General features: G+C 47.6%; 2 protein-coding genes across 2 annotated transcripts; one reads left to right on the forward strand and one right to left on the reverse strand.

Moving 5' to 3' along the window:
* Positions 1–31527: 31527 nt before the first annotated feature.
* Positions 31528–34187, forward strand: sp8a (sp8 transcription factor a). Its single transcript, XM_056298681.1, has 2 exons — positions 31528–31633; positions 32321–34187. Exons 1-2 carry the CDS (start codon positions 31613–31615, stop codon positions 33668–33670), a joined length of 1371 nt encoding a protein of 456 aa, XP_056154656.1. The 5' UTR covers positions 31528–31612; the 3' UTR covers positions 33671–34187.
* Positions 34188–38311: 4124 nt separating this feature from the next.
* Positions 38312–60576, reverse strand: itgb8 (integrin, beta 8). The gene is given in 18 exon segments (XM_056297978.1): positions 38312–38723; positions 40561–40724; positions 41668–41787; positions 42169–42272; positions 42481–42703; positions 43300–43738; positions 43987–44127; positions 48087–48179; positions 48615–48710; positions 49890–50048; positions 51951–52116; positions 53930–54069; positions 54793–54899; positions 55180–55351; positions 59114–59158; positions 59160–59202; positions 60133–60266; positions 60442–60576. Coding segments are annotated over 18 exon segments (2610 nt in total). The 3' UTR covers positions 38312–38594.
* Positions 60577–61605: the final 1029 nt, after the last annotated feature.

Consider the following 61605-nt stretch of genomic DNA (forward strand, 5'->3'; position numbering starts at 1 on the left):
ACACATAGTGTCGGGGGGGTGGGGGGCAGAACTGTGCAGTACCAATCCTATACTTGTGTAAGCCACACCCAATATCAGCTTGGGTTTTGGACTTCCTTGCTGGTCTTGTTAAACATACTGTCAAATTATATTTACTGTTTGTCAACCATACGCAGCGTTGTTGACATTGAATCTTGCTAGCATGACGTTAGCTTTCTGGCTCATAGCTGAGTGAGTTGAGCGGACTATTTCATATCTCCCACTGCCAAGCCGTATCTAAGATTCGTCCTGTTTACTAGAGTAGTGAACATTGTTTCCATTGCTTTAGCGCCTAATGGGATAGCAATGATTGTTCCAGGTATTAGTCAAACCCTCAGGCGGTACCAAGGAAATGAATTGTGGCTTGTGAAAAACTTTAGATTGGCAGGTGACCATGGTATCAGCGGGACAATGCCCTTCGAGGTGTCCATAATCAGTAATTAAATGGACTCTGTGGTTCTGGCCTCCTCCTCATCCATTGGTTCCTGATAATGGACACCTCGTCAGGCATTATCCCTTACTTAATCTCCTTATCAATAATGTTTATTGTGAATTAATCTGACCTTCAACAGTGGATAGTCAGTGATGTTTTCCTGGAAATATCACACTTTTCCGTCTTCATTTTGCTTCACTTTCGCATATTCGACTGGCAAGCTAGCCAATCCTAGCACTTGAGGCCAGGACTCTTGGAAGGCTGACTGACAGGCTTACCTGGCCAATCCTAGCGCTTGAGGGCGGGAACCTCCCAGAGTCATCCTAGGGGGAAAAATATTAATCTAGGGGCCAGGGGCCACTGAGTCAGGTGGGGTCACTGATTAACTTTTTAATCTCTCACCAGAGTTGAATGACTCTTTTGTTGGTGTCAATAACAGCTGGCTATCACTGTTTTTTTAGGCTGTGTCTGTATTAGTATTAAATTGACTTTAACTGATCTCATATTTTTGTGGTTGAGGGAGGTGTATTTTATTAACATGCTGTTTACTTTAGCAGGCTGCACCTATGGTTGGGTGTGGGACATTGAATCATGATCAGTTTATGGTCAGGCCTTATAATGAACCATATAGTCCAAGACTGTAAAGGAGAAGGTGAATGCTTTTCTTATGCTGGAACCGAAACTGAGGTTAGATCACCTGCAAAACTCACGGAAGCATTTCCAATCAAGCCAAATAGAAATTATGTAACTCATTCATTCAGGCCCCTTCAACATCTCAAGAAGGTCTGCTGGGCTGCCCTCATCCTCGTTTGACCTCCCCCACAGGTGTCTGGAGTCACACCCTGGTTCATTAAGAGGGAAAACATACATCATTACCAGTCAGTCAGATAAGGATGTTCCCGGCCCCTGAAGGGGTATTCATGCTTAGAAGTCATCACACAGGTTATTACTCCACAGCCACAGGCTGTCATGCCTGTAGGGAAACCAATTAATGTTTACACGAACATATGGTGAAGTAGTATATGGTTGGGAGGTTTTTGATACTCATACTGGCTCCAGTTGGCTGTTTCAGTTTTTTGTAGACTTCCCTGATAACTACTTTGACAGCTTACCTCACAAAGTCGAGGAGCTTTTTAAGCAAGTGGAGGAAAGTTTTTGCAAGTGCATGTAATGAGATCTGTTGACATCTTCAACAAACAACTAAAAACTTGAAATCCTAAATTAAATTTCAGCCTTTACTACATCACTTTTTAATACACTTCAATGGGCCTACCTCAAAATGGACTTGGGTATCAAACACTGCCACGGTAGTATTGCATTATTTTTTATATCAAGTTCACGTACTCAGTCTTTTTTTTTACAATGCCACATCCTCTGTCAGGTGTGGTTTACTGTGAGGATCTATTTTTCTGTCTAAAGTTAGCCAAATGACACATGAGGTATCACAGATCAAACTCAGAACCACTCTACATCAGTTTGACTGCTTCACCGAGTCGAGCCTCGTCTTCTATTGGTACTTCTCCAGTTTATTTTGTTCACAACGGTGGAGCGCTGGAAGGGTGATTTTACTAAGCCTACACGCGCGCGCGCACACACGCACACCTGTAGTGCCCCAGAAACATGCCGTAATTACTGCGGAAGCCAAACCCCTTGGTTCCGCCCCCTGGGCCTGCTCGGCAGGGCGTTGCTAGGCAACGATGGTCGGGCTGAGGAGGGGTGTTGACTACGCGTGTGCCTGTATGGTTGTAGCTTTGGTTTGGCGGATGGAAAAAAGAGACGACTACAGACAGTGTGTCGGGGTGAATCGTGAACGCATGGCATAGCAGCAGCGTCGATCTCATTTATTCATTCTAAACGTCCCCGTCGAGTCGTTTCCGTATAACCACACAGAGACCCTGAGTAAAGTTGCACAGGATACGTGGTGTCTTCATTGGGCTAAAAAAAAAAAGAAGAGTTTTTAAACGACTCTTCAAACACACAATATTAGTTCGTCTTCAGAGTTATAAAATCTGGATATAAAGTGTGATTGCTTCGCTTCCACCACTAGATGGCGCCATGTAACCTACCACGCCGCTCATTCCGGCCCTTACACTCGCTCTGTTCCTCTGCAACACTGGCGGACACAAAGACAAATCCTGCAGTTAACGATTCAGATTTCTGGAAGTCCTTGTCTCTGAGTAACAAGCCAGTGAATGAAAGTAAACTTGTCTGGCCTTCCTTCACCTGGTCTAGAGTCTAATCTGACTCGAAGTGAGCCAGATTAGGCTAGATTAGATTTACATCTGAGTGGGAAGCAATAGGACGAATACCAAGGGCAAGATGAGTTGCTGGATGAGCAGCACATTAAATGTGAATTGAAACGGAAGCATAAACAAAAGCTATCACGACAGATAATAAACACGCAGAGTAGGAATTACATCCAATCTCGTGCGTTTCTTTAAGAACACGGAAGTGTGTTGTTTGTTTTTCGCGGTTCCAGAAAATAGCTGTCACTTGTACATGTAGAAATGAAATGGGGAGGGGGGGCATCTTTTAAAATCATCTACCCAGAAGTCCGTTCTGGTCTCCAGAGAGTGCTGGTTGTCTAAACAACAGGAGGCTACTGATGGATTGGATATGGGGGTGGAAAAAAAAGACAAAAGATTTTCAATAATAATAAAAAAAAAACATCTTGGCTTCTTCCAAACACTAAATATAAATCCATGTAAAGCAAGGTTTTTGGCTATGAAAGTGTGTTTCGGTGCACCCTCCCAGGTTATAACAGCTCTTTTAGAAATGTGTTTTTGCATAGGATACGAAAAATGCATTTTATTTGCATTAATTTTGTTGTGGTGTTACGACGGTTATGGTCCATAACCATCTTTGCTTCCTCTGAATTACACGTAAAATTCAAAATAAATCAAATTAGGTTTTTTGAAATTATTATTTTATGCTACATTTAATGGCTTCCTACAAGGTTTCTTTCCAACTTTCTATTTAAACTCCAAGAAACAAAACAATGGGCTACTGATATACATAAAAATTTGCTTTTTAGGTCTGTAAAAGTAATGTTTTAACACAGGTGAAGGAACAGGATCTGACATTTTTTTTGGAAAAAAAGAAACTCCATCTTAGGAGTTGATTTGGCGTTGATGGTGATGGCACATATCTGATGGTGGTGATGTGAGAAACAGGAAAATGTAAAATTTTAACCATTCAAAATTATCATTAAGTTTTTTTCCCCCCAAACTTGTCAAACCATAAATGAAACATTAATCCACAATCCAACCTGGACCATTGTATTTCATATTTAGAGAAAGCCATCATATATCACAAATCAAACGTGTTTTTGTCTAAAAAAAGAAGAAGTGCTATTCGCTCTTAAACTCCCTGACAAAATATCAGAACATACAGGGAGTGGCCACTTTATTAGGCACAGGTGTTTTTCAACACACATGGCTAAACAGTCAACCATGTGACTGAAACTCAACATAGCAAAGTTTGGTACCAGGAGTGGGGTCCCCTGTTTGATTTTGAGGTTGTAGTTTGGATAGGGGCAGTGAGTATAGACAACAGTAGTGGCGAAGAAGGGTCCAGTCCCGGTACCAGAGGGTTTGACGACTGCCATTTGGTGCTCCTGGAGGGGCTGCGTGTGGCCCGTGGCTGGTGAGGGGTGTCTGCATCCTCGCCATGGACTTCTGGAGGAGGGGACTGCCTGACGTCGCTCTCGTAGGGACTGTTGGACAGAGAGGCCTCGCCACTGTCGATGGCTGTGTTATCTTGCTGCAGTAAGGACATTGCAAGAGACATTTCAGAATGTCAGAAGAGGACGAGGGTGCGGCTGCCCTTAGGGCAGGAACCAGCCAGGATGGAGACGGCCCAGCTGTTTCCTTGTATGATGGTGGAGGTAACTCCTTGGTGCAGCTGCAGCCCCAGCATGATGCAGTAATGTCAAGTATCGCTAATCTGAGTGAGAGGGAGGTCATGATTTTCTTATAAAAAGTTTATTTTAAGCTCCCGTAAGAATGTTTGAAAAAGTACATTTTGTTCATGAATGCATGTTTCCCAGTGAACCAATGTATTTAGTTGTGTTGCATTTCTGTTTTCTTTCTTTGTGTTGAGGCAGGCCACTACTGTTGTCTATAGACAGCCATGTTTTGTTGTCACTGGGATTATCTCAAATTCCCCAAATTATTGTATTAATGCTCTTCTCTATTGAGTGCCATTGGGGAATAAAAGACCCACAAAAAAGAAAAGATTGTGCTGTGTCTGGTCCCATCATTCATGAGCAGGCAACACAATTTGGTCATAAATATGTAAAAATATTCATATGCAGACATGATCAAGAATTTAAGCTGTTGTTCTGCTAAACATCTGGATGGGGGCGATGTGGTAACTTTGACCGTGGGAGTGATCGTCGGTGCCCGACGTGGCGGTTTCAGCATCTCAGTACCTGCTGACCTCCTGGCATTCTCACACACTACAGTCTCCACAGTTGTGACAAAAGAAATATCCAGTGAGCATCAGGTCTGTGGGGGGAAGCACCTTGTTGATGAGAGAGGTCAGAGGAGAACGGTCAGACTCGTTCAAGCTGACAGCAAGGCCACAAACACTCCAGTAGCACATCGCGGTCTTTACAACAGCGATGTGCAGGTGGACGTCTATGAACATTACAAAGCCTCGAACCTCAAAGCAGATAAAGACCACACCTCTGCCAGCTAAGAACAGGAAGACGAGGCCGCAATGGGCCCGCGCAGGTTCACCAAAACATTAGGGATTGGAAAAACCTCGCCTGCTCTGATGAATCTCGATTTCTGCCCTGACACGCAGACGGCAGGGTCAGAATTTGGTGTAAACAGAATGAATTCATGAATCCATCCTGCCTCGTGTCAACGGTACACACTGGTGGTGGTGTAATGGTGTGGGACATTTTCTCTCGGTGCACATTAGGCTTCATGTACCAGCTAAGTGAGCATCATTTGAATGTCACGGTGTCCCTGAGCATTGTTGCACACCGTGTGCATCTCTTTATGGCCACAGTCTGTTTCCCAGTAGATACTTCCAGCAGGATAATGTACCGGTGTCACAAAGCATCTCAAGCCGACTCCTCCAACTTGACGGTGACTTTAACGTACTTTGATGGCCTGCACAACGCCCAGATCTCAATCCAACAGAGCACCTCTATGATGAGGTGGAATGGGAACATTTGCAGCATGAATATCAGGCCGACAAATCTGCAGGCACGCTACGTGATGCTGGCCACTCAGCATGGTCCAAAGTCCCTAAGGAATGTCTCCAGAGCCCTGTTGAATCTATGACGTGAAGATATCAGGCTGGTCTGGAGACAAAAAGGGGTCCTATCCGGTACTTAGATGCACCTAATAAAGTGGCCACTTAATGTATTTCACTTAATGGCTTTCAGCAAATGTTAATTGACATTTATGGGTTAAGCTGTGAATGATTTTAGGGTATATGAAACATCTCCCACACAGGAATAAATAGCATAAACTGAACTTCAAATTTCACACTAGCCAAAAAACCAGTCTGGGAATGACTGGTATTGTTTATATGCTATAGTATATGCTATAGTATAGTGTATATGGTATAGTATATAGTGTAGTATAGTGTATATGCCGTAGTATAGTATAGTATATTATATATGGTACAGTACAGTATAACGGTATAGTGTATAGTGTAATGTATATGCTATAGTATATATGGTATAGCATATGGTATATGTTATACTATACATAGTATATGGTATAATGTATTATATTTGGTATAGTATATATGGTATAATATATTGTATAGTATATTATATGTGTTATAGTATGAATGGCATAGTACATGGTATGGTATGGTACATCATATGGTATGTATAGTGGTTTATAGAAGGATAAACAAAAGATAAAATTTGAATAAAAATGTTGAATAAAAATGTTAAAAAAAACATTCCACTTGTAATACTTATGGTTTTGAATATACCCCGTTCATCTAATAGTCAATATATGATTTCAAATAATATTTAATACATTTTTTATTAACATTTCAGGACAAGGGGTTTTTCAGGTCCAGTTCAGACTTCTAATCATATAGAACAAAAACTATTCAAAATATAATTAAAAATCCTACTTTGTGGTGATATAAGAGGACCCGTGTTAAAATACTGATTACTTTTATGATTTATATCATTTCACTGTGTTGCCCAAAACCCCAGTTTGGTCTGCGTGACACGTTTTGTCCCAGTTCTCAGGAAGGACGTCTGTGTGTTTGATAACCCTGTGTGTGTGTGTGTGTGTGTGTGTGTGTGTGTGTGTGTGTGTGTGTGTGTGTGTGTGTGTGTGTGTGTGTGCACGCGTGCGTGCGTGTGTGTGTGAGAACCGGTTACACCGTTTGTGTGTGGTTTGGTTTGTTGGACAGAAACAAGGTCAAACCCACTTGTCACACAACTATTTATTGTGACATATGAGACGCCGTGTGTGTGTGTGTGTGTGTGTGTGTGTGTGTGTGTGTGTGTGTGTGTGTGTGTGTGTGTGTGTCTTCCTGGGAGATGTGGGGCAGAAGGGGTAGGTGACGATATCGTGATAGCCGTAAATCAATTAATAGAACATCGTCCCGCTGGATAAACTGCGAGACACACTGTTCAGCTGAAGTATGCTGCTCGACGGCCTCGTAATGTCACAGTGGTGCACCATACGGGCCAAAAACTTTATAAATACCTACCGGCAACCGAGACAAAATAACAAAAAAAAAGACAAAATGTGAGAGAGTAAAATGTAAAAACAGCGTTCTCACACAGCCTGCCCATACATAAAGCAAAACACCACCTCCAAAAAGTAGAAATGGGATGGAAATAAGCCTTGGCGTGAATTGTACGATATGGGTTACTGTGTGTTGTGTAGTGTTTATTCTACTCTGCCATCAGATGAAGTCTGTCGGCTAATGTGTACACTGATGTGGAGTAAATAGATAAATAAACAAGAAAAATGGAGGGCTATGGAACAAGACTACATTAGATTAGAAAGGAGGAAGGAGACGGTACGGCGGGGGGGGGGGTGAAGAAGAGTCACGACGCACATGGGGCACATACACTGTAGTCCTCTTTAGGCAGACGGCCGAGAGAAAAGGGGGATTGTGTGCAGTTATATAATGAAGTGGATGTTTGTTGCTACTCTGCTACATCGGTGTGTGTTGCGTGCGAGTTTTCGATTGAAATGTGTGCGTCTATGTGAAGGTATTTCTGCAAGTGTAACTCAGCGCGGGCCTGCACACCGGTGTGTGATGGGCTTCAGCACACGTGTGTGTGTGCGTGTGTGTGTGTGTGTGCTTATGTAGGTGTATGTTTTGCTATATGCGGCCTTGGCGTCAGTGTGTCTCCCTTTCTTAAAGTTGAGGGTGGAGAGACAGGAAGATTTACAACTTCTGCCATGAGTTATGACCTGGCACACACCTACATTGTTAGCACCACCTGTGTGTGTGTGTGTGTGTGTGTGTGTGGGTGTGTTTGAGAGAGAGAGAGAGGGAGGGAGAGAGCAAGAGAGTGCTAGAGAGAGGGAGAGAGCTAGAGAGAGAGAGGCGAGAGAGAGGGAGAGAGAGCTACAGAGAGCTAGAGAGAGAGAGAGAGAGAGAGAGAGAGAGAGAGAGAGAGAGAGAGAGAGAGAGAGAGAGAGAGGGAGAGGGAGAGAGAGAGAGAGCGAGAGAACTAGAGAGAGATGGAGAGAGAGAGAGAACGAGGGGGGGTAGAAAACCTGATAGGTGATAAAGGTGATAACACACATGTTTCACAAGGCCTGTCATGTAAGAAGCTGTGTTTTTGTGTTTTGGTTTGTGTGTGCATGACACGAGAAGGCAGTGGGTAAAATGTGCACATGGTAAATGCAGCATGCATGAACAAGATGGATAGATAGATACGGACAGACAGACAGACAGACAGAGAGTGAGATAGCTAGACAGACAGACTGCTGAGAGGGAGTCATTCATCACTCATCCTTTTCTGCCAGTAAATGTGAATGGGAACAGGTATTGTCAGCACTCTGCAATGTCTCATCATCTTCAAACCACTTCCTACTGTCTGGCATTGTACTGGACACACACACACAAACACACACGCATGCATGCATGCACGCATGCGTGCACACACACATTCATAATTGATAGAGGCCTGTTTTTACACCATGATCGTCGCTCCAATTATTAGTCTCCTTCTTCCACCTTTCCAGGCACTGGCAGTGTGTGCCGTTCCTCTGCAGCCTAAGTGCCGTACCGGCGGTATAAACACAGTAACTCGAGCCTGGAGATGTTTGCCGGAGTGTTGAAAGAATCATCTTTGCCTTCTGTGAAAATGACACATGGCGCTGAAGGTAAAGTGAGGCCCTGGGAGCTGGCAGCGCCCTCTCCTTATAATGACACTTGACTGATTGATGCTTCCCAGTGTTTGGACCAAGTGGAAAACAACCGGTATGCTTCAGGTGGCGCCGTGCCAGTTTAAGGCCGGGGTTGTCTGAGGGTATAGGGCCTCACTTCTCCTTACACCTACACCGGTACGTGACCTAAGCGTTTCACTTACTTTGACTAAATGTTACCCGTTCTCACGTCACAACCGGCAGCTGGACGGTGCTCTCGGGGAGACTCGCCGCCTCTCGTCTCGTTTTGTCTCGGACACGCGGTCTATGATCCACACTTGCCATGTTCTAACACATACTATGTATATACAAATATGGTGAAGCAGATCCTGCTGTGTTCACGGTCACACGTTGGCTGTTTGTCGATATTAACCCTAGGGGGGAAAAATCCTTGTGAATGTTTGTTTTTGTTTGCAGGAAAAGTGAAAATATTCTGTTAATGAGAAATTAATTTTATGTAAATTGCAGTTTGGGCAAAAAGGAAAAAGTAAACATCTGCATATGTAATAATAATAATAAACTTTATTTGTATAGCACCTTTCATACATAAAATGCAGCTCAAAGTGCTTTACATTAAAAACAGTGGAAACAAAAAAACTCAACAACAATACAGATAAAATAAGTTAAAAGTAATAAAACACAGACCTAGGCAAAAAAACAAAGCAAGGCAAGAAATAAAACCACAGTACAAGATAAAAAAAAGAATAAAAAGAAATATAAAGTGGAATTAATTAAAAGCAGGAGCATAAAAATGGGTCTTGAGCTGACTCTTAAAACTATCTATGGACGTTGCTTCTCTGATTTGTTGGGGAGTCCAGTGATGTGCATGCAGGGGAGGCAGTGCCTCACCCAGGCTAATAAGAAAAGAAGAAATATCGTTATAGTTAAAAAAAATTATTTATTTTACCTTAATTTGTTAAGATTGTTGTAAAAATAATAATAATAAAAAAATAATGTAAAACTTGTTGTTTTATCAATAAAAGGCGTGCCCTATTCAGGATGGTTTGCTCCCAAAGCATCGTGGATGCAGGCTGCTGAGGCAGAGTAGGCTTGTGCCTCTCTGGCGTGTGGAACGAAAGAAAAGTTTCGGATTTTTGCGCATGCGTAGTCTGATTTTACAGCATCTCAAACGACGAGGCAAATCGCTTACCTGCCTCGCGTTTTGTGAACGGCTGTATTTTGACTCCCTCCCACCCTCTGGCTTGCCGTCCTCTGCCCACCCAGCCGTGGACCTCACTGCACTTTACTGGGGGAGTCTATTCCAAGCATAAAAACAAAATGCTGCTTCGCCATACTTGTAGTTCCTTCTAGAGGATTCCAGAGGGTCTGAGAGCGGCTCGGAACATCATCAGATCAGCAGTCAGATAGGTACGAGGGTGCTGAACCATGTAGAGCTTTAAACACAAGTAGAAGAATTTTAAAATCAATCCTCAATGCTACAGGAAGCCGGTGTAAAGATGCTAAAACTGGGGTCATGTGGTCTCTCGTCCTGGTTTTTGTTAGGACCCCTGCTGCTACGTTCTGCTCTAGTTGCAGCCTATCGCTGGGTAAACCAGTAAGAAGTGCATCGCAATAGTCTAGACGCGAAGAGATAAAAGCATGTATGTCAAGGTGAAGCCATTTACGAGATCGTTCTAGAACAACAGGCTTGAGTTACCACTGGAACCGCGTGACGTGCGGAATAAAGGGACCTGAACAGTCACCTGAGCTGATCTCAATCACAGGAGGTTGAATCGGTTCATCTGGACAGTGTCGGCGCCAGAACAAATCTGACGGCCGGGCCTACGGTTTTCACGGGGGGCATGAGCATTAGGGCTGTCAAATTTACATTCTATATTTGAATATTCTTCGATTGTGAATTTTTTTTATTAATTATTTGCTAAATTAACCTTCGAATGTGCGCTTAGAATCCGTACTCGTGCTCTGCTCTTTCCCCCCGTTGTTTTCCATTCGCGCACAGACGCTACGTAAGCAGATCGCGTGAGCTTACTCGCAGCAAACAGCCCACTGCAACAACACACTGATATGCTGGCTGCACTGCGTCACAGTAGGCTGCTAAATGGCTAAGCCCAAAGAACCTCGAATCAAAGGAAAAAGTGGTGTGTAAGGTATGCCATTGTTGAGCAAGTGTAACACTCCACAACTAAGTTACGAATTTAAAGCAACATCTTCAAACCAAGCACCCATCAGAATTGGCGCAGACCTGTGACGAGGCGCCGGCTTCCAACCAGCCGCGCCTGCCAGCGTGTTTCCCACGACGCGTTGCCTCCCCGGCCCGGCACTTCTGTGCGAGCAGGACGTGTTTTTTCCAATGCTGGGAACATCGTTAACAAACAACGTGCAGCACTCGCCTCTGACCAAGTAAACCGCCTTGTATTTTTAGCAAACAATCTCTAAAATAGCCATGCGAGCTGCGAAGTTGTCAAACTCAAATGGGCGTTTTTCCTTTAACGTTAATGCTGTGGCCATTTGCGCTAACAAACGAGCGTCTTTTACCCCTGTACATAACGGACTGGGTAACGGTCTAAAATCACGTGGTTTGGTTTGTCATTGGCAAGACCATCAGGGGCCTGCGCTGGCAACAGTCCCGGCGCCAGAGCAGCAGAAGCAGCCGATGGGAATGGAGGAGGAGGAGGGGAGTGGGTGGTTGACAGGCTCCGGTGGCAGCGGCTCCACTTGACCAACAGCAGCCGCTGGGGTGTTAACGGCGCTATCTTGGCTTGTTGCACGCGCCTCGGCCCCAACTGTTTTCTCGGGTGTTGTTGCAGCATCTGTCTTTTCTCTTTCTGCTGGTGTAGACTTGTTGTTTGGACCACGAGAAAGCCGTTTTCTTATATCCATCATGATTTTACAGTTAGCTAGCTAGCTCAGTCGATTTTGCCACGTTTTTAAAGTATCCCTTTCCTGTGTGTCACACGCAATTACCACCTGAAGGGACAAAATCACACACTGATGTTCCGCTCCGGTGTCCTGCTAACCCCGCTCCTCCACAATCACGACATTTAAGCATTTTATTTCATTGATTATTATTATTATTGATTATGTATTTAAATGTGCTATGTGCATTAATTAATTTTAATTTTTACGTGATGTTTAAGTACTAATTTTCACATCATCACTGGGTAATTGGCGGGGGGGGCACAACTTTAATTTGGGGGGCGAGGCCCGGCCAATGCCCCCCGTAGCGCCGACACTGCATCTGGACACAGCGTTTATTGACAGAAACGTTTCATCACTCCACTACGTGACCTCTTCAGTCTAAACTGACTGCAGGTACCCCCCCCTTATAAACAGTTCAGCTGCGTAACGACCGAAACCAACCATCGGTTTCATATGCAAATATGGGTGGGAGCACTAACTAGCGTTTCAAAAGCCATCTGCACAATTCACACAGGATTTGGGAATGTTGCTATCACAGCATTGTAAAATAAGATGGTGACATATTTACTCTTACCCCCCCCCCTCTCCCCGGTTCAGGGATGGTCGTTCCTTCCCCGTTTCCCCCCCTCTTTTATTATGAAAACACATGCATAACACACGTCTTTTTCTTTCTTTTTACATATTTACACAGATATGTGCATAATCATTAGAACCAGAGGAAAGCGCAAGATACAAGACATTCAGCTGAAGTTGAAAACACAGGTAGGCGAGACAGAAAGAGAGTGAGGTAACCTGTGGCTTATAGCCTACAGCCCCCACCACCACCACCACCACCACCACAACCAAATCAAAGAAATCCAGTTGGAAAAAGAAACCACAGGTCGACAAGACAGTACAACAGTGCGGTAACCTACAGGCTTTTGCATAGCTTCCATCCCACAGCCCCCCCCCCCACACACACGCACACAAATCAAAGTAATGAAATATTAACACACACAGACTTGACAGAAAGTACAAGAGACTCCCCGTGCAAACAGGCTGTTGACATGTATGAAATGTTTGCGCTCAACTGTAGAAGTAAATCTTTATTTTTGTATTAACGCAGGCAAACGTCATGAGTACATACGGGTACTGTGTGACGGACAATGACAACAGCCAATGAAATGCGCTGAGATTGACACGTGGTCTGTGCGTATATAATAGTGCGTCTGTCAATAAAATCCCTCTTTTTACGTTGATTCCGGTAAGAGAAGAGCTGACGCCCCACTGTGTGTTTATTCCTCCGTAAAGTTAGCAGTTATATCGGTCTAGCACTGGGTATACTCGCCAGAATCGCTCAACAATTCAACTCTGACGACACCGGCGTTCCTCCCTGTCAAGGATGTGCACATCCTTAGCCCTGCTGGGGGGAGGGGGGGGGGCTATGAGTACATCTGTCACCATCTTGCAACGTTGTGATTGCAAACATTCCCCAATTCTGTGTGAATAGTACACATGGTCGGTGTAACTCTAGTTAATGCTCGCGGTAATTTGCATATGAAGCTGATCGTTGTTTTGGGTCGTTGTGCAGCTGTATTGTTTATAAGGATGGGGGGGGGGGTACCTGCAGTCAGTTGAGACTGACGAGGTCACTTAGAAGAGTGATGAAACGTTCCTCTCTAGGCTAGCAACCCCACCGCCCTCTTTTAAACCACTTATCAAAACTTACTTTTACAGGAAGGCTTTTTTTTATAGTAATGCCATTGTTACCCAATTTTTTATATTGTTTATATTTTATAATTTTACATTTTCAATCCTCTATATTTTTATATTTTTCTTTCATCACCTTAGTTTAATTGTTTTCATCATAATCCTTATTTTATCGGCTCTAATTCTCTTCGTTTTAATTGTGCTCTTGTGGCTTTATCCCATTATTATTATTATTATTGTAGTGTATTATTGTATTGTATTATTCTTATAGTGTGTGTGTGTGTGTGTGTGAATTTATTTATAGTAGAGCACTTTGAGTGATTGTTGCAGCTAGAAAAGTGCTATAAAAATGCAACTTGATTGATTGATTGATTGATTGATTGATTGATCGTGTTTTTTTTTTGTTTGTTCTGTGGAGCGGATCTGGCATTATGTCCTATATTTTCATTGTATTTTGTTGTTTTATCTTAACTGTGTGCATCATTTTATCCTGTTGTGTGAGCCACCTTGTTAAGAAAGGTGCGCTATAAATAAAACGTATTATTATCATCATTATCATTATTGTCATTATTATTGAGCATGCATAATGATGTTCTCAACCTTCTTCCCAATGAACGAGAACCAATTTGCGAAATGCTGCTCTTGTAATCTTGGTGATACTTATTTCATCTCTGCTCATTGTAAATCACGCCGGGTGACAGTGCGCGCTAAATGAGTCACATGACGTAATGTAAATCAGTCACAACGCACACAGGGCAGGACTTGCCGAGCCGCTTTAAGGGAGTAATAGTGACCTAATAGCGTTGCTTCACTAACACGGGAGACATCTGGATGCCACGCCGTATCTGCATGGCCTCTCTGCAGCGAGCTTATTGACGAGCTCCTGGGAGCACTCATCTCCCCGCCTCGCCATGAACCTGCCGTCATTCAGAAACAATGAAGCGAAGCGTTTCAGCGATCTGCTAAGATCTGCTGATGGGCTGCAGCTGGTAGACGCTACTGACAGACTCCAGAAAAGAAACCCAAAAAAACAAGGTGTTTTGTTCTGGGTTATCAGATCGGATGGTGACCTTTCCTTTGCAAGGGGAAACATACAGGATTACAAGAGGTCACGTCCTTCCGACTCGTTACCTCATTGCTGGAACCCAATACCAGAAATACCTCGCATGTGCGTGCGCATGTGCGTGCGTGTCGCTGCAAGGGCGTTGTCGGTGTTATAGAATATTTCTCAAGTGTAAGTATACTAATATCAATGTACTAGTGGTATACTTGCAAGTGTACTTAAGTATAATTTTGTTTAGTATATCTCTGATAAGTACTTAAAAAGTAAACTGAAAGCATACTCACTGATCTTTAGTTGAAAATAAGTATACTAATAGCACACTTGAATAAACTACTTCTCTGTAAGGGGACTCTGACTCCCCTTCACGTGAACGGGTTGGGGCTAGAGTTCGGGTTAGGGGGGTAGAAGCGAAGTGTTCCTGGGGGAATTTTCTCGCAATTACCCTCAACACCAAAGCGCCAATGAGACCGTTAACCGCGGTCGTCATGGCAACGGCGAGAGAAACATCCAGTAACTGTGGCCTAGCGAGGGCACATCGTCAAGCGTAGTTGCAGATTTTGAGGTTGAAATTATTGCAGCCCTCCGGGTAAATACCATTGGCGATGAGGGTTTCAGGTGTATCTGATATTGCCGTGTTGGTGTCGCTCCTACGACATCATAACTAATGTTGTTCCAGGACCATCACTGCGATTCGCCCTTCGCTAAGCCACGCCCCCGAAACGCAGACTGGCCAGTCACAGCGCAGCATAGGACAGAGGTCCGACACGTTCATGGCGGCGCTCCGTTGACTCCGATGCAAAAGTTTCAGATTTTCTTCGTTTTCGAGCTGGTTTAGTGGACTTTTAGCTAGTTATGGTTAAACGTTGTGCCTAGGCCACTTGTAACAGTGACACTCGATACCCGGAGAGCTTGGAAGGAGATGTATGTTTTTTTTCCCTTTCCAAAATCAAACCCTGAAAAGTGTAGGCTGTGGCTGTGTTGGGTGTCCTCAAATCCAGAACTCCTCAAAGATCAACAAGCACAGCTTGGTCTGCTCCAAGGTAACTAATTACTTTTATTAACTGTAAAATAATGTTAAAGCTTGGCGGACTTAGCAACAGTAACTAAGGGGAGCGGTCCTTAGCGAAGGGGGAATTGACCAATCGCGTCGTTGTGCTGCCGTGCCTTTGTGGGATTAGGTTGTGGGTTAGTTGGTTAAGGTGAGGATAAGGTAAGTGTTAGGTTAAAGTTGGCTATCGGTTACGTTAAGGTTAGCTATCGGTTAAGGTTAGGGTAAATTAAATGTAGGGTTAAGGAAATCAAACGTGGTTCAGACTAATTGGACTCGCTCATTACATAAAATGTTCAAAAACGGATCTGTTCTTGCAAACAGACTGTTATTCTGACAAGATGGTCGCATGGATCTGTTTTGGAGCGTCCTATTTCTCTGACCCCAGGTTTGATTTATTTTACAGCTATTTTATTTAGACGAGAGTTTTCAGTGAAGTCAGTCAAACAACTTTGAATTGCTGCTTTTGCTTCTTCACTTCCCGTGGAGTCTATGAGCGGAAACACGAACAGCGCCACGCTGCTCTTGCAACCCACACTGCGGTCGGAGGGGGAATTACACCCGTGGGCCTTTGTCGAGTGTGACGTTGTTTGGATGAGCGCTTCTCGAGAAAGTTCCATCCATCCGTCCATGATCCAAGCCGCTTATCCGAATTCGGGTCGTGGGATGCTGGATCCCAGCAGTCAGCAGTCTCGAGAAAGATGCAAGCAGCAGTACCAGAGGCCAAGTAATCGGCCTGTTCTGAACAAGTACGATTTGAACAGGCACAGCACCAGTGTATGCAAATGGAAAAATAAACACCTCTGTCTATAACTTAGTGTGCCAAAAATAAAGGGAATGATTGTGGGGGATAATTACATACCACTGTTCTAGTTTCCAGATGCACAAAACACCTTCCAAGACGAAGTCTGGATGACCAGAATTAGCAAATGCTTGTGGTGACGACAAAAGTTAGTATGAACTATTAACTGCTGACTGTGCATTGGTTCTCGTGTGCATATGAGCGTGTACCTGTGTGTTCACATGCGGGCGTGCACACACAGGCCACCACATCAGGTCAGTGGTACCTTGAGGCTCCCAACACCATGCCCCCTACAGATGACATTACAGATAGGATAGATAGGAAAAAAGTCAAAATGTGATCAGTTTCTAGAACCTCATGACCCCGAGGGCTGCAAAGGTCATGAAGGAAGGCCTCCCGGTGATGGGCGGTGAGATGTTCTCAGACGTGACATCATTATGAGGAGCAATAGGAGAAAAAGCCTTGGATAAAATACAAACTTCAAGTTGACCTCTGGCCCCCATTATTCATCTGTCGTATTCATCATGGGTTGGTTATTCTTTTTGCCAATGGCAGTAAAATGCATTTTAATTTTTGAAATATGATCCAATGGGGAGTTTGCAGAAGGTATTTTTTCACCGGCTGGTTGTCCTCTTCTAGAATCGACGCGTTCATAGGCTTCCCTCTGCAGTTAGGATGGCTGAACCACTTCATCCCTAGGCTTTAAAAACAACCTCTTCACCCTCTCCACTCACTCTGCTTTTTCAGGTGACAATCCCCTCTTTTTGATTTTCTATTTGTTTTCTGAGCACTTTGCTCACATCAGTCTGTAGATGCATATCATAAGTAACATAAAGGTCCCGACCTTTGCATTCTAGATCTGTGGCGGCCAGGAGCAAATTGAAACTCATTTTACTGTGGTGCTCAATGCAAATCTTTCTGGGCCAGAACATCACTTGAACCAAATGCCTAGTGTAAAATGAATAAGAAGTTAACAATAAAATAGGTAAATTTGAAATAGCCAAATCCCTAAGCATGTAGGTGGTTGCTCAGGAAAATAAATCACTCCTCTGTTGTCTTTGCATCGTGTGGGAGGACACAATACCGCTGTTGAGAAATACTTTTGACACATTCATTTCCTCTTCAGAACTTCAGGTATTTTTGCCGTTGCGAATTCAGAAGCCCAAATGCAGCCATAGTGAGAAATGCTGAATAGAGAGATTACGAGAGGGGCTGGAAACCATGCTGTGCTTTCAGACAGTGAGCAAGAGTGTGTTTAAACAGTCTCTTTGAAGCTAAATGTGAAATGATTAAGCCCTCTTCGAAGTACTCAGTTGAGCAAGTCTGTGAGGCTCTTCACAGTGTGTGTGTATGTGTATGTGTGTGTGTGTGTGTGTGTGTGTGTGTGTGTGTGTGTGTGTGTGTGTGTGTGTGCAAGCATGCTCGTACGTGCATGTGGACCCCTTTGAAGAAGGTACTGTTGTGGCTGAGTGCAGGAAGACCTTTACAGCAGCACTAAGTGAAGGGCACAGTACATCATAAAGATCCAAGATAACTGTGTAAAAGTGCATGCATGTGTGTGTGTGTGTGTGTGTGTGTGTGTGTGTGTGTGTGTGTGTGTGTGTGTGTGTGTGTGTGTGTGTGTGTGTGTGTGTGCAGTGCAGGACCTGACATGACTTGCGGGCCTGGTATAGCTGACGCCAGCCCTTGGATTCTCGCTGTCTGTGTATGTGCTGAACGACAGCCCAAGGGCTTTGGGTATCTGCATGTGTGTGTGTGTGTTTATGTATGTGTGTGTGTGTGTGTGTGGGGGTGCTTGTCAGGAACCATCAATAAAACAACACTCATGAAACCACTTCAAAACCACCTGAACCTGGTCTGAGAAACAGAGAGAGTGAGCAAGAGAAAGACAGAGAGAGAGGGAGAAAGAGTGAGAAAGACAGAGAGAGCAAGAGAGAGAGCGAGAGAGACAGAGAGAGAGAAGAGCAAGTGAGAGAGAGAGAGAGAGAGAGAGAGAGAGAGAGAGAGAGAGAGAAGCGGGAGAGAGAGATTTGATGTTAAAAAAAGGTACATTTATTCAGAATACATTACAGTCCAACAGCTGATACTCAAACGCAATCACCTTTATAATCCAGCTCATACAAAAAAAAAGTTGCAGGAAAAAAAATACAACCGAGTAGTCTAAACAAGTATCTGTAAAAACAGAAATCCAAAGTAAAATAGCCCAACATAAACACAAGTTCGCCTCGGGGTTTGCAGCAACACAACATCCTGTCCTTAGACCCTCGCATTGGACGAGGAACAACTATCTAAAAAAACACCCTTTAACAGGGAGAACAAATAGGAAGAAACATCAGGGAGAGCAACAGAGGAGGGATCTCTCTCACAAGACGGACAACGTGCAATGGATGTTGTGTTTACACAATTTACATACCAAAGAAATAAAATGAAACAAAGCCAGTAATACAACCAGGACTTTCCCTCATTACACAAATTAAAAAAAGAAAAACAGATCTTCATCAACTCCCACTGTGCACAATACCACCCCCAGTTCTGGAAAAAAGGTCATGTCTGTGTAGAAGCTCTGCTCTGTAGGGTGAGGCTTGTGCTGGAAACCGGTTTCTGGGAAAGTCCTGGAGAGCACCAGCCGTGGACATCCAGCCTGGCTCCATGAATCAGTGGCTCCTCCAGCAGCAGGAAGAGGAAGCTCGCCCAGTGCAACACACTCGTCGACCAAACTCGTCTTAAGCATCATCAAGGAGTTGCAATTTTACTTTCTGTACAAGTTTTCTCAGTCCAAAGATTTCCTGGTCAGTAAATGTGTTTACCTCCAAATCTCCCGTGTTTTTCATAAAACGTTTGACTGAGTCAACAAACAGCTGCAAGTCTGGAAAGTAATTTTCCACCTTGACCGTCCTCAGACCCTTGGTGATATGTAAAAACTTCCTGATTTTCAGGAAAGCATAGCTCCGTCAGTGTTCACCTGTGTACGAGGAGTGGAAACTAACTCACAGTCACTTTCTTCTGTGCCCCCCTCAGATGAAGAGGATGGCTTTTTACCTTTAGAAACCCGTCTACCCCCTGGGTGGGCTTCCTTTTAATAGCCTTTTTTTTATTTAATTTCATCCTCCTACAGCATCTCTTCCTCAAGTACAGACTCTGCCACGCTAATAGCAGTCTGCTGTATTTGCTTCTTCCGACCAAAGTTTATATCTCGCCCAGCCAATTTGCTTCACTAACCCTTCTCACGGTTTTCATTTCCATCAGCTTCCACCTGCTCAAGTTCTGTCACCTTCCCATCGCGATCACCTTTTTTAACCTGCTCAACTTGCCCACCTTCCTCTCCTGCCTGCTCAGGCCGTCCGTTTTCCTTGTGTTCTCCAGCCTCGGTCTCCTTCTGTTTCACCACCTGGTCTATTTCTCCTGCCCCTCGCTCCCCGGCCTCCTGTCTGCCCTGTGTCTTCAGCCGGAGACGCGCCGCTCGTGGCGGCATCGGGAGACGAAGGCGGCCCTTGAGGATCAGACCCACCCTCACTCCTGTCGGGACAAGACCTTATTAAATGCCCCTCAGACCCACAGCCAAAACCTTTCATCATGCCGGATGTAACAAAGACAATGTAATCGAACTCGTCGATCCTGAACTTAAGCTTCAGATCCAAATCCTCCGCGTTATCTCTCAAAGTCACGAAGCCTTGTCTCCTATGGGACACAACGTGTCTCAAGTGAGGAGACTTGCAACCCGAAGAGGCCCTTTTTATCGGGGACACTAGCCGTCCGTACCTTGCAAGCTCCTTCTCCAGAGCGGCATTTCTCATGAACGGGGGAACATTAGAGATGATGATTCTCGTGGCAGGATTAGCCAGCGGCAGAACGGGAGTCAACGTGTCCTGAATCACCACACCCCTATCCACCACCTGGATGACTTTATCAACACTATCGATACACATGACCACAGCACTGTTCATCCTGGATGCGGATTTGAAGCTTCCATATCCCGCATGTTCGCCTACCGCGAGGCAGCGCGCTCCTCCACCCAGCGTTCGACCACCGGAGCCACTTTAATCACGTGCCGGCGTGTCAACGTTTCAAACGCCGTCCCTCCACCGCCCACAGCGGCCATGTTGCCCCGCTGAGGGCGGTAGCACCGCCGCCGAAGAAAAAACAAATCCACTCAGACCTGTCCCCGAAAAAAACTAACTAAAAGACAACAACGACAAAAAAGCACATGAAAAATGACAAGACGGGTAGAAAGAAAAGCTCGTTTTAGAAACTTGTTTATACCGAAGCAACACGCTGCTACTCCGTCCTCACCCGCACTTCCGCTCCGCTCGGCTCCGCGAGAGAGAGCGAGACTGTGGGAGAGAGGAGGATGTATATTGGCTGTGTTGTAGTTTTTTTCTCATCCGTCTTTCACCTATGTCCACTTCATACCTCGATGATGGACCTCACAGGTCATTTTCCTCCCATGAGTGTGGGACAACACACACACATTTGTTGCTGTCATCACAACAACAAATGTGTTTTGCTGTCTGGTTCTCTTGGTTGTACCTCTCAGTCTCTACGGCTCGTTCAGCGTCTACATGAACGTCACCTCCAGCGCCGAGGGTCTACAATCTGCTGGGGGGGTCAGGGTGACATGAAAGGACGCAAAACCAACCAGTACCCACCGTTCCATGCTCACGCGTCACAACATTTGATGCTCGTCTCTTTAGCCGACATGTATTTAGGAAACTCTCGTCGGGATGAATCTTTTATCTGGTTGTTGAAAAATCACCGGAGATATTTTTACTCAAATTTGAAGCTGTTTTTTTTTCTAAGTTCTCACTGGAATAAATTAACAATTTGTTGCGTGGCAATTAACATGAAAAAGAGGGCAGCTTCTTTTCCACTCAATTTAACATCTCAGCCATCTCTCTGTGCTTTTCTTAACCCCCTATTCCTCGCTGCTCCCTCACCTCCTGGATTTTAGGGTTTGCATTGTTGGGAGGTGAAGCGCAATGAGTGGGCGGAGCAGCAGTTTAACCAAGACCACCGTATGAATAGTGCCCGTTGTGTGTGTGTGTGTGTGTGTGTGTGTGTGTGTGTGTGTGTGTGTGTGTGTGTGTGCACGCGTTAATGCGTGTGTCTGTGTGTGTACATGTGTGTGCGTGTGTGCGCGCGCATGCATGTAAATCTGTATGTGTTCACATTGGAGAGTGCTTTTGCCCACACAGAATATGTCATGGCAACCCTGCAGGGCTGATGAACTGACACACACACACACACACACACACACACACACACACACACACACACACACACACACACACACACACACACACACACACACACACAAATGCACTTGATAATCTCTGTTAGATGAAAGAAATACGGAAATGCATGTACAAATAAATTTACACTTACAACTTTATTTAACTTATATGCACACATACACATGCACAGGTACACACATACACAGATAGACACACGCAATGGGAGATGAGTGCACCGACCCCACACTCTCATGACTGTCTCTCAACACAGATGCACGCACACAAGCACAACTGCTTAAGAATACTGTGTCTCATCTGAAATCACACGCACACACACACACACACACTCACACAGACACACACACACACACACACACACACACACACACACACACACACACACACACACACACACACACACACACACACAAACTTGCACATCTACGGCGAGCTAGACCCCCGTGCAGAAGTAGCGGTGATCGGATGCATCAAGTCCATCCATCAAGCCAGAAAGTGAAAAATGACGTCTGGAAGTGTATGATTATGCTGTTCGGCTTATGGCCATCAATCAGGGGGCACAGCAAACACACACGCACGCACGCACACACGCACGCACACACACACACGCACACACACACACACACCCACACACACCCACACACAAACACACACACACACACACACACACACACATGCTCAAACAGACATTAGACACAGAGAGGACCCAGACAGTGAAGTGACTTGAAAAATGAGCTGGAGCAAATTAATCTTCGTGTCCGGGGAAGGAGGGGGGGAGGGGAGGGGAGGAGGGGGGTATGTGGGTGCGCTGGTGAAGAGCGGGCTGAACAGCGCTGCCGGTGAGAAGGACTGTAAGGATCATGGTCAAAGCAAGATTTAATCAAGATGAGAGCAAAGGTCGGGGTGCGTGTGCGTGTGCGTGTGTAAAAGACAGTGACCTAAGACTTATTGTAGTGATCTAAATGGTCAATACCAAGAGAGATCCCCACAGCCAGCGGGGAGAAAAAACAAACAAACAAACAAACAAACAAACAAACAAACAAACTTGATCCGTCAGGACAAGCTGGGATGTGCATGTGGCACTGGTGACACGTGAGAAACCATCTTGTCTCAGCCTGCCCCCTCCCTCCCTCCTCTCCTCTCCCTCCATGTTTCTCTCCTCTCTCCTAACCTTCCTCTTGTTATTTCTTCATCTCGCCTCTCCTCGCCACCATTCCATGTACGTGTGTGTGTGTGTGTGTGTGTGTGTGTGTGTGTGTGTGTGTGTGTGTGTGTGTGTGTGTGTGTGTGTGTGTGTGTGTGTGTGTTTGGGGAGAATCCGAAGTATCTGTGGGAAATTTTCTGCAGCGGCAGACTCCATGGTGACTATTATGTTGTTTGGCAAATTATAAGCGAAGCTCCCCTAAACACACACCGAGCACCTGCCACTTGCTCCCTAGCAGGACCCCTATGGGTGTAAGGCGGAGCCGCTTTTGTCCCAGAGGTTTTTTGGCCCTCTCGCGACTGCTGAAAACATCACAAACAAGGATCTAAAGCTATCACTTATGGAATGATGTATTTTGTCTCTACAGAAATATAGTGGGGAGGGGGGGTAGGGGATCCCCAAATTCATTATTCAACGGTTTTAAATGGTAAGTTATCCTGTCTGTAGCAGTGTTATTCAGACTGCCTTTACCTTCCAGGCACCATGTTATCCTGTCATATATATATATATATATACAGGTATATATACACACACACACACATATATATATATATACGTATATGTGTGTATATACGTATATACAAAAACATATATATATGTGTGTGTATGTGTGTATATATATATTAGCAGTTGATGAGTGCGCGACGTACTGCAATGTATTAACACTTTTTTCCTGTATCTATCTATCTATCTATCTATCTATCTATCTATCTATCTATCTATCTATCTATCTATCTATCTATCTATCTATCTATCTATCTATCTATCTATCTATCTATCTATCTATCTATATATAATTAGCACAAAAAGTAAGGAAATGTGTGTTTGGTAGATTATGTGTTTGTTGTAACAACGCTTCTTGGCAGTAAATCTTATATCAGGCATCTGATTGTCAGCACCTGGGGTACGAGAAGCTCAAAACAAGAGTCAACAGCAAAATAAGCTGTTTGGCATTGGCAGAGAAGATTTGGCAAATTTTTCATGGGCGCAACCCACATACTCAGCTCTGCTGCTCATCCCACAAATGCATGTTCCTTACACATGTGGCACCACTGAAAAGGGAACTAAACAGGCTTTCCAACGGTATAAGATTTATTGCCAAGAAGCATTGTTACAACAAAGGAATAATCTACCAAACACATATTTCCTTACTTTTTGTGCTAAGTATATATATATGAGAGCATAGATGTCACATTATTTGCATAGCGAACATCATATTCTGGAGGTTTCTTTGATTTCCGGCAGCTCGGCTGTCGTGAAAATGTTTTGGTCGTAAATCAACAAGGGTGATTTAAAGTGGTATCTGACGTCTTATCTTCAGGATAATTATAGGGCGCGCAGTTTCTTTTGTTGTCTATTGATCCACTGTAACACACTATTTGTGCATCATGTAACAACGTGGTCCCTTCCTTAGTGCTCTCATCTCACATAATTTAACCCCAAACCCAAAGCTGAACCAAAGCCAACATGAAACCCACCAGAACACAGCTCCCCTTTGGGATGGCTCGAGGTCAGGCCGGGGGGAATAGGTGGGCGGGACGGCTAACGGTTAACCAACTGGGGGAGTATGCTACCCACAACCGTCGGACTTCCAACTTCAGGTCCTCCCCTTACATAACGTGACTACAACATAGCTCCAATCCCACTACCTAACCATGCAACTTAATCATAATCCCACCAGTATAACTTTCCCACTGGTTCTGAGCTGGGCAGCACGGTGGTGCAGTGGTTAGAGCGGTGGCCTCACAGCAAGAAGGTCTCCTGGGTTCGAGCCCCGGGGTAGTCCAACCTTGGGGGTCGTCCCGGGTCGTCCTCTGTGTGGAATGTGCATGTTCTCCCCGTGTCTGCGTGGGTTTCCTCCCACAGGTGAATCGGCCATAATAAACTGTCCCTAGGTGTGTGTGTGTGTGTGTGTGTGTGGTCTGGGGGGGGGGCTGTGATGGCCTGGCGGCCTGTCCAGGGTGTCTCCCCGCCTGCCGCCCAGTGACTGCTGGGATAGGCTCCAGCATCCCAGCGACCCTGAGAGCAGGATAAGCGGTTCAGATATGGATGGATGGATGGATGGATGGATGGATGGATGGATGGATGGATGGACTTGTGGACTCTTGGAAGAGGAGCCCATCAGGGCTAAAAGACCTGCAGATAGAAAAGATACCCGCTGTGCTACTGAGCCCTATTTGTTGAAACCATGTCCAACACCACAGTGGAAACTAAGTAGGGGGGCTGGCCCTCTAAAACGAAAGGTATTGTGGCTCCCGTGCCCATACACCGCAAGACTCCGGGGGTGCTCTTTTATTCACACCAGCCAGAACGGACTAGAACTAACAACAACGTAACGAGCCCCCCCCCCCATGTCCCAAGTAGCGACATCAGTCCCAGTCACGATCCTACAGTCAGTCAGTCAGTAAACGGTCTCCTACTTAGTCTGAGTCCCCCCCCCCAAAAAAAACCAACAACACAAGAATAACCACAACACGGGGGGCGCCCGGATGGCGTAGCGGTCTATTCTGTTGCCTGCCAGCACGCGGATCATCAGTTCGAGTCCCCGTGTTGCCTCCGGCTTGGTCGGGCGTCCCTACAGACACACTTGGACGTGTCTGCGGGTGGGAAGCCGGATGTGGGTATGTGTCCTGGTCGCTGCACTAGCGCCTCCTCTGGTCGGTCGGGGCGCCTGTTGGGGGGGAGACTGGGGGGAATAGCGTGATCCTCCCGCGCGCTACGTACCCCTGGCGAAACTCCTCACTGTCAGGTGAAAAGAAGCGGCTGGTGACTCCACATATCGGAGGAGACGTGGTAGTCTGCAACCCTTCCCGGTTCGGCAGAGGGGGTGGAGCAGCGACCGAGACGGCTCGGAAGAGAGGGGTAATTGGACAGATGCAATTGGGGAGAAAAAAAGGGGGGGGGGAATAACCACACCATGAACACCACATCATTAAAACACAATTTTAAATCTAACATAAACAGTCCCATCAGCCATTGCGCTCCCCCAGCGCAGAACCGCCGACAGTCAGAGCGACCGCCTCCCCCCGGCCGCTGCACTATGACGTCATTGTTTTGTTTGTAAGATGCGTGTGTAGCAGATTTGGAATGGAGGGTTTACTCACTTTATTATTGAAATGTACATCCCACGCGGCCCCGCCCACTGTTTAAAATAAAGGTATGTTTTATTTATTTATTTAGCATTTGTACGTTAGGAAAGTTAGGCATACAGTTGGGTCTAAGACGTTACAGTGCCACCTGCCACTACTGGGGGTGGGGGCTGCAGCCCCCCCCCAGCCCCCTCTCCCCCCTTCCCGCGCTAATGCGTATAAGGTGTCTTAGCGCAGTCAGAGCTGCATGGTGGAGGGGGACTGCCAAGGGGATTACTGAAGATGCCCCTCACCAGTCACCATTCATGCCATTTCTCTTTCGGTTGACTTCTAGTGCATTATATATCAAGCTATTGCTCATTTTGGTGTGGACCCTGCAGGATCTCCGTGCAGACCTGAGGCGGGTCCCTGGACTTCACCATGGGAACCAGTACTATACCAGAGGGCAGGGCAGGACAGGACGCTGCCAAACAGACAGTCAAAGCAAGGAGTGCTGTGGGGAATGAACACAGAAAAGCAGGAGAGGATGAAAGCCGTTGATCAGCAGTCACCACACACACACACACACACACACACACACACACACACACACACACACACACACACACACACACACACACGCCCTTAAAAACAATTCACAGCCACCTCACAAACATCAACGGCACTTGACAGAATCAATAGAGACTCCTTCCCAGATGCATCTCATTACTGTCCTGGCAAAGCCAAAGCGCCGTGTGCATAAATCACCAGCTTTACGGAGAGCGACCGGACAGGGAGACAGGGACGGGGAAGCCCCCAAACTCACCATACAGAGGACACGTGTTAAAAAGACACCCATGTCCAACGCGCACGTATTTGTTTGTGCCTGTGTGGGACGGAGTGCGTATGAGTGAGCATGGGAGAGCGTGCGAGAGAGAGAGAGCGAGAGGGGATGAGAGAGAGAGCGAGAGAGGGAGGGAGGGAGAGCAAGAGAGAGAGAGATGGGGGGGAGAGCGAGGGGGGAGAGAGAGAGGGAGAGATTCACCGTTCCAGCGTTGGCAGTCCAGAAATTAATCAGTCTCATTCTTTCTCACCCTACATATTTTTTTTATCAATTCTATAAATCTCTTTCCTATCACCCCACTCTCTCTCCCCCTCTCTCTCCCTCTCTCTCTCCCTCTCTCTCCCTCTCTCTCCCCCTCTCTCTCCCTCTCTCTCCCTCTCAGAGGAGAGAAACAGCAGACAGCAGATGTGTTGGCAGGTTAAATGACCCTTGTGATATATGACTTAACAAAGCTCTTGTATCCATCAGTGTGTGTGTGTGTGTGTGTGTGTTTGTGAGTGTGCACTTGAGAAAGAGAGAGACACACACATGCAGGGGCAGCTCGCCCTTAACCACCACCCATTTAGCTGCCACCCTAACCATGCGACACATACACACATACACACACACACACGCACGCACGGACGGACGCACGGACGCACACACTATACCTTGGCATTCCTTCCCCTTCCCCTCTCCTCTGTTATCTAATGAATGAATATATCAGCGTACATGTGTTGTATATATGAATGAGAATGAAGGACGTGAACAGTGTAATTAGACTGGCCACAGATCTTTCATTCCGCGGTACAGATTGATGAGAATTGCCCTCTATGACCCCAGTGTGTGTGTGTGTGTGTGTGTGTGTGTGTGTGTGTGTGTGTGTGTGTGTGTGTGTGTGTGTGCAACAGAGAGAGAGAGTGAGAGAGTGAGTATGTGCGTGTATTTGTGTTAGAGAGTTATTGAGAGTGGTGAGAACGTGAAAGAGTAAGATGTAGAGTGTGTGTGTGTGAGAGAGAGAGAGATGACAAGTTTGCAGTAGTAACAGGATGAAAGGGAGCTAGGGATAGAGTGCAAGAGAGTGTTTACTTACAGATCGATAGACAGACAGATAGATAGATAGATAGATAGATAGATAGATAGATAGATAGATAGATAGATAGATAGATAGATAGATAGATAGATAGATAGATAGATAGATAGATAGATAGAGAGATAGATAGAGAGATAGATAGAGAGATATACATAGAGATAGATAGATAGATAGATAGACAGATAGATAGATAAACAGACAGATAGATAGATAGATAAACAGACAGATAGATAAACAGACAGATAGATAAACAGACAGATAGATAGAGCGATAGATATAGAGATAGACAGATAAACAGATAGAGCGATAGATAGATAGATAGATAGATAGATAGATAGATAGATAGATAGATAGATAGATAGATAGATAGATAGATAGATAGATAGATAGATAGATAGATAGATAGATAGATAGATAGATAGATAGATAGATAGATAGATAAACAGACAGATAGATAGAGCGATAGATGGATAGATAGACAGACGGATAGTTAGAGAGATAGATAGAGAGATAGATAGATAAACAGATAGATAGATAGACAGATAGATAGAGAGATAGATAGATAGACAAACAGAGATAGAGAGAGAGATATAAATAGATAGATAGATAAACAGACAGACAGAGATAGCGATAGATAGATAGATAGATAGATATAATAATATAATATATATAAGATATAATAATCATTGTTGTTGTTGCTGTTATTATTATAATCATTGTTGTATTGTGTTGTTGTTGTTGTTTTACATGCTTTGGCAATATGTACACGTATGTCATGCCAAAAAAGCACATATTGAATTGAATTGAATTGAACTGAATTGAATTGAATTGAATCGATAGATAGATAAACAGAGATAGATAGATAGATAGGTAGATAGATAGATAGATAGATAGATAGATAGATAGATAGATAGATAGATAGATAGATAGATAGATAGATAGATAGATAGATAGATAGATAGATAGATAGATAAACAGACAGATAGATAGAGCGATAGATGGATAGATAGACAGACGGATAGTTAGAGAGATAGATAGAGAGAGAGATAGATAAACAGATAGATAGAGCGATAGATAGATAGACAGATAGATAGAGAGATAGATAGATAGACAAACAGAGATAGAGAGAGAGATATAAATAGATAGATAGATAAACAGACAGACAGAGATAGCGATAGATAGATAGATAGATATAATAATATAATATATATAAGATATAATAATCATTGTTGTTGTTGCTGTTATTATTATAATCATTGTTGTATTGTGTTGTTGTTGTTTTACATGCTTTGGCAATATGTACACATATGTCATGCCAAAAAAGCACATATTGAATTGAATTGAATTGAATTGAACTGAATTGAATTGAATTGAATCGATAGATAGATAAACAGAGATAGATAGATAGATAGATAGATAGATAGATAGATAGATAGATAGATAGATAGATAGATAGATAGATAGACAGACAGACAGACAGACAGACAGACAGACAGACAGACAGACAGGCAGACAGACAGGCAGAGTGGTACAGGGCTGGGGTGAGTGTTCTTGTTGACAGATGTGTGAGTGTGTGTCGGCTGCTGACAGACAGCGGACGTGTTTCTAATTGCAGGAAGCCGAGGAGGAGTGGAGCAGCGCTGCAGGCGCATCCTGGCTCACATGCAGGCTGCACCCCGTCTCCCTGACTTGCCCCCGTCCTCAAAACAGCTGCAGCTCAGTTGAGGGAGTTGCAGAGGAACCGTTTCAGGTGTTGGGTTGAAAGGGCAGTGGTCGTGTTTGTAGGGCAGTGGTGGTGTTTGTGGGGCAGTGGTGGTGTTTGTGGGGCAGTGGTCTTTGGACACCGCGGCTCTTCGGCCTAATTGCCTCAGCGGGCGCAGCTGCTCGAGTTGGCGTCTTTATAACGTGGAACAAGTCCACCGACCAGGAGAAAATGGGGAGGCGAACACAGAGGAGAAATAAAATACTTTACCCATCCGTCGCCCGGCTGAAGTGTCAGGTCTTTATTTCAGTCTTTGTTTTGCTTTTTTGTTGTCCCCCCCCCCTTCCTTATCCAGAGATGATGGTCTTTGTTGACGTTCGACGGTGCGTGATAATGCGGTCATTATAGCCACTGAAGGAACAGGTTGGGATTTAGACAGGGTTTCACTTCAGCACACACACACACACACACAGACACACACAGACACACACACACACACACACACACACACACACAAACGTGTCTTTCTATCCTTGCGGGGACTTGAACATCTGTTAGAGGTGAAATCCTCCGCTCTCCACCTTCACCCTACAATGATCCTAAAACCATTCAAATGTAAACCTAGCCTTAACCTCTGACCTTAACCCCGAGCCTAACTCTAACGCCTAGCTCTAGTACTAGACCTAACCCTAACCTAAGCCCTCGCCCAGACATAACGCTTTCTCTCACGGGGTCCTAAAAAATGTCCCCAGGAGGACACACACGCACGCGCGTGCGTGCGCGCGTGGGAAAAGAATGTGTGTAAAGAGAGAGACATCTGTTCGGGGGACAGTGAGGACAGTGGTCAGGCTAAAGAGTGCACAGGTAGCCGGGGTCGCCCAAGGCTATGGAGGAAGTCGGCGGCGTGGGAGCCTGTCATTTAGGGCTTTTAGCGGGTCGTGATCGGTACTGTCGCGTCAGGCTGAGCGGACCGGGCATGAAAACAAGAACATGTGGTCTCGATTCGGAGCCCCCCCCCCCCAAAAAAAACCCGCTTCAAATGGAAGTCATAAAACACACGACCCTCCGCCTCACCTTGCTGCAGCTCGCCGCCCGGCGACCCCCGCTGCGCGCCACGCGGTCTGATCCGCCGCGCCATCGGCCGTGACGCGTAAAACGAGCGGGAGAGGAACTTCATTAACTTTGCTCTGTGTCCGCTTGGCGTGATTTGAGCCGCTCACGGAGGGGAGGATGACGAGGGCAGGGGCAGGGCAACAGCTAGTCCCCAGACAAGTGACGCGGATGAAGACCGCGCTGCTTTATATGAAATGTGAAACTCAAATGAATCGCCGGGATCATCCTGAAAAGCGCCATCTGCGCAGACTACCTTATTTCCCACACATGTAATCGCACCTTTGAATCCCAAACTGAGGAAATCAGCCGCTCCTTATAACCCGCTCGGATCAGGCATCGCCCAAAACTCACGCCAAATGAAACAGGCATAAAAGGGATTCATTAAAAAAAAAAAGGGAGAGAGGGGGGGCATTTTGAGAATGAATGCGTTGAAAGTGGGGCAGTACTAGAGGCGGTGTCCTCCCTCTCCCTCCCCTGGGGCTGAGCGGATACGCCCCCAGGACAGGACGGGACGGACCGGGGCCGTCCTCTCATTCATCTGCCTCCCGCCCTCCACACACAAGACTGTGCATCATCTATAGAAAACCCCAAACCCACATGTAGAACCCTGCTGGAGGACCCTGTCTGACACTTCCTTCCCCGCCTTCGTGTTCGGCTAGAACGACACCTCCCCAAAGTTTCTGTTCCCCTCGGTTTAATTGGCCGCGCGTTTTCAAATCCCCCCTCCCCCTCACCATAGACAGCGGGGCTACACGGGACTTGAACGAGCCCCTATTGTGACGTTGGCACATGTGCCCATGTGGAGAGCTCGGGTGCGCTTTAATTCTATGACCCACACGCGAACCTGTCATCCGGACACTGAGCGTCTCTGATTGGCTGTCAGCGGCACTTCAAAGCCCCAGAGAAACTACAACTAGGAAGGGAGTCGGGACGGGAAGACATTCGCGACCTTCTCCCTCTGCGCACACACGCACACACACACACACACACACACACACGCATACACACACGCACCCCGCAGAGCACAGGGACGCCCGCCACACGCCATGGCTGCGACGCTGCTCGGGGTAAGTCCGCTTTCTCTGGGGAGTCCTGACTGCTGGTGTGGGTTTCGATTTCGTTCGCTTGTTCGTGTATCGCTGAAAGTCTGTTAACGCCAAGAGTTTGCCATTGCCGGGCGCACCTACCTGACGCACGGTCTCGGCAGCGGCTCTGCGAGACCAGGGCGCAAACCAGGTGGATCCCCAATGTGAGCTTAAAGCCGGTTTAGGCAATGTGGAAGAGAACCAGCCGAATACAGATTTGAACTTTGACACCCCCCCCCACTCCACCCCTGCAGTTAGTCAAACAGTGCAGCATGATACTATTTTAGGCCTTTGGATCTGTTTGGCTCCCAGTTTGAAACGCCAGATTTCTCTACTGCGTTTGTTGTGTCCGAAATACATCCTGCACGTTGTGAGAAAAGTGGCACCCCTTGAAAAAAAAGAGCCGTAATTGTAACAAACTGTCTCCATTTGCGCCGCAACGCGAGGACTTCGTATTTTACGAGCGCATCCTCCACATTAAATACCGACCTTTAATTAAGTTATAAGATGTCCTCATAGTAGATATTGTTGCAGCTTTGCACCCAAGTTAAATCTCTCGCATGACACGTGATTAAAATATTGTAGGTTTGTGGTTTTACGCACTCCAGGTTGCCATTACGCATCGGTTAAAAAAGAGTGAAAGCCACGTTTTTTTCTGATTGTTTGTAGGAGGAACCACGACTTGGCAGCACCCCCTTGGCAATGCTGGCCGCTACCTGCAGCAGAATCGGTGACCCCACGTCCTCCTCCTCCTCCTCCCCCGCTCTCTCAGACGGAGCCGCAGGACTCTCCAAAGGTTTCCATCCGTGGAGAAGAGCCGGCTCGGGTCATCCCGGTCTGGGCGCTGGTTTCGCCTCCCTAGGTGTTCACCCCGGGACCTCGTCCAGGAGTAACGGGGCCGGATCGGACCCCTCTAATTGTACCGCTATCTCCAGCGCTTTCTCCGTGACCACATGCTCCCCGTTTGGAAATGATTTTTCGGTGTACCAGACGGCGATGTCGCCGGACAACGGCGCCACCGAGCACACGCACGGGCAGCGGTCCATGTTTTTGTCCAAATTCCCGTCCGCGGCTGTCGACGGCGTGCCGGGGATTTATCCGAGGATGGCCGCGCATCACTATGAGTCGTGGTTCAAACCCGTGGGAGAGGTGGGTAACGTCCCCGGCGGAGCGTCTGCGTGGTGGGATGTGGGTGCCGGCTGGGTGGACGCGCAGAGCCCGGGCGTGTTGCCCTACAGCGCCGACTACAGCTCGATGTCCCACAGCCACGCCGCTTTCAGCCCGGCACCCTCTCAACACGTCTTCCCCGCCGCGCAGCACCTTTTGGACGGCTTCCGGCCGTCCGCGTCCCATGCAGACTCCACCGCGGCCGCTCCAACTGCGCTGACCGGAAAGCCCACCGTCTCCCTGCCATCTTCCTCCCGCTCCTCCTCTTCCTCCCGCTCTTCCTCCTCTACCACCACCACCTCCACCACCACCACCACCACCTCCTCGTCGAGGCGCTACACCGGCAGGGCCACGTGTGACTGCCCCAACTGCCAGGAGGCGGACAGGCTGGGGCCGGGGGGCACCAGCCCGCGGCGGAGGGGCTTGCACAGCTGTCACATCCCGGGCTGCGGCAAGGTGTACGGTAAAACGTCCCACCTGAAGGCGCACCTGCGCTGGCACACCGGGGAGAGGCCGTTCGTCTGCAACTGGCTCTTCTGCGGGAAGCGCTTCACGCGGTCCGACGAGCTCCAGCGGCACCTGCGCACACATACCGGGGAGAAGCGCTTCGAGTGCGCGGTGTGCCGGAAGCGGTTCATGCGCTCCGACCACCTCAGCAAGCACGTGAGGACGCACGGCGCCGAGGACGGCGGGGAGCCGGGGGGGCCCGGCAAGGGCGGCAGCGACACGGACAACAGCGGCACCGGAAGCCCCAGCCGCTCCCCCGGCTTGCTGCTGCGGCGAGCGCCGGAGACGGCGGCCGACAACAACAACGACGACGACGACGACGACGGACGCGATTCGGGGGAATGATGAACCAGTCTGAGCCCGGCTGTTTACACACGTGGAGGGGGGGAAGCCGCTGCTGCTTCCCTCCTGGACGCTTAAACAAGGAACTGGCACTTTATTGCTGTACAGTGTTTCTTTATACCTCATCTTCATCGGTGATATGTGATGTCTTCAGAGATGCTTGACTTGGGCTTATATATCCCACCAAACACGTGTCTTTGTTGATCTTTTTGTTTTTCTTATGTGAGTAAACCCCACTTTCATCCCCAGAATGGAGAGCTCTTCGAGTCGCACTTCGAATTCATATTTAAGGGCATCTTTCTCTTGTTAAAAGTCTTCGGTTGAAAAATGTTGTCCCTAAACTTAACTGAGCATATAGCCGATCCTGTTTGTTTGTTTTTTAAATTGAATTAATAAAATTGGAAATATCTGGGCAATGTCTTGTTTTATGGCTTGCTTCTAGTGACGAGCTTCTTTATCGTTTGTTCATTTTTATTTCTTATTTTTTTTGATTTAACGAATTTGGTGTCCGAGCTAAAATCCTTCCTGGGGCAAAACTAATGAAATCTTATTATAAATATATTATTAACTTTGACATGCAAAAGATTGGTGGGTGTCGTCTCATTTTTATCTATACTTTTTACATAGTTAATTTGTTGTCCGCACAAAAATCTGAAAGGGGCAGTTTGCAACGTGGTAATTCTGCGGAAACAAACGGATCACCGAACTTGTAAAAAAGAGAAAATGTTGCTAAAAAAAACAGATTTGTAAACTTCCTGAATGAATTCATCGCAAAATGTGTGTTTCACAGCAGAAAGAACTACAGATGGACGAAGTGAGCCAGTCTGTATCCAGGCTACCAGACCGGAGAGGTCGAGTGACAGCTGTCCGAATTGTGTTTGCGTTTAGCGCCACCTGCCGTTCATTGTATTAATCGTATCAGTCTTGAAGGTGCTCTATGGCACCCGCGCCTCAGACCAAACCAAACCAAACCCCCCCCCCCTTCTCGTGCTTAGCTGTTATTTCGTTCGGTTGGAATGTTGACTATTACAGTATAGACTTATTTTATTAACATTAGTGACGTATTCAGCTCGGTAACGAGCTATTTCTTCCATCTGCCGAGTGACCTAAAGCCATGTAACGTAATTATTAGCTTGCTAGCTATCCTGCTAACGCCAGCTGGGCACTAACATGCACATGCGACGCTCTGACACACACGCGCGGCTGGACCGGGAAATAAGAGAGAAACTCGGACGACAACACACAGAGGGATTGTGACGTCATTCTTTATTCTTACTCCACTGTCTCTTTTACATAGCAAATAGCTGTTTGCTGCTATATTCCATCCATCCATTATCTGGACCGCTAATCCTGCTCTCAGGAGATGCTGGAGCCTATCCCAGCAGTCACTTGGCGGCAGGCGGGGAGACACCCTGGACAGGCGGCCACAGGGCCGGCCGAGACACACACACACACACACACACACACACACACACACACACACACACACACACACACACACACACACACACACCTAGGGACAATTCAGTATGGCCAATTCACCTGACTTACCTTACATTTCTTTGGACTGTGGGAGGAATCCCACGCAGGCACGGGGAGAACATGCAAACTCCCCACAGAGGACGACCCGGGATGACCCACCAAGGTCGTACTACCCGGGGCTCGAACCCAGGGCCTTGCTGTGAGGCGACCGCGCTAACCACTGCGCCACCGTGCTGCTATATTACTGTCCGAAATCTCACGTTGTCATGTGAGGGTTTTTTATTTTTCGGTGTTATTCTGTTGGACTCATTTGTTTGTCACACAAAAGCATCGAAATCAACACGAGACCGGTACGTAAACATGGCAAAAACTCTTTGTGTAGCTGCTTGAAGATACATCAAAAACGTGTTTTCCAAGCTTAAAAAAAAAGAACTTACACATATTTCGGAGAGATTCAGAAAAAGTACGTAAACATGGCAAAAACTCTTTGTAGAGAGGATTTTTTTGTTATCAAACACTGGGGATTGGCTGCAGGGAGAACGGTACTTGAGCGTTTTGTTTTGTTTGTCAAAACGATTCTGGAAGCCGACTGCACAACACGACATGATGATGCCGACCGCTTCCCTGCTGCAGCCGACATGCGCAGTAGCACCTGCGCGACGTCAGAGTGACGTACACTGATAAGTCCCCGAAAGCTGCTTCAAAATACAACAAAAACACGTTTTCAGAGCTTAAAAAGAAGAAGAAGAATTTATACATATTTCGGAGAGATTCAGAAAAATGATATCCCGTATACTTAATGGGAAAAATGCAGACTGCAAATTAAACACACCGCTGGTTTGGATGGACAAGTGAAAGAACTCACAAAACGGATATATTTATATATATATATATATAAAATCTTGCACATTTTATTTTGTTGAAAACATTTACCCTACACACAACACAACCCCTCAGATAAAATTTCAGCAAAATGACAGGAAAGTGCCGTTGTTACACCAAACTCAATGCCCAGTTAAAAGAGATGATTATGACCTTATTGCTGATCCATTCTCGTGCGTTCTTCAGACACACAATGACGGTCATTACTGCTTACTTCTCAAGTATTCTACCGGCTCAATGATATTTAGTATTACATAAGGTACAATGAACATATCAAATACAAATAAAAGGAGAAGAAACAAAATCACAATAAATAATCATTAGTGTTCCCAACTGACAAAATAAGAGCAGCTATTGCTGTAAACAACATTGTGTTAAATAAAAAACCACATCAAAACCAGGACAGAGCAGGGGCCTTCCCAAAGGCGAGGCTGCATCCATTAAACCTAATGGATGGAACCACCACACTTGCATACGGGGGGGGGGGGGGGGGGGGGTTGACGACTGCAATGCCAACCCTATCTTCAGTACCTCCATCCAGAACTGAGCTTACCTAGATGTTCGTCTTTTAATTGTAGCAAATTCAGGGGAGCAGCTCGGGACGCGAACCCGTGGCTCCCACACCGCAAGCGACTACGTTAACCAGTCGACTAAAGGGTCCGACTCGTTAACCAAGGGCTAACGTGTCTACTTATTCGTTTACGTCACACTCCCCCCCCCCTTTTGGGATAGGGCGTCCCCGGCCGGACCGTCACAGCCGGGGATCCCAAACGTGCACGAATAAGTAGACCCGTTAGCCATCGAACCCTTTAGTCGACTGGTTAACGTTGTCGCCCGCTGTGCGGAATACACGAGTTCGGGTCCCGGCTGTGACGGCCGAGCCGGGCTGCCCCCCCCCCCCCCGAATTCAGTGTCAGAAGTGGGATGGTGAGACCGTGAGGTCATCGGAAGCGCGTGCGCCCAGAGGCGTGAGGGTGCTGAAGTGCGGGGACGCGCTTCCCGAAGGAGGTGAGTAGTGTAAGGTACACGAATAAGTAGACATGTTAGGCCTTGCCTTTAGTCAACTGGTTAACGTAGTCGCTTGCGGTGTGGGAGCCACGGGTTCGCGTCCCGGATGCGGAGTCCCAAGTTGCCCCCTGAATTCACTATAATATATATATGTATATATTTTTGTGCAGTGTAACTGGATTAAACCATGTTTTGTCGATAACAACAACCCTGGGATAATGAACAGATGTATTAGGACACATGCTCGTGCCCTCCCGGAAGCTGACATGCTGCGTTTGTGCCGCCCGGTATGGACCGGCCTGGCCAGTATCGGAGAACCACGCATCGCTGTCAAGCTTCCGTCCGTTCTCACGCCAGCGTTTTGGGTTAAGCTGCTTCCCCCTACACCGATTGTGCGCAGGTGATTCTCAATGCCCGATATTCACCAAGGATTCGCTGTCTGTGTCCGGTGAGGCTCGCCGGCCGTGCCTGTGGCCCCGGTCTCTCCATTCACAACCTCACACCCTGCCCCGTCTGAATAGGACTCCTCAGTTTCAGTAGTACAACACAAAACAGTAACTCTAGTGCAAGTCTAACCTGATTATTGACCGTCGACGACTTCAGACTACGCGCCCGCTTCACAGGTTAAGATAACTCTACAACATAGTAGTGGCATGGCAGCTGATCAGTGAGCTCTAGAGAACAAAACAAGACCCCCAAAATTCGACACAGGCCTCGGTAAGCACGTGAAGAAATAATAAACCACGAGTCATCTGATCATGGCGAAAACTCAAAAATACACATCTTCATCACTTCAGACAAGTTTCTGCGGTTCGTACAGGGCCATTGACTCACTGGTCTGCTTCATTTTACAAATCCCAAGGCAGTAATGCTGAGGTCAGTAATATGTACAGTATTATTAGAGAAGCCATGCCATACTCCAGTTTGACCACATAGAGGCAGTCGAAGACAGGAAGACTTTAAGATTGGACTGACGGCGGCGTTAAAAGTGGGGTGTCCAGTATATGTAAACCTACACAAAAATAGTGTTTTTACTAACCATTAACCATAGAATCATGAATAAAAAAAGCCTGTGCACACGTTCCTAGAGCTGAACTCTTTCCACAAACACACACACACACACACACACACACATACATACATACATACACACATGTAATTCAGAGGATTAAATGATATCTGGCTGAAAAGGGATGAGTGAACACGTCGTACCTTGTTTAGGGAGCAGCCTGTTTTCTGCAGGAGAAGAAGAGGGTGGGGACATGTGCTCTTTCTCTCCTCCTCTCCTCCAACATTTTCAAAATACTGGCCATATAGCCACACAGTCAATAAGTTTGGTCAGTGAGATTTCACTACTGAAGTGTACAGACATGATTCCACAGCACCCTCACAGTAAAGTTTACTCTTCTACATGGCTGTCAGTCTCTGGAGCTGCGTCGCGTCCCGGAGGACCTGGAGGCGGCCAGCAGGTGGCATTCAAAATGTCAGATTTAGCTAAACTCCTCTGCCATACGCCCCTATTGCTTTTGACTCCCTCCTGACCTTGACCTCTGCCCTAGCACTGCCAGGAGTCACCGAGGGGCATCTTGTGAACCTGGATGTGCATCTCCACGGGGCGATCGAGGGGGCGGTCCCTCCTGTACGTCACCGTCTTCTCGTTAGATGTAGGGATGTATGACAGGTCCTAAAAGATACACAGTCAGAAACACACACGTGAGCATGCTTCACATGCACAACGTACACAAATCGTGTACATCCCCCTTCATTTCCATCTATACGCGTGTCGCTTGGGTGGTGGGGGTGGTGTGTTAAGAAAGGAGCCGTGCAAGAGGTCAGTCTGTCCTGTAAAGCAGGATGAAATGTAACGGCTGTACCAACACTCGTAACAGCCACTGGTCTGAATGTTTCACACTTAGAGGCCCCTCTCCAAGACCACATAACATTACAGGTAGAGCATTAAAATGGGAATTCTGGGGCATCCGGGTAGCATACCGGTCTATTCCATTGCCTACCAACACGAAGATTGCCGGTTCGAATCCCCGTGTTACTTGCGACTTTGTCGGGCGTCCCTACAGACAGTTGGCCGTGTCTGCAGGTGGGAAGCCGGATGTAGCTGTGTCCTGGTCGCTGCACTAGTGCCTCCTCTGGTCGGTCGGGGAGGCTGTTCGGGGGAGGGGGAACTGGGGGGGAATAGCGTGATCCTCCCACGCGCTACGTTCCCCTGGTGAAACTCCTCACTGTCAGGTGAAAAGAAGCGGCTGGCAACTCCACATGTATCGGACGAGGCATGTGGTAGTCTGCAGCCCTCCCTGGCTCGGCAGAGGGGGTGGAGCAGCGACTGGGATGGCTCGGAAGAGTGGGGTAATTGGAGAAAAACGGGGGGGGGGGATTCTGTTCAGTTTGATGAATCACGTGAGCATGATCGCAAATGTCGGAACCAAAGTATCTGGATTGTCATCTGTGTAGAAGACTATGCAGACTACACATGCAGCTGCTCCACTGACAATCAACAGTATGCTAGCATTGACAACCAAATTAGCCTCATTTCACAACAGCACTCCATCTCAAAACAAATGAACCAACATCGTCGGAATATCAACCTGGTATCTCTCACACCAAGTTTTTCCATGTTCTCCAATTTTGGATGTTGAAGAAAGTGGATTCCCCCCTATTGTATCCAGCCAATTACCACACTCTTTCGCGCTGTCCTGGTCGTTGCTCCACCCCCTCTGCCGATCCGGAGAGGGTTGCAGACCACCACGTGCCTCCTCCGATACATATGGAGTCGCCAGCTACTTCTTCTCACCTGACTGTGACAAGTTTCGCCAGGGGGAAGTAGCGCGTGGGAGGATCATGCTATTCCCCCCAAACAGGCGCCCCGACCGATCAGAGGAGGCACAAGTGCAGCGACCAGGACACTTACCCACATCCGGCTTCCCACCCGCAGACACGGCCAATTGTGTCTGTAGGGACGCCCGACCGAGCCGGAGGTAACACGGGGATTCGAACCGGCGATCTTCGTGTTGGTAGGCAATGGAACAGACCGCCATGCCACCCAGATGCCCAGAAAGGGAATTCTGATAAACCAGAATATATAAATATTACTGTCATACTAAAAGCAATTGTGTTGGCTTTAGTGTCCTCCATTTCCAGTTCTCGGGGAAGTAGTAAAGGCTCCCTGAATCTGATAAACCCAATTTTTGTACACTGTGTGAAGAAAAACACTTAAGTTTGTTAATATTTCGAAATTCCTTTACTTGGGTTGAAAATCCACCTTGTGGTCACAGTGATAAGTAGCACGCATGAGTGAGTGCAGGATCTGTTAAACCTACTCAAATTTTATAGAGTCTCTAAAGGATGTTCTTCAAACCGAACAGAGGAATGTGTTTTTCTAATTCTGAAGATCTGAGCTCCGGGGAAGAAAAACATTTTGACAGGCACGATGTACAAGTAGTCAAATTCCCTTTTAAATATGTGTGGTGAAATCCCCATTTGGTCTCTGGGGACCTCAGTGAGCTAACCTTGCCGGTACAGTGGTAGTTGTTGTCATGGGCAGCGCCCCCCTGTGGCCAGCCTCTCCTTTGCATCAGCAGCCTGGACACGGCCATAATCACCAGCCCGCACAGCACTGTGAGAGCACACACGCTAAGGAAAGTCCCCACCAGTCGACCGCTACTAGAGCACTCTGTGGACACACACACACACACACACACACACACACACACACACACACACACACACACACACACACACAGGTAAGATTTATAATTCAGGACAGGTACATTTTACAGTCATTGAGGAGAACTTGGACACGGTGTCGATGCAGGAGAAAGAGACTGTCCAGCAAAAACGCACACAAACACACACATACACACACACACACACGTATGGATGCATTCACACATACATCATACATGCAGTCATGCACTGCATGTTCATACACACAGATGCTATACAACAATGCTATAAAACATCCCTTCTGACAGACACACACACACACACACACACACACACACACACACACACACACACACACACACACACAGAGCTCAGGGTGCAGCAGCTGTGCCAGTGTAAAGGGTGGACCTATTGCCTGGTTCGCTAGCGGTACTTGCCGGGGTCATGTGTGGATGATAGGCTCATCCTCTCGATACAAAGAGCCCAAAGTTCTGCTCTGACATTTTCTAACAGCGTTACCATGGAGAACTGGCTCCCGCTGCTCCCGGGAGGAGTGGGCGTGTACGGGAAAGAGATCGTCCAGTCGGGTGGGGGGGGAGATAGGGGGAGATAGGGGGGAACGCACAATGGCCAGCGCTGTTCCAAAAATGGGGGAGGCAGGGACAAATTGTAACTCTTGGATGTGCGTTGATGCATCTGTGTTGACTCCAGGATATGTGTGCAGAGTCAGTATTTCAGTGTGTGTGTGTGTGTGTAAATGAAGAGAGTGAATTGGGAACTGAGAGGAAATGTAAAATACAGCTGTCACACTGACAGCCGGCTTGCTGACTCAGATACACCAGGGTGCACTAACACAAAAGCGGTAGCAACGGAAATGACCTGGATTGTGAGGGCGCATGCGTGTGCGTGTGTGCATGTGTGTGCACATGTGTGTGTTTTGTGTATCAGACCTGGGTGTGTGCTGATGCGGAGCTGGGTCCATCCAGGCTCTGAGCTTGTCTGAAACCTGTAGCGACAGCTGTCACTGTTCCTGACATACACACACTGGCTCCACATCTCCCTTACTGGACCTGGAGAAACTAGAGAAAGGATGAGGGAGAGCAGGGGGTAGAAAGGCGTTATTCAACCCAGGCATGGTGAGCTCAAAGTCTCAGCAAGAAACTAAAAGGATTATTGTACATAAAAGTCTCACAAAGGGTAGCGTGACCACAGAAATTCAGCTGTTTTCACCTCTTGGTTTCTCAGTCCAAGCTCTTAAGCAAATAGGAAATGACTGGCCACATTCTTTAACCAAGAGACCTCGGTAACGGAACAAAGTTCAATTAAAACAACCAAATTCCGTAGTGTTACTTATCCGATTTACGTTTCCGGAATGCTACCAAACAGAAAAAGCAGCAAAACTTTGCTCTGCTGAACTTGTGCTCTGTTTCTATTGGCTGCGGCTGCTCTACCTGTGACATCATCAACATAGCCAACCAATGGTGCACAAGTGTGGTTGCAGTGTCCCGCCTCTGGGTGCATCAGACCATGAGACAGGTGGCAGTCAACACATTTCCTAAGAGAGACAGATTAGGGGTGTATTGGAGCAGGAAAAGAGAGCCAAGAAGGAGAGCGAGAGAGAGAGAGAGAGAGAGAGAGAGAGAGAGAGAGAGAGAGACATCCATAAGGTGTAAGTACGTAGCCATCTATATTGGATGACGTTGGTTATGACTGATAACAGCAGTAGCCAAAAGCAGCTTTGCAGACAAAGTAGGGCTCACTACCAGTGTGATTGGCAGGTGCTGCGGCAGGTGGGGCATCTCTCACAGAGGGTCCCGGAGTACTTGGGGTCGTGGCACACACACGTGCCGCACACACAACTGCCATGCCCGCTGCACAGCTCGTCGTTTGCAGATCGGCAGGCCGCCGTCGCTATGCGGCAACCGCAGCTTTCGCCTGTCCAGCCCTCATCACACACACACTCCCCTGACACACACACACCCCGACCTAGGAGCAGCAGAGAGACAGAGAGAGAGACAGAGAGAGAGAGACAGACAGCCCAATGGAGAGACGGCGGGATAAGGCTAAGGTGTTTTCAGAGCTGGGTAAACAATGTGAGATTGTGGTTAATTGTCCCCCCCTCCTTTTCTCCCCAATTGTATCCAGTCAATCACCCCACTCTTCCGAGCCACCCCGGTCGCTGCTCCACCCTCTCTGCCGATCCGGGGAGGGCTGCAGACTACCACATGCCTCCTCCGATACCTGTGGAGTCGCCAGCCGCTTCTTTTCACCTGACAGTGAGGAGTTTCACCAGGGGGTCGTAGCACGTGGGAGGATCATGCTTTTCCCCCCAGTTCCCCCTCCCCCCTGAACAGGTGCCCCGACTGACCAGAGGAGGCGCTAGTGCAGCGACCAGGACACACAACCACATCCGGCTTCCCACTCGCAGACACGGCCAATTGTGTCTGTAGTGACGCCCCACCAAGCCGGTGGTAACACGGGGATTCGAACCGGTGACCCCCGTGTTGGTAGGCAACGGAATAGACCGCTTCATTACCCGGACGCCAAGTTAAGTGTGTTTTTGTGCGCATCTCCACCCATACCTCCACACAGCAGTCCCTCTTCATACGGGCAGGAGAAGTCATCCATTTCGCAGTACTTTCCGTACACCATCCCCAGCCGGCTCTGCTCACACGCACACACCCCGCACTCGCACACTCCCCGGCCGCTACAGTCCACGTCAGACCCGTCGGCCCTACAGGCGTGTGTTCGATTTGAGCCTGAGTCCAGCTTTCTGTCTGAGTCCATATTCTGTCCTCTGTCAGGTTCCTGCTCCTGATTTGGCTCGTCTGGAGACCCTCTGCACTGTGATTCGCTGGAGTCACGGCAGCGTCCCTCCGGTCCACAACTGCAGCGGCACCGGGAGCGGACCCTGACGATGGTGGACTCGTTGAAGCCCACGGGCCGAACAGACACTGTTACATCGTCATCTTCCTGATCAGCAGAACATGAGCGCAAGCCAATGGTGATATTAAAGTAGACCTAGACAGAGAGGACAGAAGATGCTGAATCATCACCAGGCAGTGCATGATGAAAAAACCTGTGCATGGCACGAAGCAGCTTGAAACAAAAGCGGTTAATTGCGTCAACCGACAATGTTTTCCTGTGTGATTACACCACGTCATAATCTGATTCCACAGGTTTATCGTTATTAGTCAGGTGCGCGCGTCTTGAGGTCTTGTGTGTTGTTTGTGTGTGTGTCTGTGCCACGCGCGTGCGTGCATTTTTACCGTCTGGTTGGGCTGCACCCCAGAGCAGCCGTAGTCTTTAGCTACGGATCCGTCAGGACACATGGGAGAAACAGACAGCCAGAACCTGCTGAACGCCCTGTCCTCCACCGACACAGACAGATCCACCTCTGACAACAACCTCTGGATGGAGGCAGGAAGAATAGCAACACAGGGAGAGAGAGAGAGAGAGAGAGAGAGAGAGAGAGAGAGAGAGAGAGAGAGAGAGAGAGAGAGAGAGAGAGAGAGAGAGAGAGAGAGAGAATCAGCATGCCTTCAGGATTTATCTATAAATATGACACTTCGTTTGTCATTTCATGCATGAAATGAAATGAAATATCGTCCCCCCCCCCCGCCCACAGCAGTGCAACACAAAGATAAAAAAAACAAATCTAAAAACTGCAAGAACACATATATCTGACTGACTACAAAAAAAATCACTGCCCGAGAGAACGAACGCTGCCGGTCTGCATGAGGCAGCAGTTAGCTTAGCCTGCCTCGCATCGGTGTTTCCTGCTCGGGCACAGCTCCAGGCAGGGCCGTGGTCCCTGGGCCCACCGGACGCCGCAGACCAGGCTCCCTTCAGCCGATCCGACGCCAGCTCTCCCAGCCAGACACATTCGACACACCTTCCCGCACTCCACACAACGACACCAAAAACACAGTCAACGCTAACCGAAGGCTGCCGCCCAGACCGTTATCGGAACTGCCGGTCTGCATGTGCTAGCAGTCAGCTTTGCCTTCCCCGCTTCCGCGTCAGACCACCGTCGGTGTTTCCTGTTTGTGCGTGGCTCCGGGCAGGACTGTGCTCCCCGGGCCCACAGGACGTAGCAGATCGAGCTCTCCCTGCCGATCCAGCGCCAGGTCTCCCAGCCATCAAACGAAGACGTGTGCAGACGTGGACAAAGACGCTGCATGGACGGTATCGGGCGAGGCCGCCGCAAAAGTAAGTTCGCGCCGCCATCTTCCCACACCGGAAGCGGAACGATGGTATAGGTGCCGGAACAGATTTCAGACGCGTGATTTTTTTCCGTACCCGTTTTCCGGGAACTCTGCCTCTGATTGGCTAGTACTCGTTGCCTCCGTTGGTTATGTTGGTTAAGGTTAGGGTTAGGGATAGGGTCAGCCAATCAGAGATAGAGTAGGGGCGGGTCTTCTCGGAAAACGGGTATGAAAAATCATCCCTTGCCTTCTGGCACCCATTTAGGATTCTACACTGCTCAAAAAAATAAAGTTTGAGTATGATTCTGAATCCAGACCTTAATGGGCTAATGATTTTGATTTCCATTGATCATTCTTAGGTTATTTTGCTCTAAACACATTCCTCTGTCTAATAAATAAAGATTTTCAGCTGAAATATTTCATTCATCGAGGTCTATATTGTGTTTTTAGGTGTTCCCTTTACTTTTTTGAGCAGTATATTTAGAAGTAGGGACGCTAATTTGTGTGTGTGTGTGTGTGTGTGTGTGTGTGTGTGTGTGTGTGTGTGTGTGTGTGTGTGTGTGTGTGTGTGTGTGTGTGTGTGTGTGTGTGTGTGTGAAAAAAAATACAATTGCTGGGATTTTTTTCCCCATTCTCTCACTCCAAAACCCTTCCTGACTCATTTCTCCACGAGTACGGGTAATGCCCTTATTTACCACGTAGTACCCCACGCCTGGGAACCAACTGCTCCTCTGTAAAAGCGAGTGTGTGGCAGCTTGACATTCAACGTGGGTGTTTGGATAGCCTAAAAGGCAATTGTACTTGTTGACACCGGTTTGTGTTTGTGTGTGTGTGTGTGTGTGTGTGTGTGTGTGTGTGTGTGTGTGTGTGTGTGTGTGTGTGTGTGTGTGTGTGTGTCTGTCTGTCTGTGTGTGTTTGAATACGTAGCCCACACTGGTGAATGACTGACTGCTAATACCTCGGGATTTTTCACATGGAACATGCCAAGTGTATGCACATTTGTGTTTCGGTCAGTCTCCAACGCAACAGTTGTTCAGTAGCATTCATGATATCATGACAGCACCGTGGGGTCTAATGTGTGAGCGGCACCGATGTGATGACACATTGCAGGGGGGGGGGGGCCTTGTGATTCACAAATTTAACACACTGATGTCCACGGGACTGTTGTTCAAGCTTTCCAGATAATGGAGCGCGCGCTGAGAGAGGGATGACCGGCTATGGAAAGCATGGCAGCGGCCTGCCTGTGGCATCTACAGCCTTGTTTCATCAGACCTGATGAACACCATCTGTGACAGTCGGAGCGAGTGGAGGAGCAGAAGAAAGAGAGGGAGAGAAAAAGAAAGAGATAGAGAGCAGAGATGAATGAAGGTTGTCACATGTCCTCAGAAAGCCCTCATTCTTGTCTTTCTGGTGTGTACAGTGACTTATGGGAAATGGAGGTGGAATCAAAAATAGCATCTTTGTATTCATCTGGGATTAAGACACAGGGTTTCCGTGGTGATCAGATAGCTATAATGCCAGCTTCTGTTCTGCTGTGTGTGTGTGTGTGTGTGTGTGTGTGTGTGTGTGTGTGTGTGTGTGTGTGTGTGTGTGTGTGTGTGTGTGTGTGTGTGTGTGTGTGTGTCTGTGTGTGTCTGTGTGTATGCAGACTGGTAGATCCCGCAAATACCCGAGGCAAACAATGTGAGGACTGTGCTGTGAGGCAATATCATAACCTAGACTGCTGCCAACTAAATAACCCCACCTCCAAGTTTCACCCCCCCCCAACACAAACGGACACGCGCGCACACACACACACTCGGGGCGTCCGGGTGGCGTAGCGGTCTATTCCGTTGCCTACCAACACGGGGATCTCCGGTTTGAATCCCCATGTTGCCTCCGGTTTGGTCAGGCATCCCTACAGACACAATTGGCCGTGTCTGCAAGTGGGAAGCCGGATGTGGGTATGTGTCGCTGCACTAGCGCCTCCTCTGGTCGGTCAGGGCACCTGTTCGAGGGGGAGGGGGAACTGGGGGGGAATAGCGTGATCCTCCCACACACTACGTTCCACTGGTGAAACTCCTCACTGTCAGGTGAAAAGAAGCGGCTGGCGACTCCACATGTATGGGAGGAGGCATGTGGTAGTCTGCAGTCCTCCCTGGCTCGGCAGAGGGGGTGGAGCAGCGACTGGGATGGCTCGGAAGAGTGGGGTAATTGGCCAAGTACAATTGGGGAGAAAACGGGGAAACACCCCCCCCTTAAAAAAACACTGTTATGCCTCACAGCAAGAAGGTCCTGGGTTTGAGCCCTGGGGTAGTCCAACCTTGGCGGGGTCAACCTGGGTCGTCCTCTTTGTGGACTTTGCATGGTCTCTCTGTGTCTGTGTGGGTTTCCTCTGGGGGCTCCGGTGTCCTCCCACAGTTCAAAGACATATAGGTCAGGTGGATTGGCCATACTAAATTGTCCCTAGATATGAATGTGTGTGTGTGTGTGTGTGGGCCCTGTGATGGCCTGGTGGCCTGTCCAAGGTGTGTCCCGCCTGCCGTCCAATGACTGCTGGAATAGGCTCCAGCATCCCCGCAACCCTGAGAGCAGGATAACCGGTTCAGATGATGGATGGATGGATGGATAGTATTATCCCTCACTAAACTCTGCCTTACCTACCATTCACATCTGTGGGTTAATTTCATTAAGCCATCAATGAGCAAGAACAACTCTCATCGTCATCATCAGTTCCCCCAGCCAAACATCAGAGATACCTTAGAGATGACGTATGAAGCCCCTTATCTCAATTTATTCAGTCTGCTTGCTCGGCTCAGTCAAAGACACAGACTTCCTGCACACGTATGACCATTATGTGCTTATACAGACTACTGCAGTATATAGGAAGGAACTATTAGTCAGCTTGCCTCATTAAACAAGGTGTAAATAAGTGCGTCATGTTTGCACAGCAGTTAAGCGGACTGGTACCTCAGATTATCTCCCATCAGTGACTTATGCTGCGGCTCTGTACTACTCTGCCTCCCTCCATTATTCTCTGTATTGTCAGAAGAGTGAATAAACAGCTGAGGAATGATGGAGGGACCACAGGCCGGTCTGCTGAGGACAGGAACGAAGGGTATGGGAATGTGTGGTATGTTAGCAGGAGGTTCAGTCTGAGTGGGTCATGAGGAGATCCGTACCTTGTACGCGTTCACCACCATCTCCATGAGGTTCAGGGCCTGGAAGAAGCCCACTTTCCACAGACAGGAGCCTGGGATTAACTTTACCAACTCCTAGCGAGGAAGAGGGAGATGATGAAGAGTGATTAAATACAGCCTTTCATATCTTGGGCTTAACTTGATTTTAATGTTTTAAAGCACACAGGCTGTATTTTTTTCCTCCATTTTCTGCTCGGTTGATTGGTGGACATGGAGAGATGTGATGCCAGTTTTAATAACCCCGAGGGCAGTAGTGATGGGGCATGATACACATCAGCCAGCATCCTGATAGTGGCATATTGTATTTGCACAAGATACATGGTGTGTGTGTGTGTGTGTGTGTGTGTGTGTGTGTGTGTGTGTGTGTGTGTGTGTGTGTGTGTGTGTGTGTGTGTGTGTGTGTGTGTGTGTGTGTGTGTGTGTGTGTGTGTGTGTGTGTGTAAATGTTCATGGGTCAATGCGTGTAAGGTTGTCTGGTTGTTATGTACGTGTTTGTGTTAGAGGGATTACCTCATACCACTGATACTGTTGCTTCTCCACAGCAAAGATGGCGTGAATGTGGTTTTCTAACAGCTTCTCAGACAACTGACCCATGCTGGGGTGGTCCTGAAAGGAGGGAGAATATCATGTGTATGTTAGTCTGCTATTTGTGCGTGTGCATGCACGCACAGGTATGTGTGTGTGTGTGTGTGTGTGTGTGTGTGTGTGTGTGTGTGTGCGAGAGAGAGAGAGAGAGAGGGAGAGAGGGAGAGAGAGAGAGAGTCATAAATGAGTAAGTCAATGAGTGCATAGAGTATATAGGAATTTGGGTATTTGTGTGTGTGTGTGTGTGTGAGAGAGAGAGTCATGAATGAGTAAGTCAATGAGTGCATAGAGTATATAGGAACTTGGGTATTTGTGTGTGTATGTATGTGTGTGTGTGTGTGTGTGAGTGAAAAAGATGACACCACGATGTTATGGAGTTCATGCAGGTCCTTGATTTTTCCCTTCCAAATACCACTAGTAAAGGTGAAAGTACTGTGAATCACTAGTAAAGGTGAAAGTACTGTGAATCACGCTGTGACGGGGTTTGTGAAGCACGTCAACGTGTTGTTACGTGAGCAGTTCAACGTGAAAACCTCTGCGGAGAACAATACCTGTTTGTATTCGCGGTGGTGTTGTTTACTGCCACTGGTTAGTTTTACCAGCATCAGTGTTACGTTTTGGCGGGGGGGGGGGGCTAATTTTGTTAAGTCCATTCAGACAAACTTGAAAAAACAACATAACTTTGCAAACTTTGCCAGTGTAATGATGCTAATTTCTGAAAGCCTTGAAGGCATTTCAGCGACTGTGATTAGCGCCGCCCGCCGTGGTTTTGAGTATGTGTTTACTGTCGTTCTGCAGCAGCTTCTTGGACTGTGTCACATGCAGGAGCATGGGACTGATGCAACACTGGCTGAATGGTCTACACACTGGGTGTGAGCTTAAAATAAATCTCTCACTGGGAGTGTCTGTGCAAGGAATTAAAGCGGGACTAAACTTAATGTCGTCCAATTGGAGTCCTGCAGTAATATCTGTCTGTGCGCGTTCCCAGTGACGCGTCGCCAGCCCTCAGTCATGGGTTCATACTTAGGCGAAGGCCACTGGAAGTTATTGTCATTAGTCACGGAGCTCGTTTTCAACTCCCTGACCTCCACACCTCGCTATCGATCTACACAATCCCACGTCGAACCCAGGACCCGCTCGTCCATCGCTCTCATTCCCGTGAAGACGAGAAAGATGTCCGAAAGTGTCCCTTCCTCTCACCATTCTTGTGGTCCCTGTGTAGATGTTGTTGTCCAGGTGGCAGAGGCCGTCATGAGGCGTGACGATGCCTGCTAGTCGACTGTCCAGGGCCAAGTGGGACGGCTGGTCCGTCATCAGCAGCAACAGACGCTTTGCTTCGGGCCGCCAGCCTACCTCTCGCTGTCATGTGACAGAGAGACACAAAGAGAGAGAGAGAGATGAAGAGAGAGGACAAGAGAGACCTTTGACCTTTAACCAAGCCTTTAATGTTCCAATTCTTCAGTCACATCAAGATAACATTAACACAAGAGAGAGACAGAGAGAGACAGTGGGTGACGGCACCTATTGCTACTGTTGTTGTTTAATATCATACTCATTGTTGTTGTTGCTGTTATTATTATAATCATTGTTGTGTTGTGTTGTTGTTGTTTTACATGCTTTGACAATATGTACACAAATGTATGTCATGCCAATAAAGCACATATTGAATTGAATTGAATTGAATTGAGAGAGAAGAGGAGAGAGACAGACAGAGATGAAGAGAGAGAGGAGAGGAGAGAGAGACAGGGAGAGAGATGAAGAGAGAGGAGAGAGAGAGAGATGAAAAGAGAGAGAGATGAAGAGAGAGATATGAAGAGGGGGCATGAGAGCGAAAAGAGAGAGAGAGAGAGATGAAGAGAGAGATATGAAGAGGGGGCATGAGACAGAGGAGAGAGAGAGAGATGAAGAGAGAGAGATATGAAGAGGGGGTTATGAGAGACAGTGGAAACAATGAGATCATCATTTCCACACTGATACAAACTAAAGTAAATCCTGTTTTCAATAAATACAAAAACACGTGTACTTTGCGTCTGCATGTAGTATTTCATGTCTGTACGGCGTGCAGGAGGCCCGTTATCGCCCGTCCTGCAGCCGGTGCAGTAATCCCATACTGGTGTTTTGACCGACAATGCCGCGACAGTTGGTGTCACAGCGAGCAGGATGAAGTATTCAGCAGTGGCCGCAGTACATTTTCTTTCAGAGGAGTGTTCTCATGAATATCCGGCAGGCCGACTGGACTGGACTGGCAATATTAACACACGCTTCAAGTTTCCAGGTTTTAAAAAAAAAACTTGCTTCAAATCTGCTTTGCGTTTCAAAAGATGGCATTCCCCTGACCTTAGACCCCCCCCCCCCCCAGACCCTGCGGAGGGGTTACTGAGCGGGGGCTTTGCTGTCACGCCACAGATCCCTGTGTGTGTGTGTGTGTGTGTGTGTGTGTGTGTGTGTGTGTGTGTGTGTGTGTGTGTGTGTGTGTGTGTGTGTGTGTGTGTGTAAAATGCAGTGACAGCACACCCGTCTTTTCTGTCTGACTCGCACAGGTTAGTCATGGACAGACTGAGAAGACGCCTGTGTGTGTGTGTGCGTGGGTGTGTGGGTGGGTGGGTGTGAGTGTGTGTGTGTGTGTATATAAGGCATGAGAACAGACCTAGCATATGGAGAGGCTATTTTGAGTGTAGTGACCCCCATGGTGTCTCTTCTGGGTGGTTACTCAGGGCCCCCCTGCAAGCTCTGACTCACAGCCGCGGGGGACACCTTGGACTATGTGTGTGTGTGTGTGTGTGTGTGTGTGTGTGTGTGTGTGTGTGTGTGTGTGTGTGTGTGTGTGTGTGTGTGTGTGTAAACGATAAATAGCTATGCCATGGTGTCAGACTCTATGTGTGTGTGTGTCTGTGTGTGTGTGTGTGTCACACACAAGGCCTGGCATCATTAAGGAATTACATGCCGGTGGTGCTGCCCAATGCTGAGTCAGCATGCCATCGTTCTTCCAAGTTAAATGTGCCGACAACTAACAGGCTAATTTAACACCAGAGTTTGGTGTTGGGATGGAAATAATCAATAAGCAATACAAATTGTTCATAATGTGATATGCAAATTCTATTTTGAGTGGTTTAATTTAACGGTATGCAAAAATCTGCAAAATCTCTTGTATGTCCCGTCTGCCTGTAACTCACTCTGTGTCTCACACACACACATGCATGCACGCGCACGCACACCCACGCGCGCGCACACACACACACACACACGCACGCACACACACACCTGGCAGACAGCGGCTTGCAGCATAGCGTCCAGCCCTCCTTCAGGTGTGTCCATGTTGCCTGAGATGCGCTGGCGTTTGACCACCCGCGTGAACTCGGTTATGTTGCTCGTCATGCTCAGGACGTGGTGGAAGCCGTGGGCCGGGCGGCACCGGATCTCATAGTCACTGGAGGGAGACCAGGGCAGATAAACACACACAAAAAAAATAATATATATATATGTACGTATATATATATATATATAGAGAGAGAGAGAGAGAGAGAAAAACAGAGATGGAGATGGTGAGGTGGAAACAGAGTAAAGGACAGAGTGAGACAGACAGACAGGCAAACAGAAAAGTTTGTTGTATCATTTAGGAATGCAGACCTCCAAAATACTGCCTAACAAAACAAAACAAAAACAAAAAAAGACCTAAAAAACAAACAACAGTCAAAAGTCTGTTATTTCTGGTCTGGCGAAATTCATCGTCATAACAGTGTTGCTCCTGACAACTTAATGATGAGTCAATTATGTCTCAGTGAGTCAGCCAAAAATGGGAACAATTAATGGTGCCACTTGCCTTGAACTTCTGAATAATCACTTGGATAGTTTGCTTGCCTCATTTACGTGCGGTTAACTAGGCGGTTAGGAGTATGAATAGACAAGCTTTAAGCACTCTTCTTCTTCTTCTTCTTCTTTTTTGCGTTTAATACGTGTTGAAAATGTCTGAAAACATGTGGCTTTTGACCGGTGTTACATCAAAATCTGTGACCCCTCAGATTATGTGACCCCTTCCACCAAAACACCCTCTTTCAGCCAGGGAAACGGCAGTTTAGATAAGATTAAATTTAGGCATAAAGTTCAAGATGGTTAAATTTAGGGATCGGGTTGGAGACAGCTGATATTACATGTGGGTTTGGTGTGGTTAAATTTAGGATTAGCATCTGGGGGTGGGGGGGGGTGGCCGAAATAGAACGTTTTAAGGGCAAGGTCACATAATCTGAGGGGTCACAGATTTTGGTGTAACACCGGTGCTGCAGGGATTCGATATGCATCCCGACGTATTTCTGCGCCATGGCAATAAAGTGTACAAGTATCCTTCCAATCACTCTTCCCACTGTAGCATACATCTGTGATTCTTCAACCACTTGGCTCATGTGTTTCCAATCATTCGTTGTACTGAACTGTGCATACGTCGTCTATTTGCAGCTGACACGTCAACGGTTATGTTCTGCTTCCTCTTATGTTATCAGAAGACCAGACTACTAGTCTCCAGGTCAACTGCTGGTTTATGTGAACTGTACTTTTCCCTGACATATGACGTGTTCGTGCACGTTAGACATTTGTGATAAAACCTTGCTCACTGATATTTGTCGGTTTAATCTCGTGCACATGTACTTGGCTCAACTAAACCCAAACCTAAGCTGAACACGAGCTAGTTTTTTCCCCCTCAGTTTTTCTGCAGAGACATGTTTTGTTTGTTTGTTTGTAATTAAACATTTGATTTTCCAGCTCTAACCCCTCTAACCCTCCTAACTCTAACCCCCTAACTCTAACCCCTAACCTCCACTAACCATCCTCTTAACCCTAAACCCCAACCCTCCTAATTCTAACCCCCTAACCCTAATCCCCCTAACCCTCCTAACCCTAATCCCCTAACCTTCCTAACTCTAACCCCCTCACCCTCCTAATCCTAACCCCCTAACCCCTAATCCTAACCTCCCTAACCCTAACTCTCTTAACCCCCCTCCCCCCAACCATAACCTGAATACGCCAAGGGGATCAGGTTCTGCGTGGGAGTGAGAAAATTCTTGAACACCAGCCTGGATGGATGTCATCACTATAAGCAGTTTACACTAGAGCTGCCACTACTGATACTAATATTACTATTTCTACTACAAATAATAATAACAATAACAATAACAACAATATTACTTACTTACTTGATCAAGATCATTCATTGTTTCATTTCTACTAATCTGACAGATCACGGGCTGTACCTGCATGGGTTGCTGATCTTGGAGGGGTGGACGTTGATGTAGGGGGACACAGGTTTGTCAACAAAGGATCCAAAGCCCAGCTGCAAATCTGAGGAGTGCTCTTTCATACGGTGGGACAGAGCCACACCCACTGTATTCAACTGGACCGTGAGCACGGAGGATGGAGAGGACGGAGAAGAGGGGGGGGGAACAAGGGGAGGAGAGGTTAGGAGGTAAGGTATGAGGAATATGAGGAAGGAGGCAAAAGTAAAGCGAGAGGGAGATTGGCGATGAGAAATAAACCAATTGGGTGAAAGTGGAAATAACAAGTAATTTACATAATTATTTTTCATAAATACCTTGGTCTAATTCTGTCTCACAAAGTGCAGTTTACTCTAATAACTGCATGCAATGTACGCCCAGTTAGCTTGATGCAGAGTTATTATCGACCATGCGGCCGATGCCCTACACACATATAAGCATTGTTTTACAACTGGATTATCTCTGTGTGTGTTTGTGGCTTGCCAGTTAGCTCACACCACTCTTGCGATCGTCCTTTGGGCTCTCTACAGTGAACAGGCTGTTTCAAGCGAAAGGGCGGATTTTCACCGGACGTTTTTGCATTTATCACATCGCTGTCAGTGGGCCGTTGACATGGCGGCGCACTAAAGGCTCAGAAAGCAGGAGGCATGCTTGGCACGCGCAGGATCGATCCTTGCTCATGGTCACCGAGGTCAGATGTTTTGTCCATTATAACTGTTCGGTCCAACTGCAACTCAACTTCTCTATCCCTGTCTGTCTGCTTACACAGTAAAACCTTATTTATGATGGATGAATGGGACGATGATGAGCCTAAAGCGGCGGCTGACTGGATAAGCCGGTACCTGGTCTAAGTTCTCCTGCATTGATGCTGATACGTCCACCAGGTAGTACAGATCCACAGGGTAACGTTCCAGCTGGCTCACCGCCACTATGAAACTGGCTTCTGCACCTGGGAAAATGTGGATGCACACACACACACACACACACACACGTTTAAACCTTGCTTTTGCTGTTTCGTAGCACAAACTGGACAGAAAAGGACAACATAGGTAAGATCCAAACCTGAAATACTGATATGTAATAATTAAAAAGTGCATCACCCCTTCTTGATAACACATTGGGATGGTTAGCATATAACTACATAGTGAAGGCCTCTATGTGTAATGAAGGTGGATGGGCTCTGGCTTGGCCTCTTTCTCTCTCTCTGTTTCTACCACGCAAGCTCCTACCTGGTCGGAGGGTGATGGTGATGAGTCTTGGCGACACCTGTGTGCTGCTGAGTGTGGCGTTGACCTCCACCTTGACCTCTGGATGCTCTATGAACTCTGGCCCACAGCCCATCCTGAGCAGGTTCAGAGGCAGGTCACAACGCTGCCCGATCCCCGCTCCCTCCAGAAAGCCCTAGGATGCCACACGAATTCAAAGGGCAAAGGTCACAGATGAAATATTTCCACTCTGAACGAGCTTATCGCATCGGCAAGGTATCAGCGGGTTGTGTCAGTATTTAGCAGCAGATTCGAGAGCTTCTTCTTCTTCTCTCCGCTTGTTCCCCGTTTCTCAGGCGTCACCACAGCAGACTGTACAGTTTTCATCAGTACCCTGTGAGGGCTCAGCACCGATGGTGGCCGCTGTTAACCCGGGCCTCAGCCAGTCCCGTATGGAGCCTCGACTGATACGGTACGGTCTTGTCAATCACTTTACCGATTTGGCAAAATTTTTACCTCGGATGCCCATCCTCACACAACCACTAACCCTATGGACAGCGGCACAGGTAAAGCGCTGGATGCCATCCCAGTATTCATGGACTTGCGCCCATGCCTGTCGCTATAGCAACAGATTCGAGAGCAATCTCCCTTAATCTCTCTCCAGTCGGTCCTTTCCCTTTGCTTCCTTTCTCACAGTCTTTGGTTTTCTGCGTTAGTGACCTGCTCTGGTGTTGCCTGATCTCTAATGTCCAAACACACAAGTGTAGGCCGGCAGAGGACACACACACATGAATAATGGTACTTGAATTCTGCAACTTCACAGTATTTCAGTAGAAATTCAGAAGAGTTTGCATGCAGTTATTAGTCTCGTCATTGATGGAGCCATTCAGTAATTGTCTGTCTACTGCTGTTTTGTTTTGTTTTTCTTTGTTCAGTTTGTTTCAAAGTTATGAGTAACTTCCTGTTCCATGATTTAAACTTACTGAAGTGTGTCTGAAAATAGCGCAGCTTGTAGGAGGTATAGGGTGTATTCTGAACCGCATGCCTGTTTGTGTTGTTTCCAAGAGAGATGGAATGAGCGAGAGGCTAAGGTATGTAAATATCTCCATCCACTGTGGGTTGTGTGTGTGTGTTTGATGTGTGTGTGCAAGAGTGTGTTTGTTTGTGTGTGTGCATGTGTGCATGTATGTGCATGAGTGTGTGCGTGTGTGTGTGTGTGTGTGTGTGTGCATGTTTGTGTGTGTGTGTGTGTGTTATTAACTGCTTATTCATGTCCAAGTGTCAGCACTGGCCTCGACAAAGGAACAATGTCATGCTTTACAGATTTGGAAAAACCAGAGGGGATTAGTACCCTTTGGAACCACGGTCTGCAAAAACACACTTCCAAAGGAACGCAAACACAATAAATTGTAGGCTGTGCATTTACATAATAGCCGTTGGGATTAGGGTGAACATTTAAGCAGGTTTCTCTTTTTTCTTGATCTCCCCCCCCCCCACACACACTTATTTTCTCCCCAATTCCCCAATTATACTTGGCCAATTACTCCACTCTTCCGAAGCGTCCCGGTCGCTGCTCCGCCCCCTCTGCCCACCCGGGGAGGGCTGCAGACTACCACATGCCTCCTCCAATACACGTGGAGTCGCCAGCCGCTTCGTTTCACCTGACTGTGAGGAATTTCGCCAGGGGGACGTAGCGCGTGCGTGGGAGGTTCACGCCCCCCCCCTAAATAGGCAGGCCGACCGACCGACTAGAGGAGGGGCTAGTGCAGCGACCAGGACCCACATCTGGCTTCCCGGACAATTGTGTCTGTAGAGACGTCCAACCAAGCTTGAGGTAAACACGTCACGGGGATTCGAACCAGCGATCCCCGTGTTGGTAGGCAACACAATAGACCGCTACGCTACCCGGACGCCCAGGTTTCTTGTGTGTTAATGAGCGGGCAATAAAATAAGTAGAAACAGAAGACAGCGAAACGGAATCTCCAGTATACAATCTGTACATTACTGTAAATGATCAGTACTCCATTATCCAAGGTGGCGGCGGGTCACGTGGGCAGGAAGTGGAGTTTTCGTACTCATGCACGGGGCTCGTGCGCTGAACCGAGGTGCTGAACCGAAACAGCTGGAAAACACGACAACTGATTAGATTAGATCGATGATTAAACCACTGCAGGCTACTTTTGAAGGCTACTTGCCCAAGCCAGAGTAAAGGATGTGGGCTCAGCGTTCTCCCCCGTTTCACAACAACAGGCCCGGGAAGCAGCCATTACCGTCCCCGCTAAGCCTTCGACTCATTCCACAGCAACTTCCCGGGACTTTCCCAACTCCCGAGAGTCCGGGACCCTCAGCTTCACAAGGTGTGGATGGGCATGCATATTGTGGCTGAACAATCATGGACGTATGTGTGGGTTTACGAGGACGGAGAAGGAGGAAGACTGGCTGCCTTTGCATTTGCATGTGTGTGTGTGTGTGTGTGTGTGTGTGTGTGTGTGTGTGTGTGTGTGTGTTTAACGTCACGTTCACGCCCCACTGAACTCCACCACCCTCTTCAGGACCACGTGTCTGATGAGCACGAAAAGTTGGGGTTCATTGGGTGGAAAGGCACCTGAGGTCTTCAAACCCACACATGGTCAAGCTGTTCGGTGGCGTGTGTGTGTGTGTGTGTGTGTGTGTGTGTGTGTGTGTGTGTGTGTGTGTGTGTGTGTGTGTGTGTGTGTGTGTGTGTGTTATGACTGGTGTGCTTCACAGCTTCACATCACTGTTTGGTGGTTTAGTGTGGACACTGCAATGGAGACTCAGCAAGGGCGAAGAGCTAGCACACACACATGCGCACACGCACGCACGCACGCACGCACACGCACACACACACACAAACAATCAATTCAGCTTCAAAGGCGGAAGAGCTGCACACGCCCGCAATCGCAGTGATAAATGCGCGCAGACGTGTCTCGACCAAACACACGGAAGAAAATGGCTCCGCCTCTGCTGCTCTGCGAGAAAGGACACATGTAAAACCTCACCTCGCGCAAAGGAATGAGCACACACGCCTGCATGCACAAAGGTCAGAGGGCAGGCTAGCATAAACTTTGGCGCACACATTGTACACACATCTGTGGATGACATCAAGGCTTTTGCTGCATGTCACCTAAGGAAACTCACATCTTCCCTCTCTCTTTGTCTCTCTGTCTCTGTCACTATCACTCTCATTATCGGTCTCTCTCTCTCTCTCTCTCTCTCTCTCTCTCTCTGTCTCTCTCTCTCTCTCTCTCTTCTCTCTCTCTCTCTCTCTCTCTCTCTCTCTCTCTCTCTCTCTCTCTCTGTGTCTCTATCACTGTCTTTCTGTCACTCTCACTATGTGTGTCTCTCTGTCTCTATCACTCTCTCTCTGTCTGTCTCTCTCTTTCTCTATCACTCTCTGTCACTCTCCACTCTCACTATATGTCTCTCTGTCTCTCTCTCTGGTCTCTCTCCTTCTCTGTCTCTGTCTCTCTCCTTCTCTGTCTCTGTCTCTCTCTCTGTGTCTCTATCACTCTCACTCTCTCTCTCTCTCTTCTTCTCTCTCATCTCTCTCTCTCTCTCTCTCTCTCTCCTCTCTCTCTCTCTCTCTCCTCTCTCTCTCTCTCTCTCTCTCCTTCTCTGTCTCTCTCTCTCTGTCTCTATCATTCTCTCTCTCTCTCTGTCTCTATCACTCTCTCTCTCTCTCTCTCTCTCTCTCTCTCTCTCTCTCTCTCTCTCTCTCTCTCTCTCTCTCTCTCTCTCTCTCTCTATCTGTCTCTCTCTTTGTCTTGTCTGTCTCTCTCTCTGTCACTATCACTCTCTCAATGTCTCTATCGCTCTGTCTGTCTCTCCCTCTCTCTTTATCTCTCTCGCCTCCCTCTCGCTCGCTCACTCTCTCTCTCTCGCTCTCTCTGTCTCGCTCTACCTCGCTCGCAGCAACAGATGTATACACAACTCTTACTTCCATGAAGCACCAGGCACACTGCGGTCCGTGTCTGAGACACTCCGGTGCAAGATGAGATACTCGAAGACGCACACACACTGTCACGTCTAGAGAGAGAGAGAGAGAGAGAGAGAGAGAGAGAGAGAGAGAGAGAGAGAGAGAGAGAGAGAGAGAGAGAGAGAGCAGACAGGTAAAGGGCAAAGTGACAGAGGGAGAGCGAGAGAGGGGGAGGAGGGGATTAAAGAGAGGCAGACATAGGAAGCAAGAGGGAGGGAGTGTTGAAAAAAAGAGAGAAATGAAGAGGAGAAGACAAAGAGTCTATGGTTAGCATATGAAAGGGTGTCTGTGTCAACACTAATTAGCTATGCAGAGCCCCGTGAACACTTAGAGTGCGCTTGGACTCATACATGATGCACACATACGGAGTTACACAGGGTTCGAACGCGTGATGTTTAGCGGAACAATGGCTGAGAGTGTGGGAACAGGTGCTTCAGTTTTAGAGTACAGTTCACGCGCACCAGCAGCCCCACCCCACATGCTCGACCACACACACACACACCACTCAGACAGAACAGTCATGAGTGAATCAGTGCACCACTGCTTTCCACAACCAAAGACCCCCCACCCCCGACCCCCAACCTACGTCAAATAGTGCACGAGAGACTTTGTTGTGAGACTCAAAATGCTATAACCATTTCAAAATACATAGACTCTGTGTTAGAAATCCAATCGGGTAAAACAAAACACAAAAACAACAACAAAAACAAAAACAAAAAGAGAGACATAATTAGACCTTTTCAAAATGGCATAAAGGCTTATTATAGTCAGCTTAGCGCTCAAGTGTCGCATTCAAGTGAAGTCTAATTTCCCGTGTGCCACTTTAGCGAGCCGGTGTCTGAATGTGGGAACAGAGAGGGGCCGCAGGTCCCAGCATCACTACCAGCCCGCTAATGAGCCGCCATGACCCAATTAACGCAGAACGACTCGCGGCTAATCGACTGCATGTAGGTGAACGTCTCGCCTCAACTGCTCATCACCCATCCGCGCCTCGGAGGGCATATGACCGGAACACGGGGGCAATGCAGATGTTTCCCATTCTCGCCCCTTGCAGAAAGCGCAGAGGTTGGAGAGGATCCGGCGGAGGCTGACGCTGCTGAGGAATGGTGGCGAACTGACAAAACATAAAACAACTAATGATAATCACAATTACGGCGGGACACACAATGTAGCCTTCACTATCCCGGGCGGGAGGCTTCAGCGAAGACAGCGACCAATGCCAAGCAGGAAAGCAGGAGACACGGAGAGAGGTGACGGTGTTTACGTAGCCAGGAAGTCATTATCCACACCGGGGGGAACGGGAACGGGGAGCGGGAGCGGGAGCGGAGCGGCGGACTCGGTGCGTTATTGAAGATGACGTGCGAAGGGAGACCACACGAACAATAGAGAGCGGCGGGAGTGATCGGCGCGGAGCCGCGGGGCATTGTCGCGCACGGCGGCGGGCACGGACGGCGTTTTTTTTTTTTTTGGTGTGTTGTTTGTTGTTTTCTTTACACCCCAGTAACCTCCTAATCCCGCATGTCGACTTACTCACATCCCTGGAAATCAGATTACCGCGGAAAATCACCGCTGCCCGCTCCCCTTATCTGGATCCCAGAGAGAAAGTGAAAACGAGCGGCGGTGGCGGCGGCGGCGGCGCCTCCATCTATTCTCCTGCTCACAGGTGTGCTTGCGTGTCTCCCTCTGTGTCGGTCTTTCTATGTGTGTGCGTGTTGCGTGCGTGCGGTGTGTGTGTGTGTGTGTGTGTGTGTGCGCGCGGGCGCGCGTATGTGTGTGACGCCAAGCCCGGTGTTTCTTTTATGAAGATCTCCGATCGGAGAACCGGGCCAGTCTGGCCACCCACACAAAAAAACAAAACCCAAAAAAACTCGTGGAAACCCGCGAGGTTTGCTTGTAAAACCTTCACCTGGTGACAATTCAACAAAACTCCCAGAGAGCGAGAGAGAGAGAGAGAGAGAGAGAGAGAGAGAGAGAGAGAGAGAGAGAGAGAGAGGAGAGAGAGAGAGAGAATACCTCGAGTTGTGATACCAGCCTGTTTGTATCCCACCACACTGACTCAGCGGACGGTGTCATAGCAACGACGCGCTTCCCACACATTACAGAGGAAGAGAGAGCAGAGAGAGAGCGGGAGAGAGAGAGGGGGAGAGAGAGAGGCGTGGGAGCAGGGGGAGAGCGAGAGGGGGAGAGGGGGCGAAAGAGAGGGAGAGAGGGGGAGAGAGAGGGAGGAGAGAGGCTGAAACTGCTTACTACGGCCACGGAGTCCGAGGTGGGGTGCATTCCAAGTGAACCGCGGCCCTGACTTGGACGCTAATGTTTATATCGCTTCTTTGGAGAGCCATTTTGCAATTTTGATGCATCTTGCGAGTCGACCAAAACGTGTGCAGAAGCCAGGAGAGAGAGGGAGGGGAGGGGGGGTGGAGAAACAATAAAAACAGTGCTTTTTAGCAGAAGAC

This window comes from Lampris incognitus, chromosome 18 (assembly GCF_029633865.1).
Source record: "Lampris incognitus isolate fLamInc1 chromosome 18, fLamInc1.hap2, whole genome shotgun sequence".
Lineage (NCBI taxonomy): Eukaryota > Metazoa > Chordata > Actinopteri > Lampriformes > Lampridae > Lampris > Lampris incognitus.

Excerpts from the sequence above, each read along its gene's own strand:
- sp8a (XM_056298681.1), top strand. The coding sequence starts at position 31,613 with ATGGCTGCGACGCTGCTCGGG. Across the intron at positions 31,634-32,320 it reads TGGCTGCGACGCTGCTCGGG|GAGGAACCACGACTTGGCAG; the intron begins GTAAGTCCGCTT and ends GATTGTTTGTAG.